The sequence below is a fragment of the Capsicum annuum genome, chromosome 7 (assembly GCF_002878395.1).
Source record: "Capsicum annuum cultivar UCD-10X-F1 chromosome 7, UCD10Xv1.1, whole genome shotgun sequence".
Taxonomy (NCBI): domain Eukaryota; kingdom Viridiplantae; phylum Streptophyta; class Magnoliopsida; order Solanales; family Solanaceae; genus Capsicum; species Capsicum annuum.
The window spans coordinates 27,035,397-27,107,485 of NC_061117.1; positions in this window are offsets into that span (position 1 = coordinate 27,035,397).

The window sequence follows — 72,089 nt, forward strand, 5'->3', positions numbered from 1 at the left end:
CAGTACTCTATTCATCCAGAGGCCTCTAAGATGTATTATGATTTGTGGGAGATCTATTGGAGGAGTGGGATGAAGAGATATATTTTAGAGTTAGTGTCTAGGTGCTCAATATGTCAGTAAGTTAAGATTGAGCATCAGAAGCGTAGTGAGACCATGCAGGAGTTCAGCATTTCTCCTTGGAAATGGGAAGAAGTGAACATGGACTTTGTGATAGGTTTGCATTGTACTCATCGTCAGCATGATTCAGTTTGGATCATTGTAGATAGGATGACCAAATCAGCTCATTTCTAACCAGGCCATACCTGTTATTCAGCTAAGGATTGCACCAAACTCTATATCAGGGAGTTGGTTAAATTGCATGGTGTTTTACTATCCATTATCGCTGATAGAGGTACCCAGTTCACCTCTCATTTATGGAAAGAATTCCAAAAGGGTCTTGGTACCCGAGTTAATTTCAGTACTACTACTCACCCTCAGATAGATGGTCAAGCAGAAAGGACGATTCAGACTTTAGAAGATATGCTGCGAGCATGTGTGATAGACTTTAAAGGTAGTTGGGATGACCAATTGCCTTTGATTGAATTCGCATATAACAACAACTATTATTCCAATATTTAGATGGCTCTATTTGAAGTGCTTTATCGGAGGAGGTGTAGATCTCCCATCAGTTGGTTTGAAGTGGGTGAGGCCGTAGTGGTAGGCCTGACTTGGTATTTGATACCTTAGAGAAAGTTCAGTTGATTAGGGAAAGGCTTTAGACAACTCAGAGCAGACCAAAATAATACATAGATGCACATAGAAAGGATCTCGAGTTCGAGAATGGTGATTTTATGTATTTTAAAATCTCTCTTATGAAGGGAGTGAAGAGTTTTAACAAGAAGGGAAAAATCAGTCCATCTAGTGTTCCATGTCTCCTTGCGAAAGAAATACATAAGTGATCCAGCAGTCATAGTCCCTATAGAGGGCACATATATTTAGAACAACCTCTCTTATGAACAGATCCCAGTCGAAAGCCTTGATTATCTGATTCATAGACTGGGGAACAAAGAAGTCCCTTTAGTAAAAGTTCTTTGGCAGAATGAATCGGTTGAGGGAGAAACTTGGGAAGTAGAGACAGACATATGGACCCAGTATCCTTACCTTTTTGCCATAAATTTAGACTCAGATCAAGGTAGCAGTTTTTCTTTGAATTTACTCAGTGTCATGTTTAGATATAGCTACCAACTTGGTATCAATTAACATTGTATACTCAGTCATGCATTCATGAATTATGTTCAGCTATACACTCATGTATCAGATATGCATGTTCAATATGATAATTAAGTATATTAGTAATTTTAGTCATTAAATCATGCTTTAGTTGTGCATGGCCAGTGTCTAAATCCAATCTACCAGTATTCTTATTTTAATCAGTCTCACTCGAGGATGAATATTTACAAGGGGGATATATTGTAAGAACCCATAAAATACTAAGCACAAATCAGTCTTTAAGCTTGATAAGGGATCCCAAACTTAGAAAATTCAAGCTAAGTATTCAGACTTAGTATTATTTTGGCCTTTTTAAGTTGGCAACTCTATTTTGTAGCCTCTATGGTCTTAAATTGTCAATATTTAGGTTGAATCATGATCAAGAATATTAGTAGGTGTTCCCAAATGAGTTTTATATTTTTTGGACCTTGTTTGAACCACGTTTGGGAACCCAAAATAGTGGATCGATGCAATCTCAGTGCGGCGCATCAGCCATCACGTCGATTCATATTTTCCTTAACTTCCATTGGCAATTTCCCATGAAATGATATGGACTTGATGTGGCGTGTTGGCTATCACATCGATGTCGATGACGTGATGAGTCGTCCTGCGCATCGAAAGCTTGATTTTTTTGTAATTAAAAAGATGTATCCTCAGGGGTATTAGGGTCTTTTTCCGACCTCCTATTCAACCTTTAAATACGAGATTCAACCTACATTGAGCAAAATATACTCACTTTCTCTCAAATTTCTCAAGAACAAGAACTGTAGGTCATTTAATTTCAAAACCATGGCTTAAGGTATCACCATTTTTCTTCAAGAATTTAGCAACCAAGGTATGTCGAGTGTTCATCCAAGGGTTCCTTCCTCCATTGGAGTCAAGAAACTCTTTTAAACTTCCAGTAGCTTGATTTCATGCTTTCCATGATTTGGATTCAAGTGTATTCATGATTATGATGTTGATTGGAATTCTATTCCACGGTTTAGTGCAAGATTTATGTAAAAACAACTATTATGTATGTAGTATCATGTTTATTCATGTTAAAACCTTGACATTGTGATACTCATGTGTTGATTAGTACTATGTGCATATACAATGACTTCCAAGTGTTTGATGACTTGTTCATGAGAATTAAATAACGAAATTATATCATGTTAGCATGTATTTAAGTTCATGTCATGAACGTGTTTGCTAGAATGTCCCAAAGAATGAATGATGATCAAGTAGTTATTTATTATGTTTCAAGATTGTGCCATGTCTTATAATTTATGTTGTCGAGGCCTGGGGGTATTTAATACCCAATAATTTAGCTGATTACCTAGAGCTATGGTCAGTCTCAGGATAGTATCAGTCATGTTACAATCAGTAGTACTCTCAATTAGTTACAGAACTCAGGAAAAACTCAGTAGAATCAGTATCTGTCCTGTCAAGTTAAGTATTCAGTTCAGACCTTTTTAAATTCAGTTAGTTAACAGAATTTAGTGGTATTCCATCAGTCAACAGAACTTAGTAAACTTAGTTCAGCTCAGTTAGGCTGTATAATCTATAACAGTTCAGTCAAGCCTAGTATGAACGAGGAATCAGTTTAGTGTCTATTCAATTGAGAGTAGGATTCAACACCGCGCAAACCCAGGGATGGGGGCATTCTTGCCAGCCGAGGGTTTTACCCTTAGTAGAAATCCTTGTATTAGAGAACAACATAGCCAGTGTAGATTGAGATATCCTCTTGCCATATTACGTTTGATACATCTTGTATGAGTTTTCCTACCAGCGAGGGTTGAGGAAAGAGATTCTTGTCAGAGAGGGTTAACTCACAGTTGTCTTTATACATGGCATGGTACTGACACCCTTCCAACTGGGATTATAGGTTGGACCCAAATCTATTTAGAAAGGGGCATGTCAGATAGATGATTACCTCACACAGTATAAGTTTTAGTTCCAGTCACAGAATAGAATTCAGTTTAGTTCTACAGATTCAGGACTATAAGATATAGTCACTTAGTTTAGTATGAAACTTAGTATGGTTCCACAGGATCAAGAATGTCTGATACTATTACTTAGTTATCATCTACATAGTATCAGTAAACTCAGATATCAGTAAATTAGTAATTCAAAACTCAGTATCAAGTGTTATCATAACCTCAAATTACAATATACGTATTCATGCATGTACTCTAATTCAGTTTTATTTATGTCATTCAGTAAGTAATGTTCATGCATATGAACCCATGAATTTTAGCCTACCTCACTTTGTATACCAGTACATTCAAAGTATTGATGCATACCTTTCATTTGTGCAATAATATTTTATATCATAGGTTCAGACGTGCGAGTTTCCGATCATACTTAGAAATTCAAATATTAAGCTGATAGAGTTAGTGGTGAATCCTCTTAGTTTCTAGGACATGATGATTATTTTAGTAGTTCAGCTTATTTTTGTAGTTCGGAGTTAGTTGGGGACTTGTCGCATTAAATCCATATTTCAGACAATTTAGAGGCTTTTTCAGACTAGAGTATTTCCAGAAAAATATATTAGATTTGTTATACTATATTCAGTTTTATTATAGTATTGAACCTTATGGCATGTTTTTCGCCTAATTTCTACATAATTATAGTATTATTACTCAGTTATTACAGCATGTACTAGTCATGGGTTAGCTTGTGGTCCTTCGAGATTATGAGCATCGTGTAGCGTCCGGGGAACAGAATTAGGGCATTACAAACTTAGTATCAGAGCCTAAGGTTCAACAGAGTCCTAGGAAGTCTTAAATCTGTATCTAGTAGAATCTTGTGAATGGCTGTATAGCGCGCCACACTAATGGACAGGAGGCTGCGAGGTGTTTTAAGAAAAGTTTCCCTTCTTTCAGTATTTATGTCGTGCAAATAAGCATGAGCTCTAGTTAAACCCCCTATTTAATCCAAATTACTCTTCTGTTTATAGAATACGCCTCTAAAGAGGACTAAGGGAAGAGGAACGCGAGACCAGCCAGAACCCGAGCCCATCCAGCCAGATCCTCTGGACGAACACGTCTCCCACATTGAATTTAGAGCATCTTTCACCACCTAGCTCATTCTATGGTATCCTAGAATGAACACCCAGTAGCTATTTTAGCCAACCCAGTGGCCAATTCTACTCCAGCTAGGATTCAGAATTTCGCCCGAATGAACCCTTCATATTTTACTGGATCTAAGTCAGATAATGACCCTTAGGAAATTCTTGATCAGGTACAAAAAGTTACAGAAATTATGGGAGTGATATCTATTGAGAGCACTGAGTTGGTCGTATATCAGTTACAGGATGTTGAACACTCATAGTTTAAATAGTGGAAAGAAGAAAGGGCCACAGATATAGGGCCCATAGAATGGAAGGAGTTTGTTATTGCTTTACTGGATAGGTTCTTTCTGATATAGTTGAGGGAACCAAAGGTTTTGGAGTTTATAAATCTGAAGCAGGGCAGCATGATGGTACAAGAGTATCCTCTTAAGTTTACTCAATTAGCCAGATATGCTCCTCATGTGGTAGCAGATAGCAGATCTAAGATAAGTTTATGTCTTGTGTATCTAATAGTGTGGTTCAGGAGTATAGGACCATAATGTTGATTAAAGAGATAGAAATATCCTAGTTCATCTTCGATGCTCAGCAAATAAAGAAATCTAAGAATAGAGAGAAAAAGAGAGAGAATAAGATAGCGAGGACAGGTAGTTTTAACTTCGCTCATCCTAAATCAGAGGGTGGGAATAGTTCTCAGTTCCACCCAAAATCCTTATTTCCAGCTCCATCTTCAGCCAGTGCTCCTATGTTGAAATTCAGAGACGGCAAAAGAGATAGGGCTTTAGGCCTAAAATCCTAGGGTAGCATTAGTAGTGCCCAAACTAATCCCCTTTATCAGAAGTGTTGTAGAAACTATCAGGGTTTCTATAGAGATGGCAGTGATGTGTGTTTCAGGTTTGGCAAGCAAGGCCATAGGGTTAGAAAATTTCCTCAAGTGGGTTTTTAGAGTTAGCATACCCATCCCCCAGCTCAGTCCGATCGCCCAAATCAGTAGGGTGCCACATCCAGTGTCATTAGTGGGTAGCGCCCAAATAGAATCTATGCACTTTATTCCCTACAGGATTAAGAGAGTTCTACTAATGTGGTCGCTGGTACATTATATTTTTATTATTTACATGTTTATGCTTTGCTAAACCCAGGAGCTTCTTTGTCCATTATTACTCATTATATAACTGTTGACTTTGGAGTCAGTTCCGAAATCCTAGCAGAGCCTTTTTCTATCTCTACCCCAATGGGTAAATCTATCTTATCTCGATGGGTATATAGGAACTATCCGCTTATGGTATCTCAGAAATTAACTTCAGCTGACTTAGTAGAATTAGATTTGACTGATTTTGATGTCATTCTCGGTATGGATTGGCTTCATTCCTGCTATGCCTCATCCAGCTTCAGAAACAAAATTTTTGAGTATTAATTTTTGAATGAACCTGTCCTTGAGTGGAGAGCTAGTACTTCATCACTTAAGGGTTAGCTTATTTCTTATCTAAGGGCAAGATAAATAATATCTAAGGGATGTGTATACCATCTCATTCGAGTCTAGGACTCTAGTTCAGAAACCCCTACTCTTGAATCAGTATCAGTAACATATGAATTCCCAAATGTATTTCTCGAAGATCTTTCAAAAGTTCCTTCCTAAAGGGAAATGGACTACGGAATAGACCTTCTTCCAAATAATCAGCCCATATCTATTCTGCCATACAGAATAGCTCCAGCAAAACTCAAAGAATGAAAAGAATAGTTAAAGGATCTCTTAAATATGGGATTCATCAGACCCAGTGTGTCCCCATGGGGTGCCATATTTTTATTCATGCATAAGAAAAATGGTTCTCTTAGAATATGTATTGATCACTGTCAGCTAAATAAAGTCACGGTCAAGAACAAGTATCCACTTCCCAGAATCGATGACTTGTTTGACCAACTTCAGGGTGCCAGTTACTTTTATAAGATAGATCTTAGATTAGGCTATCATCAGCTCAGAGTCAAAGAATGTGACATCTCGAAGACAGCCTTCAAAACTTGATATGTTTACTTTGAATTCTTAGTTATGTCCTTTAGTCTTACCAATACCCTAACAACTCTCATGGACTTGATGAACCATTTATTCAAGCAGTACTTGGACATATTCATCATAGTCTTCATAGATGACATTCTTGTCTACTCCTGTAGTGAGTATGATCATGTAGACCATCTCAGAATAGAATTACAGATTCTCAGAAATACTCAGCTATTTTCCAAGTTCAGTAAGGACAAATTTTGGCTAAGGTCAGTATCCTTCCCTGGCTATATCATTATCGGTGATGGAATTAGAGTTTATCCCCAAAATACTAAAAAAGTGAGAAACTAGTCTAGACCTTCTCTCTATTAGATATCAGAAGTATCTTGGGCTTGGCTGACTATTACTGATGGTTTGTTGAGGGATTTTCATCTATTGCATCCCCTATGTCCAGATTGACTCAGAAGAAAGTCAAATTCCAATGGTCAGATTCTTATGAAAAGAGTTTTTATATGTTGAAGACTCGACTCACTACAACTCCAATTTTGACCCTACCATATGGTTCAGATGGTTTTGTGGTATATTATGATGCCTTTAGATTTGGTTTAGGGTATGTTTTGATGTAGAGAGGTAAGGTCATATCCTACGTCTCTAGAAAATTTATGCCCCATGAAAAAAACTATCCTACTCTTGATCTTGAGTTATCACCAGTAGTTTTTGCCTTAAAAATTTAGAGGCACTATTTCTATAGGGTGCACATTGATGTGTTCACTGACCATAAGAGCTTGCAGTATATGTTCTCTCAGAAAGACCTAAACCTTCGTCAGAGAAGGAGGTTAGAGTTGTTAAAGGTTTATGACATAAGTGTCCGGTATCATCTAGGTAAAGCCAGTGTAGTAGCTGATGCTCTTAGTAGGATGTCTATGGGGACTGTTGCTCATGTGGATGATGGTAAGAAGAAGTAAGCTCAAGAAGCTCATCATATTGCCCGACTTGGAGTTCACTTAGTTAATTCGTTAGAAGGTAGTGTATGGGTGCAGAGTAATTTATAATCATCTCTAAGTAGGATAGGGATCCCAGTCTAGTCAAGTTAAAGGAATCAGCCAGAGATCAGAAGATAGAGGTTTTCTCCCAAGGGGGAGATAGTGTATTGCGCTTCTAGGGTCGACTATGTATGCTAGGTATAGATGACTTGAGGCAGATTATTCTTGCAAAGGTGCATAATGCCCGCTACTCTATTTATCTTGGGGTCACTAAGATGTACCGTGATTTACAGGAGTTCAATTGGTAGAGTGGGATGAAGATAGATATTACAGAGTTTATGTCTAGGTGATCAACATGTCAGCAGGTTAAGATTGAGCATCAGAAGCCTAGTGGGTCCATGAAGGAGTTTAGAATTCCCACCTGGAAATTGAAAGAAGTGAACATGGTCTTTGTGACAGGTTTCCCTCGTACTCATCGTCAGCATAATTGAGTTTGGTTCATTGTAGATAGGATGACCAAATTAGGTTATTTCCTACTAGTCAATACCTCTTAATCAGCTGAGGATTATGCTAAATCTTTATATTAGGGAGTAGGTCAAATTGCATGGTGTTCCACTATCCATTATCTCATATAGAGGTGCCTAGTTAACCTCTCATTTTTGGAAGGCATTTTGTAAGGATCTTTGTACCCGAGTTCATCTCAGTACAACCTTTCATCCTCAGACAGATGGTCAAGCAGAAAGGACCATTCAGACTTTAGAAGATATGCTGTGAGCCTGTGCAATAGACTTTAAAGGTAGTTGGGATGACCATTTGCCTTTGATTGAATTTGTATATAACAAAATCTGTTGGTCCAATATTCATATGGCTCCATTTATAGTGCTTTATGGGAGAAGGTATAGATCTCCCATCGGTTGGTTTGAAGTGGGTAAGGCCATAGTGGTAGGGTTTGACTTGGTATTTGATACCTTAGAGAAAGTTCAGTTAATCAAGGAAATGCTTAAGACAGCTCATAGTCGACAGAAATCATATGCAGATGTATGCAGAAAGGTTCTCAAGTTTGAGATTGGTGATTTTGTGTATTTAAAAATCTCTTCTATGAGAGAAGTGAATAAGTTTGGCAAGAAGGGAAACTCAATCATCGATATATCGGTCCTTACCGAATTGTCAGCCGTTTAGGAAAGATAGCTTATGAGCTTGAGTTGCCTTCAGACTTAGCTTCAGTGTATCCAGTGTTACATGTCTCCTTGCTAAAGAAATACATAGGTGATCCAATAGTTGTAGTCCCTATAGAGGGCATAGATATTTAGAACTGCCTATCTTATGAAGAGATCCCTGTCAAAATCCTTAATTATTAGATTCACAGACTTGGGAACAAAGAAGTCCCTCTAGCCAAAGTTCTTTTATGGATCAGTCTATTGAGGAAGATACTTGGGAAGTTGAGGCAGACATGAGGACCAAGTATCCTCACCTTTTCTCTGTAAATTCAGACTTAGCTCAAGGTAACAGTTTTTATTTAAATTTACTCAGTCTCATATTCAGATATGCTACCAACTTGGTATCAATTAACCTTTCATACTTAGTAATGCATTCACGGATAAGTTTAGTCATGTACTCATGCATCAAACATACATGTTAAGTATATAAACTTAGCTTATTAGTAATCCCAATCATGCATTCATAAATCAAGTTCATCTGTACACTCATGTATTAGATATGCATGTTCAGTATGATAATTCAGTATATCAGTAATTTTAGTCATAAAATCATGCTTCAGTTGTGCATATCCAGTGTCTAAAGCTAGTCTATCAGAATTCCTTGTTTAATCAGTCTCATTCGAGGATGAATATTCCCAAGGGGGAGATATTGTAAGACCTTGCAAAATCCTAAGCTCAACTTAGTCTTTTAAGCTTGCTATAGGGTCCCAGACTTAGAAAATTCTAGCTAAGTGCTCTCGCATGAGTTTCATATTTTTCAGACATCGTTTGAACCACGTTTGGGAACCCAAAATAGTGGATTGATGTGATCTTGGCGTGGCGCATCATCCATCATGTCGATCAATATTATCCTTGACTCCCATTAGAAATTTCCAGTGAACCGATGCGGGCTCAACGCGGTGTATTGGTTATCACGTTGATGGCAATGACTCGGTGCATCGTCCTATGCGTCAACAATTCAATTTTTGATAATTAAAAAGCCACATCCTCAGGGGTAATAGTGTCTTTTTCCCACCCCTATTCATCCCTAAAACATAAGATTCAGCCTACATTGAGTAAAATATACTCACTTTCTCTCAAATTGCTCAAGAACAAAAAACCTGGGTGATTTAATTTCAAAGCCAAGGCTCAAGGTTTCACCATTTGTCTTCATGAATTTAGCAACCAAGGTATGTCAAGTGTTCATCCAACGGTTCCTTTCACTCTTTGAGTCCAAGAAAATCTTTTAAACTTCAGGTAGCTTGATTTCATGCTTTCCATGATTTGGATTCAAGTGTATTGATAATTATAATGTTGATTGGATTTCTATTCCATGATTAAGTGTAAGATTTATGTAAAAACAACTATTATGTATGTAGTATCATGTGAATTCATGTTAAAGCCTTGACATTGTGATGCTCATGTGTTGATTAGTACTATGTGCATATACAATGCCTTCCAAGTGTTTGATGACTTGTTCATGAGAATTAAATAATGAAATTATATCATGTTAGCATGTATTCATGTTCATGTCAAGCAAGTGTTTGCTAAACTGTCCCAATGAATAAATGATGATTAAGTAGTTATTTATCATGTTTCAAGATTGTGCCATGTCTTATAATTTATACTATCGAGTCTTGGGGGTATTTAATACCCAATCATTTAGCTGATTACCTAGAGCCATGGTCAGTCTCAGGATAGCATCAGTCATATCACGATTAGTTGTACTCTAATTTAGTTATAGAACTCAGCAAAAACTCAGTAGACTCAGTATCAGTCCAGTCCAGTTCAGTATTCAGTTCATACCTTAGTAAATTCAGTGAGTTAATAGAATTCAGTAGTATTCAATCAGTCAACGGAATTCACTGAACCCAATTTAGTTCAGTTGGACAGTATAATAATTAACAGTTCAGTCATGCCTAGTATAAACTAGGAATCAGTTCAGTGTCTATTATGTTTTGAGTGGGATTCAGCACCGAAAAAACCCAGGAATAGGCGCATTCCTGCCAGTAGAGGTTTTGACCCTTAGCAGCAATCCCTGCATTACAGAACTGCATAGCCAACATAGGTTGAGATATCCTTTACCATATTAGGGTTGATACATATCGTACGATTTTTTCCATTTAGAATAAAACTCAGTTCAGTTCTACAGATTCAGGACTGACAGATACAGTTACTCATATCAATATGGAACTCTCTATATTTCCAAAGGATCAAGACTATCAGATACAATCACTCAATTATTAGCTACATAGTATCAGTAAACTCAGATAACAGTAAATCAGTAATTCAAAACTCAGTATCCAGTATTACACGACCTCAGATTATAGTATTCGTATTTAGGCATGTACTCGTATTCAGGTATATTCATGTCGTTCATTCTATATTGTTCAAGCATATGAACCCATGCATTTTAGCCTACCTCACTTTGCATACCAGTATATTCAAAGTACTAATGCGTACCTTTCTTTTGCGCTATGATGTTTTATATCATTGGTTCAGACGCGCGGGATCCCGATCATACTTAGCTATTTAGATATTCAGCTGATAGAGTTAGTGGTGAGTTCTCTTAGTTCTGAGGACATGATGATTATTTCAGTAGTTCGGAGTTAATTGGGGACTTGTCCCACCAACTCCATATTTCAGACAGTTTAGAGGCATTTTTTCAGACAGATATATCAAATTTGGTATTTATTATACCTATTTAATTTTAATATAGTATTGAACCTTATTTCATGGTTTTTTCCTAATTTCCACATAATTATAGTATTATTACACAGTTATTACAGCAGGTACCAGTCATGGGTTAACTTGTGATCCTTTAGGATTATGAGGGTCGTGAAGCAACCAGGGTCAGACTCAGGGCATTATGGTATATTATGGTTATTTGATAGTTTTAGGAGTTATTTTGATGTATACTAAGGTCTCAAATAACTTCTAGGTCATAGACGAATCAAAATATTCCTTACCGATTGAATTTTTTATAGGAATGTTGCTTTAGTCAACTTCAAATGAGCATATCTTTTACTCTACTGAGAATTTTCCAGCTGAAGACTTACCAAGCTATAGGAAATTTAATTAGCTTTCCCACGATACCAATTTCTCCCAAATCCAAAACTCGAGTGAGAGGTTATGGCACTTTTTATGTAAAATAGCAGCCCAACGTAATAATGCCATGTCGCGGTGATGGTCATTTTCACATTTGTCATTTTCTAGTGTGCCACCGCGATTGGTACCACGTCACACCAAGGGGCCATTTTATAATTGTCCATTTTCCATTAGGGCTCCATAATGGCGCTACATCATGGCAAGGTTCCAGTTAGCAGTTGTCAACTTTCCAATGGCGTGACCCAATTGCACCACGTCGTGTTGGGTGTCAAAATTAGGATTTTCCATTTTTCACGATTTAAATTCTAGGGACTGTTTGTTCTTTTTACATAGCCCCAAATCCATCCAAACACATGATTTAAGTCCCAATAGAGCATTATTTACTCATTATTTCACAAATTACTTAGATTAAAGTAGCCCTCTTTCAAGAACAAAAACCCTAGCCTTCAAAGTTCAAGATCCAAACTCAAGAATTCACTATAAATTCCCACAAATTCATCAACCCAGGTATGTTAAGTGTTAATCTATGGGTTCATTTCACCCATGAAGCCTAAGTATCCAATTTTAAATTTAAAGTTATGATCTTTACAAGTTATTATGATTTTAAATAATTATTTTAACCATGAAATCCCATGAATTGTAATTCTACACCATATTTCCATGAAATTGTTGTTGTTATTCAACCCCACATGTTTTAATGATTTTATTCTCTGATTTAATTAATAATTAGTGATGTTGATGTTTAAATCATGCTATTTCTACAAGCTTTAAACCATTCCCATGCTTAGCTTGAACTATGAACATCAAGTGTTTGATAAAATGCCTACAAGAGTGAATTTTGTATAATGCCTCCATATTATGCTCCCAAAGTTTTAACACTATTTAGATATTATTATTCTTGAGGCTTGGGGGTTATGAATACCTGAAAATCTAGCTGTTTACTTAGCCTCAGTATCTTTAGAATAGTTTCAGTATATGCTATGAGCATTATCAGTTTAGTCAATTATCGTAATCAGTTAAACTTAGAACAGCTCAATATTTCGAGTCAGTTCTGTTGGGAGTAAGATTTAGCACCAAGTGAACCCAGGGATGGGGGCTCACCTACCAGTTGAGGGTGTGACCTTTAGTAGCAGTTCTCGCATTCCATAACTATGTAGCCAGCATAGGTTAAGATGTTAACCTGCCAGTTGAGGGTTGATCTCATATAGGTACCTTCCAGTTAAGTTTAATCCTTAGTCTTTCTGGAAAACACTTTAGTCGATCAATACAACCAATGTTAGTACCTGTGGCACGGTACTGACACCCTTCCAACTGGGGTCACATATTGGACCCTAAATTGCTCATTGAGGTATGCCGGTTAGATAATATCTCCCACTGTCTCAGTCTAGTGATTAGTTCAATAAATCAGTTTTAGTTTACTTCACCATAGCGTACAAATATCAAACATTCAGTTATCAGATTTCAGTATTTTAGTTTATAGATTATCTTTAGAACATGTTTTATGCTTGGTCATGCATCCATCAGTATTTATAGATTTTATGCATTCTATTCAGTATTTCATGCTATTTATTTAATCAATTACTATTCATGTACATAAAACCATGCATATCAGCCTACCTCATTAAGTATATCAGTACATTCAATGTACTGATCGCATACTTTTTTCTAACGTTATGATGTATCTTATCATAGGTTAGGACGTTCAGTTCCTGGATCGCACTTAGACCTTCTATATTATCATCCATAGCAGTGGTGAGTCCTCATATTTTGAGGACAAACTATATTTACTTTCATTTTTTTAGTTCAATAGTTAATGGGAGTTTGTTAGGGCCTGTCCTATCAACTCTTATTCAGTCAGTAGAGGCTTTTCAAACTAGTGTAGATAGTCAGTCAGTTTTGCTATCATTTTATTAGTTTCAGAAAGTTGTTTCTAGATTCATGATCCAGTATTGTTTTTAGTTGTTTAAAACCTTATGGCTTATCAGTTGTTCTTCTGTATATGTTATTATACTATTAGTGCTCACAGAAGGTACCAGCTCTTGAGTTAGCTTGTGGTCCCTCAGGACTATAAGCACTGTGTGGCGCCCAGGGTGTACTCTCATGGCGTTATACTAAACTACCTAATTCTTCATATATTAGGATCAATGATTGCTTGAAGTTGACATAACAATAATCCTTCACTAGAACTTCGCCAAAAAAATAGTTTTCAACCCAACTTTGGGTTAGGGACTCCTTATGATCTTAAATATCATCTAATGTAATTATTATTTAATGTTTCAATATATTCTTGAATATTAGTTCTAATCTTAGATTGGACTTTTGGGTATTACATTTAATCTTGGTCAGTTAATTTGATATTTCACAATCTTTATGCTTAAATGATTTAAGCATATATGAAATGGGTTTCACTTCTGCAATTGACTTTATAATTTTAAATATTTATCATAAACCTTTTAACTAAATGCTTACTATTAATGTTATTATGTTCTATCAGGCATTAATGGTTCTGGGTGCTTATTACGTTTAGGGCTTAGTCTTGGTTCATGACAAGCATGGTATCAGAGCCCAGAGTTCAAGCATCCTAAAATGTCCATAAAGCCATATCTAGTAGAGTCTTGCTTATGGGTGTGTTGTATAACACACATATAAGAATAAAAGGCTATAAGAATTTTGGAAATATTTCATATTCATTGATACTTCAGATCGTGCAATAGAGTTGTCTATAAGAAACTTACCTAGATTCCTGTCTAGCCTATATTTTTCTAACTATGCCTCATTTTTGAGGTAGTAAAAGTGCAAAAACTTAGATTTCTAATGTTGTGATCCCTTTAGATTGCATCATCAAAAAATTATAGATTGTATCATCAAAAGGTTATGAAACTGCACAAGGACTTAAGAGAAGTCCATTAGTGTATCAAAGTCTATTGATTTTATGCATATGCTCTTATCCTCATGAATCATGTGGTTTAGTCAAGGTGAGATGTGTACTGAAACCTTTTCAAGAACCTTATTACCAATGACTTGAATTAGAGAGAAAGTTATTTAGCTAAATATTATGGTAAGGTTGCCACCCAAAAGATAGTTTAAACTAGGGTGTTGTAAGAATCTATAAGCAATAAAATCATTCCAATGATAAAAATATTTAGTCATAAATTTAGAAGCCAGAGAGTGGGAATATGTATTGATTAGGGAATGTGACTGGAACCATATACCCAGTAAGTGAGTGATTGGGGCGGTATGCCCTTGTGGTGGTGGCTATAATGTAGCAATGATTTGCAGATTTTTGTGAAAGTAAATAGAGAGGAAATGAGTGGTTAGTTATGATGAGCTAGGGGAGAATCTCATAGTGACTTGTTATTTTTGTAATAAAGATCAGGTATATGTTGTAAATAAAATGATAGAGTAGTTAATAATTATTTTATCTAAGATTCACCTCATGATTTTTATTTAGAAGGGGAACCCTTTGATGATTATGAAGTTATGAAGGGAGTTTAAAGGTATACATGGATAAGTAGATGTGATGTATGAATGGAGAATGTGTTAATGGACTGTAAGTTTAAGATCGTTCAATTTTAGTAGACCCAGTGTTTCTTGATTTTCTTATATAGTAATTGTGAGATTGTATAGTACATAAAACGATGTGTAATGAATACTATTATGTTGTGGTAATTTTGTGATAAAAGAAAAAGATGTGCTTGTTAGCCATAATTAGGTGGAAGAAAAAATTAAGATTGATTATTTTGCCACAAAAAAATTGGTGGGCCAGTGTTTTTCAAGTTTTTTCTAACACCTATGAGCTAGTATAGTATGGAAGATATTTCTTTGGAAATCCATGTTTGAAAAGTACTAGTAGGAGAGAATGACAATAAATATTTCCTTGTTAATAGAAAGGGCCATCGAGAGGCAAAAGTAGTATTCTTCACCCAATATTTAGATTTTTCCAATATCCACAAATCTGTCTCTCCCTTATAAAATATTGAACAATCAATGGTTGTACATTTACCCTCGAGTTCTATCAAATTATAAGACAGTACTTTGGCTTCCCATTAAAATATAATTTTGAAATCCAGTAACTCGTTATTACTTTTTGAGATCATATTGTAATCATCAAGATTTTGTAGTTCTTCTTATCTGGGTTGAAGCCCATTAAATATCTATAAAGGTTACTTTGCCAATAAAATTTGGGAAAGGAAAATATCTCACATTTCCTATAGTAGGGTTATAATAATAGGCGACTATTGCACCATATAACTCCATAAATATAACAAACTTTTAACACAAGTAGCTCTATCATAGAAATGTAAGGATAATACCACATATGTATTTGAGATAACATTTATTTGTATATAGTTGTTGATAGTTGGGAATTTAATCAAAGTAGTCATGAGTCGTGTAATTATTTTAAGATTAGGAGTCCTTAACCATGATACCTTTGGGGTCTTACTCTTCAAGAAACTCATGTATATTTATTTATGAATCCTCTTAATTAATTTAAGAGTTGAACAAAATTTTCTTTGCTATATCAAGAGCCATTATAGGTTAAACTAACCTAATTTTCCTTTTTCACGAAAATATAATGTTCGACCACATGGGTGAAACCAACAGCTCCTCAATAATGCCTGGACTATCTCCAAACTTCACACATCAACTATTGGTGAAACTCATATCTTTGAAATTTTTATTATGGTAGGCACAATTTATGCCCATGCTATATGTTTGTGTTATGAATTGTTATATTGATTGTAGTACAAAAATGTCTAATATATTTTTAGATGATGCCAATACCAAACCTAACTTAGAGTATATGGTTTGGTTATGTAAATACCAACTTGTTTTAAGCTAGATTGTTGCCTTTGTTTCAAAAAGTATCCTGCTTCTGTTGGTTGGAGTCACTACTTTTCATATAGCTTAGGACAAATTTGTTGCTTCATATGCATTAAGGTCAAGGCCATATATTTGTGAGCTCAAGGATCAATTGCATACTTTGAGTTGTGGTATAGTGCCAGTATAAAGTCGTATGTAGAAAAGGCAAAGGGAATAGCAGATAAGTTGGTTGCATTGCAGCACCTGATTAGCAATGATGATATGGTAGAATTTTCTCTTGCTGGACTAGGACCTTTCTATTTTCATTTTACTATGCCACTTGAATACCAACAATAGGAAATAACTTTTGATACATTTTATGTATTGTTGTTGAATGAAGAACACCAATTAAAAAAGGATGAAGCCCTTGTAGTCATAGCACCTACAACACTGAATAAACTTGGATGGAACTTTTAATGGTTTAGTTGATTCTGAAATGTCAAAATTGGTATGGTAGCATAGTTTATTTTTGTGCACGGGGCTCCAAATAAATCTCGAGAATCCAATAAAAGTCTAGGCCAATCTTGTCTTTCGCATTTGCGTAGCATTGGTTGCATATGTGAAAGGCAAGATTATTGGCCTTTACATTCATGATCCAGCTGCTGCCTCATTTTCTAAGGGTAAGCTGGCCTAGCCAGCTCAGATTTTCCTTGGCATTCATAGTGGTTCATACACATTTATAAAAGTTTAGGCCGATCTGAGCCTGCATTCGTGACAAGGGTCCAACATTTACAAAGGTCCCCGAGAAGCCCTATGTATTATTATATACATTTTACCTCTATTTTCTCAACTTTAACAAACCATTTTTGGACCATTGAGCAAGGAAATTTATGGGAGATCATCCATAAGGCTAACATAAGTTAATTGAACACCTCATGATCAATTTGCCCCGTTAAAATCCATCCTTTTCCTTGTTAATTCCTAGCTATTAGTTCTTGAAATTCCTTACCTTGTGGCCTAACTTGAGCCCTAAATTACACTCTATTTGTGCTCAAATTTTAAGCACATATTCCTTGAGGGACCTCATGTTGAATGCAATTTTTGGACTCTAGGAGTGCGATGAACCTATTTTTGACCCAATTTTAGGTATGAAGGCTTTTAATGAAATATGGATATTATTTTACTCATTTTAACATCTTGATAATATTTTTGGTAGTGCAAACTCATTTCGAGATCATGGAGCAGGGATGGGGGAATGTGTAATGTTTAAGACTATGGTTCAACATCGAGGTAGACTTTAATTTACTTATATCTAGGAGATTATAAATAGTATACTATGCATTCTAGGAAGGAATTATAGGTATGTTAATACCTAGATATACCATGACTTGATCTAATTATGGGATTTAGAATAGAAATGTTACCCGAATCTTAGCCTACAAAAAACTAATTAACCATAGATTTTGATAAGGGTTCCTTCGATAAATGACTTACCATATTACCTAGTATTTTTGGTGATATTTCCCAATTAGTCCACTTCAGGAAGCTTTACTCCCTTCTTACCCTAGTTTCCCAGTTTATGGCATTAATATCTTATTAAATTATATATTGATGGGCTCGAGGACATGATTAAGGAACCAGTTGGATGCCAAGTAAGTCCTCTACACTTTGATTGAGATATGACTTGGCTTATAGACATTAGATACTCATGGTGATAATGTTTAGACACTACTGATAGTATGAATAGATTTAGGTGCATTTACATTGAGTATCGACATGATTCAAACTGAAGCCTTGGATTTACTATTGTTTTAAAAAGTGAGATTTATTCCCACTTCTCCACTTTAATAATGATTTTTTAAATGGAAGTTGTGCGACCTTTATTAATCACTTATATGCTTTTAAATTAAAAATATCACTATTAAATCTATCACCGAAGTTGTTCTGGTCTATTTTAGATCCATTCTTTTTTACCACTACTTACTCAATTTGGTTGAGGGAGATTTAGACCTATTATTCCCTACTATACTATTTTTAGTCCTTGGTTTGAGAGATTTTGACCTATTCTACAATATTATACTATTTTCATCCCAAATTTAATCTCAGATAATTGATTTATAGATATTCACTCATTTAATTCTTATTTGAGTTAGACATATATATAAATATCAAGTACTGAATGTAATACATTTTTAATTATGGATTATGGATTTTATGGTTTTAGATCGTGTAGTGTGTATGGATATTTTGAATCCCCTTATGGGTCCCTTTTTTCAATGAGCGACAGTATCGTGGAAGGATGGTCGTTGTAGGTCCTACCTTTGGGAGCTATTGAGTTGGAAGAGGTGTATACACTTTGTATGTTATGGAATATGTGTTGGATATGGTATTTGGTTCACCTTGCATCATCTGGTTTGTTCCATTGTTTTTATTTATTCATATGCATTATCTACCAGAAGTATAATTGTTTGGCACTTGTATCTATCAGTCCTATGGGGGATACATAGGTTTAGGTTATGGTTATATTTTGCTGAGTGTTTCTATTCAAGTTACAGTATATTTGGGATAGCCAATTAGAGTATCATTGTTTGGATATTATTTTAGAGTTATTTCATATGGGTTGAGGTAGGCTAGTTATGGACTGGTACCTAAGATTGTTGATATGTTTTTGATCCCTGAACTTATTATTGTAGTAAGATTTATCTTTGTGAAGTCACCTTCTGATTTCCCTTAATTGGTTGGAGGCCTTGATTATGCTAGAGTTAGTTCCCTTTCAGACACCATAATCCTTTGTAATACCCCATATATTTTCCTAATTCAATTTAGTTCATAGTGCATGCATAAGTGGCTTAGAACTAGAAAATTTAACAAAGTGTTTGGGACAGTCTTATTTTTGGCCACTTAACTTTGGGGATTTTTAAAGTGGCCTTCCTAACATCGAGACATAAGTTTTTGAGTAAATTCATGTTTAGAGGTGTAAGGAGCATATATGAGTAAGTTTTAAATTTTTCGGATGATGATTGGGTCATTTTTGGATTTTTCTTCTAGTAGCTCAATGCGATTGTGGTGCTACGCGATGATCCTTCAATTGGCATTCCGGTTACGAATTTAATCCCTGAGGGCAAATTATGTCTTTTTCCACTAACCCAATTCATAAAAACACGGGCTTAAACTTTAGTTAGGGAATTATTTTGCCCTAATACTCGAAATTATTCTCAAATACAAACCTTCTCCTTCCCCAAGTTCATCAAATTTAATCCCCTTCCATCCAAGAAAACCAAGAATTTGTGTTTCCCAATTCAAGAATATTCAAGAAAGCTTTCAAGACTGTGTTTCTCATTGTTTAAGGGTCTATGGTATGTGAGATGTTCATCTATGAGCCCTTTCACCCTTGGAGTCCAATTATCTATATTTATGTTTTAAATTATGAAATTACATGTTTATGATGAATTATCTCCATAAAGTTTTATGAATTTTGGTTATACATTATTTTTGCAATTTTTTTGAGGAAATTAGCCTTACACATTGGAATGATGAAATTTTCATGTTAAATCCTTGATTCATGTTTTTAGTATTGAAGCTATGTTATTATTAAATATTTTAAATCATTCCTCTGCTTTAATTCATGACCCTTATGTTTTTGATGAAATGCCTAAGTATTGAATTTGGAACAATAATTACCTTCTATGGTTTCAAAGCCTTCATCTGTTCCTATTATGATTCCATTGAGTCCTGGAGGGTTATGAATACTCGTTACTTAGTTGTTTACTTAAGTTTCAGTATTTTTCAGAATAGTTTCAGATAAACCATGAGCCTTGTCATTGAGTTAGTATAATGTTCAGTTGTTTACACCAACAGAATGTTTCCCCAGCTAACCCAGTGGTAAATACAGTTCCGGCTAGGATTCAGGATTTCACTTGAATAAATACCTTTTTGTTTTTGGGATCCAAGTCTGAGAAGGATCTGTAGGAGGTTTTTGATATGGTTCAGAAGGTGACTGATATCATGGGTGTCATTTTAAGTGAGAGTGCAGAGTTTCTTGCTTACCAGTTGCAGGATGAAGCTCATACATGGTATAAGCAGTGGAAGAAGGATAAGGCTATTAAGTTAGGGCCTGTTGAGTGGGAGGAGTTTTCGATGACCTTCTTAGACAGGTTCTCTAAATTAGAGTTGAGAAAAGTTAAGGTGCTAGAGTTCATAAATTGGAAATAGAGTAGTATAAGAGTGACGAATAATTCACTTTAGTTTACTTACTTGGCTAGGTATGCTCCTAATGTGGTGTCTGATAATAGGTCTAGAATGAGTAAGTTTTTCTTTGGTGTAGCTGATAGTGTGGTCAAGGACTGTAGGACTGCTATGTTGATTAATCAGACAGACATGTCTAGGCTTATAGTTCATGCTCAGCAGATTGAGGAAGAGAAGGTAAAGGAGATAAAAAGAGAGAACGAAAGGGCTAAGATAGGTAGCTTTAATTTTTCATAGCCGAGGTTAGAGGGTGGTAACCATCCTCAATTCCATCAAAAATATTTATCCCCAGCTCCATCTTCAATTAGTGCGCCTGTGCCAAAGTTTAAAAATGATAATCGGGATAGAGCGCCAGACTCAAAGTCCAAGGGCAGTGTAAACAGTGGTTGTACTAATCCCCTTTGCTATAAATATGGTAGAAATAATCTAGGTGTGTGTTAGGCTGGTGGTGATGTGTTTTTTGGGTGTATGAAGCCAAGAAACCATCTAGGTGTGTGTTAGGCTGGTAGTGATGTGTGTTTGGGTATATCAAGCCAAGCCACAGAATCAGAGAATGTCCTAAAGCTGGTCCTCTAAGTTAGCACAGTCATCCTTCAGCTACACCAGGCCATTCGACTCACGAAGGTTCTATATCCAGTGCCACGAGTGGATAGCGCCAGAATAGTATATATGCACTATAGTCCCGACAGGATCAAGAAAGTTATCCTAATATTGTTACGAGTATGTTGTAGGTATTTCATCTTTATGTTTAGGCTTTGTTAGATCCTGGAGCTTCACTTTCTTTTGTAACCCCTATATAGCTGTTAATTTTGGTGTTAGTTCTGAAACTTTAGTAGAGCCTTTGTCAGTGTCTACCCCAGTGGGTAAAAATATCATAGCCAGACGGGTATACAAAAATTTCACAAATATAGTATCCCAGAAAATCACTTCAGTAGACCTTGTGGGGTTAGAGATTATTGAATTTGATATCATTCTCAGCATAGATTGGCTCCACTCATATTATGCTTTAGTTGATTATAGAAACAAAGTCATTTATTTCTTGTTTTTAAATGAACTAGTTCTTGAATGGATAGGTAGTACTTTATCACTTAGGGGTTAGATTATTTATTAAGGCAAGAAAAATTATATCCAAGGGGTGTGTATAACATCTTGTTCGAGTCAAAGACTCTAATTTTGAGACTCCTAGTCTTGAGTCCATTTCAGTACTGAGGGAATTTCTAGATGTGTTCCCTGAAGATCTCTTCAGAGTTTCTCTCGAAAAGGAAATTAACTTCGAAATAAATCTCCTAAAAGATACCCATCCTATCTTTATTCTTCCTTACAAAATGGCATCAACTAGGCTAAAAATGTTAAGAGAACAGTCAAAAGTTCTCATAGATAAGGGATTCATCAAACCTAGTATTTTCCCGTGGGGGGCTCCAGTCCTTTTCATGCGTAAGAAAGATGGTTCTCTTAGAATGTGCATTGATTATTGTCAATTGAATAAAGTCATAATAAAGAATAAGTATCCACTCCCCAGAATTGATGACTTTTTCAACCAACTTCAGGGTGCTAGTTACTTTTCTAAGATAGACCTAAAAATAGCTTTCAGAACTAGATATGGTCACTTTGAATTCTGATTTATGTCTTTTGGACTAAAAAAATGCCCTATAAACTTTCATGGACTTGATGAAAAGAGTGTTCAAGCACTACTTGGACATGTTCATCATAGTCTTCATCAATGATATTTTTGTCTACTTCTGTTGTGAAAATAATCATACAAACTATCTTAGAATTGTATTAAAAACTATTAGAGCCCATCCGTTATTCACCAAATTCAGTAAGAATGAGTTTTGGCTAAGATTAGTATCTTTTCTTGGCCATATTATTTCTGGTGATGGCATTAGAGTCGACCCTCAAAAGACTGAAGTGGTGTGAAACTACCCTAGACCGATCTCTCTATTAGATATCAGGAGTTTCTTGGGTTTGGCCAGCTATTATGGGCAGTTTGTTGAAGTGTTTTCTTCTATTGCATCCCTCATGTCTCGATCAACTCAGATGAAAGCCAAGTTTCAGTAGTTAAATTTATGTGAAAAGATTTTTCTAGGAGTTGAAGACTCGACTCACCTCAACCATAGTCTTGACTTTGCCAGATGGTTCAGATAGGTTTATTGTTTACTATGATGCTTCCAGAGTCAGTTTGGGTTGTGTGTTGATGCAGAGAGGTAAAGTCATAGCCTATGCCTCTAGATAGCATAAACCCTATGAAAAGAATTATCCTACCTATGATCTTGAGTTAGTAGCTGTTGTTTTTTCCTTAAAAATTTTGAGGGATTATATTAATGGGGTGTATGTTGATGTGTTCACAGATCACCAAAGCTTACATTATGTGCTTTCATAGAAAGATTTAAATCTCTTCTAGAGAAGGTGGTTAGAGTTGTTGAAAAATTATGATATGAGTGTGTTGTATCATCTGAGCAAGGCCAACATAGTGGCAGATACCCTTAGTAGATTGTCTACAGGTAGTGTTGCTCATGTTGAGGATGATAAGAAAAATCTAGATCGGGAGGTTTATTAGCTTGCTAGATCAGGTGTTCTGTTGGTGGATTCAGCTGAGGGTAGTGTATGGGTTCAGAATAGTTTGGAATCTTCTTTGGTTTTTGAAGTGAAAGAAAAACAAGATATGGATTCCAGTTTGGCTAAGTTGAAGAAGTCATTCAAAGATCAGAAAGTAGAGGTTTTCTCCCAAAGGGGAAATGGTGTGTTGTGATATCAGCGTAGACTATATATGCCTTGTGTAAATGATTTGAGACAACAAATCCTTGTAGAAATACATAGTGTGCGTTACTCTATTCACCTAGGACCCACTAAGATCTATCATGATTTGCGGGAAATCTATTGGTGGAGCGATATAAAGAGGAATATTGCAAATTTTATGGCTAAGTGTCCTAATTATTAGCAGGTTAAAGTATAGCACCAGAGGCCTAGTGGCATAATGCAAGAGTTAGCATTCCCACTTGGTAGTGGGAAGAGGTGAACATGGATTTTGTGATAGGGTTGCCATATTCGTATCGTCAACATGACATAATATGGGTTATTGTAGATAGAATGACCAAATTAGCCCATTTCTTGCCAGTTCACACTTCCTATGCAATCGAGGATTAGACCAAGCTCTATATTAGAGAGTTGGTGGGGTCTCATGGAGTCTTGATGTCTATTATTTCACATAGAGGTACTCAGTTTACCTCTCACTTTTGGAAAGCTTTTCAGAAGTGTCTTGGTACCCAAGTTTATCTCAGTACAAATTTTCATTCTCAGACAGATGGTCAGGCAGAAAAGACCATTCAGAACCTAGAGGACATTTTACGATCTATTTTATTAACTTCAAGGGTAGTTGAGATGATCAGTTGCCATTGATTGAGTTTGCCAACAATAATAGTTATCTCTTAAGTATTTATATGGCTCCATTTAAGGCTATTTAAAGGAGGAGATGTAGCTCTCCTATTGGTTGGTTTAAGGCAGATAAGACTGCTTTAATAGGGCCTAATTCAGTGTTTGATAAAATGGAGAAAGTTTAGTTAATCAGGAAGAGGCTTAAGATAGCCCAAAACTGGCAGAAATCCTATACAAATATGCGTAGGAGATATCTTAAATTTGTAGTTAGGGATTTGTTGTATTTGAAAATCTCTCCCATGAAGGGAGTGAATAGATTTGGCATGAAGGGAAATCTTAGTCCCCGATATGTTGGCCCTTAAAAAATCTTAAGCCGTTATGGAAAGGTAGCGTATGAGCTTAAGTTGCCTGCATATTTGGCACCAGTACATCTAGTGTTCCATGTGTCTTTTTTAAAGAAGTTTATTGGTGATTTAATAGTAGTAATTATGTTAGAGGCTATAGATGTTCAGTATAGACTTTCTTACGATGACATTCTATTTTAGATTCTTGAATATCAGATTCATAGACTGATGAACAAAGGAGTTTCCTTAGTCAAAGTTCTTTGGCGAAATCAGTTCATTGAGGGAGCCACTTGGGAAGCAGAAGAAGATATGCATACCAAGTTCCCTCATATTTTCTCTGCAAACTCAGACTCGGCTTAAGGTAATAGTTTTCTATAGATTATCTCTTTTCCATTCTCAATTCTACCCATATAATCATCTTCATGTCATTGCATGCATTCACGAATCAATTCAGTCATGCATTATGTTTAAGACTCAATCATGTAATCTTATTTTCAGTTATGTATGTTCAATATGTAATCTTAGTTCCTCAGTATTCTTAGTTTTACCAGTCTCATTAAAAGACGAATGTTCCCAAAGGGGAGATATTGTAATACCTCGTACTTTTTCCTAGTTTAGTTCAGCTCATAGTGAATGCATAAGAGGCTTAGAACCTAAAAATTTAAGCAAGTGTAAGGGACTTAGTCTTATTTTTGGCCTCTTAACTTCAAGAATTTTTAAAGTGGCTTTCCCAACCTCGAGAGGTATGTTTTTGAGTTAATTCATGTTCAGAGTTATAAGGAGCATGTCTTGGGTAAGTTTTGGATTTTTTAGATGATGATTGGGTCATGTTTGGATTTCAATTGCAACATCTCAATGTGATTGTGATGCGTCGTGATGGTATAGAGATGAGGCCTATTCTATTTCGTGGTGATCCTTCAAAAAACGTTCTAGTTATGATTTAATCCCTAAGGGGCAATCATGTCTTTTCCCCACCAACCTAATTCGTAAAAACACGGGATTAAACTTCAGTTAGGAAATTATTTAACCTAATTCTCCAAATTACTCTAAAATACAAATCCTCTCCTTCCACAAGTTCATCAAATTCAATCCCCTTCCTTCCAAGAAAACCAAGAATTTCCATTTCCCAATCCAAGAACATCCAAGAAAGCTTTTAAGATTGTGTTTTCCATTCAAGTTTAAGGGTCTAAAGTATGTGAGATGTTCATCCATGGGCCCTTTCCATCCTTTGAGTGCAAGAATCCATCTTTAACCTTTGAGTCTAAGAGTCTATCTTTATGTTTTAAATTATGAAATTGCATGTTTATGATGAATTATCTCCATGAAGTTTAATGAATTTTGTTTATACATTATGTTTGCAATTATTTTTTGAGGGAATTAGCCCTTACATGTTGAAATGATGATATTTTCATGTTAAATCCTTCATTCATAGTTTTTAGTATTCAAGCAATGTTATTTATTACATGTTTTAAATAATTCCCATACATTAATTCAAGAACCTCATGTGTTTGATGAAATGCCCAAGTGTTGAATTTGGAACAATGATTGCCTTCTATGGGTTTAAAGTTTCATGTGTTCCAATTGTGATTCCATTGAGTCTTGGAGGGTTATGAACACCCATTACTTAGCTATTTATATAGTTTTCAGTATTTTTATAATGGTTTCAGATAAACCATGAGCCGTTTTATTCAATTAGAATTATATTCAGTTGTTGGTCTAGTTAAGCTTAGTTTAGTCCAGTAGTCAATGTCATTCAGTTGGGAGTAGTAGTCAGCACCGAGCAAACCCGAGGATGGGGGCATTTTTTCCATGATAGGGTTTGACCCTTAGTAGTAACCGCTGAGTTATAGAACTACATAGCAAGCGTAGGTTGAGATATATCTCATGAGTACTCCTGCCAGATTAGGGTGACTTTTTAGTCCTTCGGGATACTATTTTAGTGGATCCACATAGCCATTGTTAGTACTTGTAGTACAGTGTTGATACCCTTCCAACTAAGGTTATAGGTTGGACCCTGATTAGCCTATGACCCTAGTTGGAAGGGTATGAGTTGGTTAGATGTTACCTCCCACAGTTTTAGTTCAGTATTGAGTATAAAATCTAGTTCAGATTTGGTTGAACATTGTATACAATTATCAGTAATTCAGTTATCATATTACAGTATTTTAGTTAACAAAATATTTCAGGATCATGTTATATGCTTGGTCATGCATTCTTAGATTTTATAACTTTCACGTATTTTTATTCAGTAATCTCATGATATTTAGCCAATATTTACTTCATGCACATAACCATGCATTTAAGTCTAACCTCATATCTTATACCAGTACATTCAAAGTACCGATCGCATACTCATTTCTTACTCTATGATGTTTAATATCATAGGTTTGGATGCTCAGTTTCCTGACCATGCTTGGATAGTTCAACTTATTAGCTGTGGTGAGTCCTTATGGAGAATTCAGTTAATTTTCGCATATGTCTTTTATTATCATTTTTACTCAGTGAACACAGGAGGTACCAACTAATAGGTTATCTTGTGGTCACGTGTGATCATAAGAACCATTGTCGCGACTAAGGGGTAGGTTAGGGTTGTGACATCCTTACGTGATTTAGGATATTAGGCCAAACAATTTAGGTTAGTGCTTTTTGGTTTAACTATTCTTATGATATATGAACGGTTCCTTTCGTGATCATTATTTATTTATATATTCTTTGATTCACTGTTATTTATTTATGGTATATCTTTTCCTTCATACTTCTCGTATATATTGTATAATTTTCCTTTCCTATTCTATTGTATATTGATTGGCTACTTATGGAAACACACTTTGTCACTGATTATTGGTAGAATCTGGTACTTTACCCTTAATTTTCATTAGCATTATTATGTTTCTTTAACTGAGTAGTTTCCTGTATTTTACATTTCTGCTTTACATATTTTTTATATTGGCCTTATTTTTGGAGCTCTATTGGCCAATGCCTATTGATTAACGTGTGTTTGGTACTCATACTATATTTCTATAGCCTACAGATTATAGTATGATTTCATGGTGTTCATGTGTGCATCATGTGGAGTAGTCATAGATCAGAGATTAGGGGTGAACTCCTAACATCCTGAGTGTTTCCGCTATCTCTCTCTTATTGTTAGACTGATCATTATTTTGTTTTTTTATAGATAACTCTGTATATATTTATGCATTATTCTTATTTTGTACTCTTGTTTTTTAAAAGCTTTTGTACTGACTTCACCAGTTTTGTGGAGAAATATATACTTTCTTCTCATTTTCTTTCATTGTACTTGTTTTACTTTTGCCTTTTTTACTATTCTGGTACTAGCTGCTCCAGACTATGGGTTGGCTTATCTACTAAAGGTTTGTTGTAGGTGTCATCATTACTTGAGAAATTAGGTCATAGCATGAAGGAACACCAACAACTTCAAAAGAATAAAGGCAAATCCAAATGTAAATGGTTTAGGACTATTTTGCCTAGTTACATAAACTTTTGAATTCTATAGTCATTTTGTTATAAAAAAACAATTCAAGCATTAATGATTAATACAAATAGAATTGGTCAATTATATCATTTTGCGTGGCAGTTAATATATTTTACTTGTAAAATTTTTCTTCAATTTTTTTCTTTTATATTTTAGAAAATGCATTAGTCCTATTGGTTTAGAAAACCCTTTGTCCCACTAGAAAGGAAAAATAAAGTCCTTGTAGGGGATAACTTTTTACTTATAGTTTCGGGACAACTTGGGATATATACATATATGGGATATAGTTGGCGATTTTAAAACATTATGTACACTTCGTCTTTACTTTCATATTGAAACACTCTCTCATCTTTTTCTTGGAGGATTAGGACTAGCCGAACCTCATTAAATCCTTGTCTTATTTTTCTTCTTTATTTTCCTTGATCGTGATTGTTTGCTAATTAACTCGTAATATTTCCACTACACTATTTTTGTTATATAACACTAAAATATCAAGTAAGCTTTTAAATTTATTATATTCAATTCTTATATAAGTCGCACCAAAATGTATATTATTGAAGTTTAACAAGAGTAAATAAGTGGTTCATAATTGTAATGACCCTCCAGGCCATTTTTTGTGTTGTTGTGATTTTTTTGAGTTTATAGAATTTTGGTAGCTACCCTAAGTCATATATGACTTGCTGTGTCTGAAAATTTGGTCATCGGGAAATTTGTTTGGTTTTTAAAGCCATTTTCATATTTCAAAATTTTTTGAGTTGAGAAATAGGTCTCAGTCTAAAATTTTAAGTAAACAGACTTGGATGCTAATTTTGATAGTTCCATTAACTATGAAATATCGATTTTAGTATATAGATACACTTAGTGTGGGTCTCAAGGATTCTGGGCTCGTTTTGAACTATGGATAGGATACTGGAAAAAATAGAGCCTTGAGTGTGGGACCCATATTCTATTGAAAAGACCTCAAATGAAAATTTCAATGGTTCCACTAAGCCTAGAATTGAAAAATTTATTAGGTAGCACAGTTTTATAGTGTTTGCAAGATTTCAAATGAATCTCATGGGTCCCTTCAGAGAAAATTCCACTTAGCAAAGTTGTTGCTGCTTATGCACATAGTGCAAGCCAAAATTGGCCTTTGCATTTGCGTGGTCTTGTGAGACCTATAAAATTTTAATAATTTTATTTTTAGCCCTCCCGCATGCATAATGTCAATTTTTAACTTGATTTATGATTAGGGATGTTAAAAGGGTGTTTTGGGAAAATTTTGAAATTTTTGAAAGGGGTTCGAGGCTAATTTGGAACTCCAAGGCAGTGTGCCTCTGTAATAGTGGCTTGTGATGCCATTGGAGCTCTGCCATAGAAATGTTGCACAGAGTCTAGCCTTCACGATATTGGTGTGACACTCTCCTATGTTTAAAATGCCCATTAACTTAGGGTGAGGGACTTTTGGTTTTTTTACCCCTTGCACGACTTTTAAACTCAAAATCAACCCTTTTTCATCAGTCTTCAAAGATCAAAGTCCACTCATTTCTTCTCTAACTCAAAATTCAATAAAACTCAAGCATAGGATTCAATATTTAAGCATCAAACTTTGATTTTCCTTTAAATTATTATATATTTCAGGCATGTTGCTTATCACTAACATGTATTTTTATATTATGGCATAAATTGATTGGATATTCAGGTAATTTAAATTGTGGGTTTGAAATTAGGTTGAGGGCTTTTGGTTGTTTTTACTTGAATTACTTGGCTAACATTTTAAATTGATTAATCATGCTTTAAATTGATATTTTTGGGTCTAAATTGGTGCATTAGTTAAATGGTTGGAATGGGGTCATGGTTTTCCCCCATTTGATGGAATTTTTACTTGCTAATGGCATTAACCTAAACCCACTTTGTAAACTTTGTTGAATATGGATAATTTCATGATTTATATTATCTTTTGAACCCATTTCATTGCATTTAAGGACTAATGGAATATAGTGGATTTTGGATGAAATTGGTGACCATGGATTTGATTTTAATTGGAACATAGGAGTCAATTTGGTTATATGTATTGGTTTGGCATAATTATATTATCTTGCAAGCATATTGGTATGATGATACTAAGTGGTGAAGGCCTTAATAAATGATTCACGAGTTAATAATTGGTTTACGTATATTTTTTTTAATTTAGGCTTACATGGAATTATGTAGCTCACCGTGAAGGTGTATGTCCTAAGAGGGATCAACACTGGAAACCACAGTTGCCGACATTGGGGGTCCATTCGATGGTTTTTCATTGATTTATTGAGCTATCACGCACTGGGTCCCTTACAATTTATGGAGGTAGACCTATATAGCCCATGGCTTCCTTTAGGACAGAAAGAGCTACATTGTTCATGATAATGGTTTAAACTATCATGTTATTGGATGCTTGTCCCTATCTTGGAATCTTATAAATGTATATATAAATGTTGTGCATATGGTTTTGACTTGTTTTTAGTAATGGAATTATTTTATTCCTTTCCCTTGAGTTACATTCTAGTTCTCTCACCGTTGACCATCCCTGGACGTTGTATTTTTATGATATAGGGTCTAAGGACTTTGTTGTTACCCCTATGCAGCATTAGGTGATTTGGTACTCTTTTGGATCTGCTGTGAAGTGGTGAGCCTCTATCATTTGAAAGGATCAGTCATTTCATTATTTGTTGTATTGTCTAAGTATTTCATTTTGGATTCTTTGGTCATAGGCGGGCGCATATCCTGACTTAGTTAACATTCTAGTATTAGAGTCTTTTTTGGAGAAGTATGGGTTGGATTGTTGGTTTTGACTCTTAGCATTTGCATTTGAATTATTTATCTTTTATTACAAACAGTGGTTGGATTCTGCGTTATTATTATTATGTTCTCTTAAGATAAGGATAAGGGGTGGTCTCCGGTCCACGGTGGGCTTAAGATTTCCCATCATGGTGAGTATCAGGTTTGGGTCATGACAAGCTTTGTATCATAGCACGGTTCAGGATTGTTGGGTATCCACAAAGTCATATCAAGTAGATTCCTTTTTATGGGTATGTAGCGTGCCATATTTATAAGGGTGGGGCTACAAGGCATTTAGGAATGTTTAATTTTCTTGTGATCTATTTTGGGCTATAAAGTCTAGTGGTTAAGAAAATTTTCTAACTACTGGTTTACTCACATTTTAGATCATGCATCTTCAAAGATCTGACGGTTGTAAAAACTCTATTAGAAACTCTATCCTACCTGAGAAAATATAGAAGGATCATTCTAGGGTTCGTACTCCTAACTGTACCACTCTTTTGGGGTTCCATCGGTCCCTACTAGACCTCCTCGGTCTTTCTGTGCTGGTGGCACTTATGCTCAGTCACCACAGGGACATATCTCTACTGCAAAGTTTAATCAGTCTATTAATATGCTTGATCAATTGATGGCATCATAGCCCCATTAGACTGATCATGTTGGTCCTGCTGTTAGTTCATCTAAGACATTTAGGTTTGCTAGTTCATGAGGTTGAATCCCCCAACCTTTACAGGCTCTAAGATTGAGGAGAATCTTATCTGAGGTGATTTTATGAACTTTAGTGTTGTTATCCTAGCTTATTAGACCTTGTTGGGAGGAATTCTCATGTGCTTAATTAGTAAATAATGATATACATAATCATTTAAGTGTTTAAATATGTGACTACAATGTTTTGAAGTTTTGATACTAATTGATCACTTAGAGTTCAACCGAAAAAACAAGTGTTACTACTTGAGCTAGGTGTTTGTCTAATCTATATAGATGGATCCTAATATGTTTAATGAGTTCCTAATGGTTTTATTGTGTGTTTATGTGTAGAAATACTTGTGTATAATGTCCAAAGGTCAAATAAATCAAGCCAAGAGTCAAAATAATAAATTAAAGATCAATGGAGGCAAGCCTCGTCTTAGTTCGAGTTTCTAGTTCATCGTTGTTGTATGTTTGATGTTTTAAGATCTAATACGCAGTGTGTGATTTTTTGGGATGCTTTGTGAGATGAGTATTATGATATATGGATGTTGAATAAGCTTGAAATCAATTCAAGACAACACCATAAGGCAAGGGATTGAAGGAAAAATGCATCAGATGAAGTAGGATTCAAGATGCAAATTCCAGTTAGGGTCTGGAAATGGCCAAGTGATATGCCACTTGCTCCCATAGACTAAGCCATCCGACTCTCCACTCTCTTAAATGGAGAAATCAATGCAACGCACCCTTTACTCCATACGCAGCTAAACCTTGTCTACTATATATAGGACACTTAGACTTCTTGTCAAACACTTTTGGACATCTTTGGACTTGGAGAGGGGATGGTCAACACTTTTTTTAGAAATTATAGCTCTTTAATTTAGCCTTTTAATGGATTATATCATGTATTCATTAATTTGGATTATGGTTAGGTCTATTAGTGGCTAAATGCCCCCTTTTGGGGTTAAGGCCAAGAACATGTTTACCTTCGCTTTGAATTGAGTTTGTTTGGATTGTTTATCATATTTTGTTCTTTTTCATCCTTGTTTTAACTATTTTAAGGAGTTGCTAACCTTAGAATGCATATATTGACAACCTTGTAATCTCAGGTGGGGGAATAGGAAGATAGAATATGCGGATAGATAGAGAAAGGTTCTTATTGCTTTATAAAATAAGGAATTTGAATTAGCGACTAGGATAGGGTATACTTAGAAGCCTTTCTTGGTTCACATGCAGGATGATATCGTCATGCATTTAATTTGATTATTACATCCCCTCTCAACGATGTAGTTTTAATGTTCAAGTTAGGTAGATGATTAGAGGTAGGGAGACCATGATCATGAGATAAAAACTACGAATCAACAACCAAGATACGAAATCTAGCGAATAAAGTTCAATAGCATAGTATGATTGTTCACAGTGCTTTAACCCCAAGTTTTCATCCATTGACTGTCCAAAGTATTTACTTTTCCACATTACTTTAGTTTACTTTTAATTATAACTTTCAAAACACTTTTGGGTTACGTTTGCACCAATTTCATCTCAATAGAAAAAACTAGAATTGGATAGTTGTTTAAGACAAGTCTTCGAGTGATCGATATTTAGCTTTATTTAAGTCTAGTGTATTACTTGGTGAGTCTACGTACACTTGCGTGTGCACTTATGAGCAACGTGTTTTTGGCACCATTGTCGGGGATTTGTAAATATGCAACAATCTTATTTTTAGTTTAGCTATATTGATTGTACATAGTTTAGTATTTTTGATTGTACATATTTTAGTATTTTTCTTTTTAGTTTCTTTTACTTTCTCTCACACTACTTGATATGCCAACCTGGTATAGATGGTTTTTAGTGATGACGATTCTTGTTGTTTTTGTGGAGGACCCTATGAGAGGCTCTTTGTCTAGATTTTTATGGAAGTATATGGACGTGAACTTTAAAATATGAGGCGGATATTGTCTTATCTGTGGAGCAGACCACAAGTTGGTGTATGGTTTGTGGTAACAGTGGTTATTCTGTAGCTATATGTGTTGTCAATCTCGATTCAAAAATATTTGTGGGCTATGCTCAAAGGCCATATTATGTGAACACCTACAATCAAACATGGCAGAATCATCCACCCATTAAATCATGGAACAACTAGAAGTAATAATTTCAGCAGTATCAGGTTCAAGGAAATTAGGCCATAACTCAAACTAGCAATTTGAAAGAGATGCTGAAACAAATTTTAGCATCTTACGTAAAATTAGTGGCAGATATAAAGAACCAGTAGGTTGCTATAAAGTGGTTGGAGAATTAGCTGGGGCAAATACAGCAGGCAGAAAATACCAGGATTCAAGGTGGTTTGACAAGTGACACTGACCTTCTAACAAAGTAGTGTCAATCACTTTGAGAAATGATAAAAAGATGAATGAAGAACCTCCAAAGACAACTAAGAAGGTAGATGTAGAGTTGACTCTCTAACCAGATACATACAAATTTGCTGATAATTTGAGGAAGTCTGAGTACTCAAAAACTAAAATTGTTAAATAGATTAAGGAGATACCACCACTACCATTTCCACGGAGGCTGAGTAAATAAATGGAGGATACTAGGAAATATGTGGAATAGACAGAAGAATCACAACCATTCACTTGTCATCTTTCTCTTAAGACAAAAATTAAGAAAGAAAATAAGAGTGAGGGTGGTGTGGATTGTGTAAATTTTGATGTGGGATTGGTTGGGTTTCATTCAAAACATTTTTCTACATTATGTTTAGATAAGATTTTGTCTTTGAAATAATTTAAAATAGTGGGAGGGCGTGAAGATAAGGAATAGGAATCCTATATTCTTGATTTTACACTAGATAAGCAACATAAAAACACACCTTACTTCAAGGTTGAGTGGTTTCCCATGCACCATCCATTACTGAGTCTCTTAATCTTTGTACCACTACCATATAAGCAAAGAAAAAACATGGATGTGAAGTTGGGGGTGAAATTCAAATCCTTAAGGTGGAGGATAAAATTGATTGAGTCATGCTGCGATACTAAATTAGGCGCTACTTGGGAGGAAACCCAAGTTAAGGTATGTTTTATTTTTAGTTTACTAGTTTTTGTTTTTGTGAGTCATAGTTTTATGGGAAGTGTGAGTGCCGAAAAACTTGAGTTAAGGAGCATAGCGAAGACTAAGTGTGGATTCCCGGAATCCTCTTGATGCATAAAAGATGCTAATAGCTAGGCCTAGAGGCCTTAGAGAGTATTTCTATCTTTACTTTTAATTATACTTTGAGGATAAAATAGATTTTTAACTGTGTGAGGGAGAGGGGGGAATTCCCAGTTTTAGAGTAATTTTAAAAATTTTGTGTTAAGAATAAGTTGGTGTTCTTATTGGTGATATATTTGATTTCATGATGCAAGTGTTTTTATGGTAAAATGCATGTTGATTATGTGAATTGCTACTTTTGAGACTCCCAAGCTCATGTTTATGACTCTTGTACTTGTTGTCTTAGTTGGAATTCATGCTATTGTTTGGTCGAGAGTCTATGATGATCCCACTTGAGTTGAGCATGTTCTATGTGTGATGTGAGGTTGCAGTATATTTCTTGTTGCATGTGATGTCTAGAACTTACCTGGTGTTTGTGCAAAACAAAATAAAGAGTATGGGTTTTGGAGATGATATAGGCATTTCTTTAATAGCCTTTTTTATACCTTCTTTTACCTACCCTTACGCATAATCCAAGTTAACCCCATTTAGCCTTTAGCTTTTCTTTGGAAGCCACATATGTAGCCTAATCTCTTCTTGATTGACCTTAATTTGATCTAAAAATCCTATGAACTTTTGTGTAAAACTAATTGAGTAAGTAGTCTGAAATTCAAGTAGGAGAAAAGTGAAATTGAAGCCCCAAAGTGATAGTTATTATTGTGTACAATTATTATGGGTTGTGGTTGGGAGTTGAGTAACGAAAAGAATTAAATTTGTACAAATTGAAAAAGTTGTGAATAGAGAATACTCCTTCCATAGTGTATGTGAATGAGCTTAATGAGATGGTGAAAAATGAAAGGTGTGGGTATATAGAAAGTGGTGTAAAGTGGTTGTTAGAGAATGGTATTAATTGTACAATGTGAAGTATTAAAGTGCTTAGGAAAGATAGTCACTATTACTAGACAAAATAGTTCCTACCCGTCCCTTAGCCAACATTACAATCATTAAAGACCTATTTTATCTTAAGATTAATATTTTGATAATAGATAAGTACTACACTAAGGTCAAGTTTATGGTTCATCAGTTATAATTTGTGAATTCTTTGTAATAGTGAGCACAATTTGATTCTGGTACCCATTTTGGTATGGAGTGCATAATTGTGAGTGATTATGGGTAACTTTCTTGTTATGTGGGCATATGTTTGATAAATGTTAGGTGAATTATATGATGTATTTTATTGAATAGTGTGCATGAGTTCACTAACTAGGTGAGTCAATTCTTGAGGCTAGGATGTTTTGAAGGAGTATTCTTGAATTGTCAATTGTGTATGTAACATCCATAGTGTAGAATCTTGCATTCTATGTAGTAATTGTAGTACTATCTTGAGTGTCTTGCATGTGGTAGAAGTGTAGAGTTACCTCATATTATGATTCTTAGAGTAAAGAGTTGTTCGAGGACGAACAAGGCTTTAGGTGTGGGGTGGTGATCTGAGGTGGTTTCATGCACTTTAGTGTTGTTATCCTAGATTATTTATCCTTTTTATGAGGAATTCTCGTGGGTTTAATGAGTAAATAATTATATAAGTGTTTAAATATGTGATTATAATGTTTAAGGGTCTTTTCAAACAAGTTTATATGCAAATTGATCACTTAGAGTTCAACCGAGAAAACTAGTGTTACTAGCTTGAGCTTGGCGTTTGTCTAGTCTATCTTGACTGATTCTAATGTGTGTAATGATTTCCAAATTTTTTGATAGTGTATTGTTTTGTGGAACAACTTGTTTATAATTTCCAACGTTCAAATGAATCAAAACAATAAGTTAAAGTTTAACGTGGGCAAGTCTAGTCTTAGCTCGAGTTTCTAGTTTATCATTATGGTATGTTTATTGTTTTGAGCTCTAATACGTGATGTGTGATGATGTATGATACTTTTTGGGTTGATTATTATGATATATTGATGTTGAATAAGATGGAAATCAAGCCATGACAACACCATAAGGCAAAGGATTGATGGAAAAATGCATAAGGCGAAGTAGGATTCAAGATGCAAATTCCAACGAGGGTATGGGAATGGCCAGGAGACGCACCACTTTCTCCCATGGACTAAGCCACACGACAAACCACTCTTTCCCTAGGAATAATCCATGCGGTGCGCCACTCTCTCCCTTGGATAAAACAAGGCGACGTACCCTTTACTCCACACATGGCCAAACCTTGTCTACTATATGTAGAACACTTAGACTTTTTGTCAAAAACTTTTGTATGTTTTTAGACTTGGAGAGGGCTGATCAACACTTCTTTTAGAGTTTATTTTCTCTTTACTCTAGCCTTTTAATGTATTATATCATGTATTCTTTATTTTGGATTATGGTTATGTTATTAGTGGCTAGACACCCCCTTTCTAAGTTAGGTACACGATTAGAGGTTGGGAGACCATTATCATGTAATAAACCATATGAATTAACAACCAAGATAAGTAATCTAATGAATAAAGTTCAATAGCGTAGTATGATTGTTCATAGTGCTTTAACCCCAAGTTTTCATCCATTGATTATCCAAAGTATTTACTTTTCCATATTACTGTAGTTTACTTTTTATTATAACTTTAAAAATTCTTTTGGGTTATGTTTATGCCAATTTTATCTCAATATCAAACTAGAATTGGATAGTTATTTAAGACGTCTCTGAGGGATCGATATTCAAATTTATTTAAGGCTATTGTATTACTTGGTGAGACCACGAACAATTGCGTGTGCACTTGGGCACAACAGGATCCTCAGGGGTTTGTTGATGAAATGGAAAAGATTTTCTAGGTTATGTATGCTACTAATTCAGAGGGTGTTAGTTTACTACCTATCAATAAAAAGATATAGATTAACAGTGGTATGAGGACTGGAAATCAATGAGGGGTGATGATGTCGAACTAGCATTATAGGCTAACTTTTCAGGTGCCTTTCTTAAACACCACTTTCTTCAGGAGTTGAGGGAAGCTAAGGCCAAAGATTTTGTGAACTTGAAGTAGGGTAAAATGAGTATTAAGGAGTATGTCCTGAAGTTCCATCAATTGGTTCATTATGCTCTTAAACTAGTGTCTAGTATGAGGAAGGTTGCTTCTTTATCCTATGATTTAGTATTAGAGTGTAAGGTTGTTATTCTGAATAACAATATGGACATACCTAGGATGGTGGTTTATATGCATTAGGTGGAAGATGAGAAAAAAAAGTAGGTAGACATGGGAAAGTGTCCGAACAAGAAGTATACGTATTCAGAGCAAGGTAAAAATCAGCAAAACACTAGAAAATATTGAAAAAAGTGAACGAAGACTTTAGGTGATCATCATTTTCAGGATGACAGTGGTCCTAAGGGATAGGGTACCCAGTCTCAGGCTAGTGGAGCTTAGTTCGCCCATCTTACCCTCCTTATCATTTTAGTGGGCAGCTTCACTGTGGTTATTTTGAGAAGAGGAGGAAATGGTACTATAATTATGGTCATCTTGGTCATATACAGTGAGATTATCCTTCAAATAGAGTTGCCACCGGAGCTAATAAGGTCCCGATTGTCAATTTTTTGGCTCTAACACCTAAGGGTTCCATTTCACGTACCAACACTGGCTGGAATAGTCTCTATTTTCTTGTTATTAAACATGAATCCGAAGATTCTCTAGATGATATTAATGGTATGTTATAGTTCTTTTCCCTTGATATTTATTATTTGCTTAATCCAAGTTCTACCCATCTTATATGATCTCGTATGAGGCTGTACACTTTGGTTTTGGTCTAAAAAAATATTTTTGACCCCTTTTCTATGCCACTCTAGTAGGTGATTCTTTTATTGCTAGAAAAATCTAAAGGGGTTGTGTGGTGTCTACTTTTCATAAGGAGACATTGGTGGATTTTATAAAAATTGATATGGTGGATTTTAATGTTATCTTAAGGATGGATTAGCCTCATTCATGCTATGCTTCTCTAGATTGTAAGACCAGAAAGGTCAGCTTTCAATGTCCTAATGAATCTGTAATTATATGGGAGGGGAGTTCCTTAATACCCTAAGAGAGGTTTATTTCCTATCTTATAGCCTGGAAGTTGTTTTTCAAAGGGTGTTTGTATCATTTAGTTTGAGTTAAAGATTCTAAATATGAAAGTCCTTTTTTTAAATTTTTCCCTATTGTTAATAAATTTCATAAAATTTTCCCCAATGATCTTCCTGGAATTCTTCCCAATAGGGAAATAGATTTTGGGATAGATCTTGTATAGAAAACTCATTATTTTCATTTATACTTATAGGATGGCTTTAGCTGAACTAAAGGAACTTATGGAGCGATTAAAAGATCTTCTCAATAGAAGGTCTATTTGTCCTAGTGTTTCTCCTTGAGGTGCTCCTGAACTTTTTGTGCAAAAGAAAAATGGATTTTTTTGAATGTGTATAGATTATCATTAGTTGAATAAGGTTACAGTGAAGAATCAATATCTTTTCCTATAATTGATGACATTTTCGATCAGTGGCAAGGTGATAGGTGTTTCTCTAAGATTGATCTCCATTTAGGCTATCATCAGCTGAAAATTAGAGCGGTTGATATTCCCAAGCCTTCTTTCTAAACCCGTTATAGTCATTATGAGTTCCTAGTTATGTTATTTGGATTGACTAATGCTCCAGCTGCTTTCACGGATCTAAAGAATCAATTTTCAGGTAGTTTTTGGATTTATTTGTTATAGTCTTCATTGATGACATCTTGGTGTACTCTAAGAATGAGGAGGATTATGTCAATCAACTCTGAACTATTTTGCATACTTTTAAGGACTAGGAGTTGTATGTGAAGTTTTCTAAGTATGAATTTTGGCTAAGTGCTATGAGTTTTCTTGGGCATGTTTTTTCTCGTGAAGGGATCAAGGTGGATCTATAAAAAGTTGAGGCAATTAAGAGGTGGCGTTGAACCACGGCTCTAACCGGCTCTTAGGATTAGCTAGGTATTATAGGATGTTTCTATAGAGTTTATTATCTATTGTTTCTCACTAATGAAGTTAACTTAAGAAAAAGTTAATTTTCTGTGATTTGATGCTTGTGAAGGTAGTTTTGATATGTTGAAGGACAAGTTGACTTTAGAACCTATTTTGACCCTATCAAAGGGTATAATGTTTTTATTGTGTGTTGTGATATATCCTATTTGGGACTGGGTTATGTTTTGATGAAACATAGTAAGGTTGTAGCCTATGCTTTCAGGTAGCTTAAGGTTCATAAAAGGAATTACCCGACTCACGATCTAGAGTTGGCGGTTGTGGTCTTTGCATGGAAAATCTGGTGCCATTATTTGTACGGGGTGAATGTGGATATTTATCTAGGCCATAAGAGCTTTCAGTATGTGTTTATGAAGAAGGAACTGAATCTCAACAGAGGCAGTAGCTCTAACTACTTATGAATTATGACATGAGTCTACATGACCATACATGTAAAGCTAATATTTTTGCTAATGATCTTAGCAGGTATTCTATGGAGAGCTTATCTCACATTGATAAGGAGAAAAGAGGATCCGTAAAGGATATTCACAAGTTGGCTAACAGTTCATCTTTTGGACTCTGAGAATGGAGGAGTGATTGTTCTGAAAGTGGTTAAATCATCTCTTGGTGTTGAGGTGAAGGAAACGTAGGTTTTCGACCCTATAGTTATATAGATTGATAATGTTATGGGTCAGTAAAAGGTTATGGCTTTAGAGATTGGGGGTGATGGCATCTTGATATATCAAGAAAGGTTATGTGTGCCTGATGTAGATGGGCTGTGGGGAAGGATTTTGGTTGAGGCTCATGAGTCTAGGTATACAGTTGATTTGGGTTCAACTAAAATGTTCATGGCATAAAGAAAATCTACTGTGGAATAATCTGAAGAGGTATATGTCATTGCTAAGTCTATGGTTTATCAGCAAGTCAAGGTGGAACATTTTAGGCCTTGTGGTGTGTCCCAAGATATAGAGGTGTCTATGTGGTAGTGGGAGATAATAAATATTGATTTCATTACAGGTCTTCTGTGGTCTTGGAATTAGTATGATTCCGTTTGGGTCATTATGGATTGTCTGACCAAGTCTGTTCACTTCTTGCTAGTGAGGACTAACTACTCAAGAGAGGATTATGCTAAGTTTTTGATCCAGGAGATAGTAAATTTGGATAGTACGCAGTTGTTTGTCATTTCTGATTGAGGTACCTAGTTTTCTTCTCACTTCTGGCATACCTAGTTTTCTTCTCACTTCTGACATTCATTTAAGAAAGGTTTGGGTACTTAGGTTAACCTTAGCACTGCTTTCCACCCTCAAATGGATGGAAAAGTAAAATGGTTTACCAAGCCATGGAGAATATGAAGATGATTAGAGATAAATTTAAGACTTCTCAAAGTCTCCAAAAGTATTACGCGGATGCGAGGTGAAGAGAGTTGGAGTTTGAAGTAAGCGATTGGGTTTTCTTGAAGGTGTCTTCTACGAAAGGAGCCGTAAGATTTCGGAAGAAGGGGAAGCTCAACCCTCGTTATGTTTGTCCGTAACAGATTATGAGAAGGATTGGGAATGTCATTTATGAGCTGGAATTTCCTGCGAGTTTAGCTTCGATTTATCCTGTTTTCCATGTTTCCATGCTGAAAAAGTGTGAGGGTGACCCTTTTTTGATAGTGCTTATTGGTTACATCGATGTTTCAAATTTTTTATCTTATGAGGAAATTTCGATTAAGGTATTGGATAGGCAAGTTCATAGATTGAAGGCCAAGGATGTATCTTCGGTGACGGTTCTTTGGAGAAATCAGAAGGTAGAAGAAGGTACATGGGAAGCTGAGAAAGTTGTAAGAGCCAAGTACCCGTTCTTGTTCCCCATGTTGGATGAAAGTGCTTGAGGTATTAGTCTCATTGACCTCTTATCATATTTCGAATTTTTCATTTTATTCTAATGTACTCATGCTATCATCATGCAAAAAATGTCCTAACTTCTCATTCGGGAATGAATGATCCAAAGGGGGAACATTGTGAGACCCCGTAAAATTTCAACAATCTTAATTTTGTCCTTCCTATGTGTGTAATATAATTTTTTGACTTAACTTATTATTAGGGATGTTAAAAGGGTGTTTGGGGAATTTTCAAAATTTTCAGGAAGGGTTTGGGACTACTTTGGAACTTTGAGGTAGTGTGCCTCCGCGATAATGGCATGCCATGCCACTGGAGCTATATGATAAAAGAGTGGCACGGAGGCTAGTCTCCATGATATTGGTATGACATCGCGCTATATTAAAAATACCCAATTTTTGTTTTATTTGACTTAGGGTGAGTGGCTTATGGTCTTTTTACCTCTTGCACGACTTTTAAACACAAAATCAAACCTTTTCCTTCAGTTTTCAAAGATCAAAGTTCACTTTTTTATTCTCTAGCTCAAAACCCAACAAAACATAAGGGTTTCATAAAGGATTCAGCATTCAAGCTCCAAACTTTGATTTCCCTTCAAATGTTCTATATTTTAGTCATGTTGCTCATCCCTAACTTGTATTTTTACATTATGGCATAAATTTATTGGATATTCATGTGATTTAAATTGTGGATTTGAAATTGGGTTAAGGGCTTTTGGTTATTTTTACTTGAATTACTTGTCCCATGTTTTAAATTGATTATTCGTGCTTTAAATTGATGTCTTTAGGACTGAATTAGTGCATTGGTTAAATCGTGGAAATGGGGGACATAGGTTTCCCCAAATTGATGAAATTTTGAGTCGATCATGGCATTAACCTCAACTCACTTTGTAAACTTAGTTTTGAATATGTACAATTGTATGATTTAACTTATCTTTTGAACCCATTTCATTGCATGCAAGGACCAAGGGAAAATAATGGATTTTGGATGGCTTTGGTGGCCATGGATTAGATTTAATTGGAACTTGGGAGTCAATTTGGCTAAATGGATTGGTTTGGCATAATTATATTAGGTTGCATGCATATTGGTATGATGATACCAATTGGTAAATGCCATAATGAATGACTCGTAGGTTAGTGGTTGGTTTATGTGCAATTGTTTCTATTTGAGCTTAAAGAGAATTATGCAGCTCACCATAAAGGTGTTGGTCCCGGGGGATCAACACTAGAAACCACATTTGTTGGCATTAGGGGTCCTTATGTCTTTAGCCTTTCTGTGGTTTTACCATGGTATATGTAGCTAACACGCACTAAGGCCCTTCCGGTAGGGGTGGAGGGGGATGGACACATTTATCCCATTTGTGACTTTAGGACAAAGCGAGCTACATAGTTGTAACGCTCCGAGAGTACACCCTTGGTGCTACACAATGATTACAGTCCTGGGGGACCATAAGCTAACCCATGAGTTGGTACCTGCTATGAGCACTGAGTAAAACTGATAACAAAAGATCATATCTGGAATTTAATTGAGGAATGCCATAAGGTTTTAATTAATAAATATGTTAAAATCTATAAACAGAATGGATAATACTGATAAAACATCTAACAATGACAACTGATATCAAAGAACTAACTAACTGTCTGAAATGTTTGAAAGCCTTTAAGTTGATAGAATGAGAGTTGATGGGATAGGCCCTAACTAACTATTGAATTGAAAGCATGAAAGAACATATAATCTGTCCTCAAAATATGAGGACTCACCACTGCTATGGATGATAATCTTGAAGGTCTATGCGCGATCCGAGAACTGAGCATCCAAACCTATGATATAATACATCATTGCGTAAGAAAAAAGTATGTGATCAGTGCTTTGAATATATTTGTATGCTAGATGAGGTAGGCCGATATGCATGGTTTCATGTGAATGAATAATAATTGACTAAATATATATATATATATATATATATATATATATAGCATGACATACTGAATAGAATACAAGGAAACTATAAGTGCTGAAGATGCATGACAAAGAATAAAAATATATTCTAAATATAATCAGAAATCTGAAATACTGAATACTAATAACTGAATAACAGATATCTACATGCTATTTTCAAGAAAATCTGGAGTTGAATCACTGAACTAATGACTGGACTGAGATCGTGGGAGCTATCATCTAACCGACATACCCAAATAAGCAAATTTAGGGTCCAACCTATTACCCTCATTGGAAGGGTGTCATTACCATGTGGCGGGTAATGACACTTGCTGTGTGGATCAAATAAAGTGTTGTCCTGAAGGACTAAGGGTCACCATTATCTGGTAGGGCCCTAATGAGATCAACCCTCATGTGGCAGGTTAACATCTCAAGATACGCTGACTACGTAGTTCTGGAATACAGGGACTGCTACTAAAGGTTGCACCCTCAACTGGCAGGTGATCCCCCATCCCTGGTTTTGCTCGGTGCTAAATTTTACTCCCAACTGAACTGACTCAAACTACTAAACCATTCCAAGATTATCTGATTATGATAACTGACTGAACTAATATTGCTCATAACATATTCTGAAACTATTTTGAATATATTGAGACTAAGTAAATAGCTTGATTTTGGGTATTCATAACAACTAGGACCCGATAGCAGTAAAAGTGAAATAGTACCAAACTTTGGGGACGTAATATGAAAGCATTTATTCAAAATTCACTCTTGTAGGAATTTCATCAAACTCTTAGTATTCATAGTTTAAGCTAATCATGGGAATAATATAAAACTTGAAGTAATAACATGATTTCGACATCAATAACATTTAATCATGATTTAAATTAGTGAATAACAACATTAAAATATATGGGGTTTGATAAACAACAATAATTTCATGTAAGCATGGTATAAAGTCAAGATTCATGGAGGTTCTTAAAATTATAATTTAAAATCATGGTATCTTGTAAAGATCACAAATTTAAATTTAAATTTGGATATTGGGACTCCATGGGTGAAAGGGACCCATGAATGAACACTTAACATACCTGGGTTGATGAATTTGTGAGAATTGATGGTGAATTCTTGAGATTTGATCTTAAATTTTGAAGGCTGAGGGCTACTTTTATGTAATTTGTGAAATAATGAACAAATAATACTCTATTGGGACTTAAATCTCATGTCTGGATGAATTTGGAGCTTTGGGAAAAGACCAAACAGTCCCTAGAATTTAAATCACCAACACTGGAAATCTCAATTTTGAAACCCAGCAGATGCGATGCAATCGCGTTGAGCCACTGGAAAGCTGACAATCCCCATTTTGTCCAATGGTGTGATGCAGTGCCATCACATTGGCCTCTAGAAATAGACAATTATGAACTGGGACCTTGGCGCGATGCGGTGCCATCGCGGTGCCCCTCTGGAAAATGGACAATTGCGAAATGGCCCCTTGGTGCGATGTGGTGCCAATCACGGTGATACATTTGAAAATAATGAGCGTGAAATTTTCCATCACCGCGATGCGGCCTTATCACATTGGGTTACTATTTTGTCCTAAGAGTGCCATAACCTCTCACCCGAGTATCAGATTTGGGCGAAATTGGTATCGTTGGAATGCTAATTCAATTTCCTACAACTTGGTGGGTCTTGAACTGGAAAATTACAAGTATTATTATCAAAATCAACACAGGTAAGGATTCTTGGTGGGTCTTATGCTCACTTGAAGTTGACTAAAGCAACATTCTTATCAAAATTTCAATTGGTAAGGATTATTTTGATTCATCTAATAGATGGGAGTTATTTGGAGCCTTAATGTACCTTAAACTAACTCATAAAACTAGAAAGGAGTTGTATGCTAAAATTGGTTTTGATTTTAGGGATATTACAATATCTCCCCCCGAGAAAATTTGACCTCGAATGAGACTGGCTAAAATGAAAGCACTAAGGAACTGAATTACATGTTGAATATACGTGACGAAAATGTAAGTACATGACTAGGTCTGAAACATGATTCATAATTGAACTGGTTCTGTGAATGCATGACTGACATGAGAATGATATGCATCTGAAACGGAGCATGGAGAAGAGAAATTCTATGAAGATTGTTGCCTTTAGCTAAGTCTATGTTTGCAGAGAAAAGATGAGGGTACTTGGTCCACATATCTGCTTTTTCTTCCCAAGTGGCTCCCTCAACGAACTGATTCTGCTAATGAACTTTGACTATGGGAACTTCTTTGTTCCTTAGTCTACGAATTTTCCAATCAAGGATTTCTACTGGAATTTCCTCGTAGGAAAAGCTATTTTGAACATCTATGCTTTCTAAGTGAACAACTATAGCTAGGTCACCAATACACTTCTTCAACAAAGAGACATGGAATACTGGGTGCATTGATTCTAATATGCAGGCAACCCAAGCTCATAAGCACCATTTATGAAATGACTTAAAATTCTGTAAGGGCGAACATATCGGGGACTGAGCTTCCCTCCTTCTTACATAACCTCTTCACTCCATTCATGGGAGAGATTTTTAGATATACAAAATTGCAACCTCAAACTTAAGATTTTTCCTTTTCACATATGCATATGACTTCTATCAGCTCTGGGCTATCTTAAGCCTCTCCTTGATGAATTGAACTTTCTCTAAGACATTAAAGTCCCTATTATCGCGGTTTCTCCTGATTCAATCCAACCAATGGGAGATCTATATCTCCTTCCATATAGAGCCTCAAATAGAGCCATCTGAATACTAGAATGATAGTTGTTATTGTATGCAAATTCATCTTCAACATGAGCAGCACTACCCATACACAATCCACTTAAGGCATCTTCCACTACATTGGCCTTGCCTGGATGGTACAAAATACCCGTATCATAATTTTTCAGCAACTCTAACCATCTCATCTGACTCATATTTAAATTCTTCTATGAAAATAAATATTGTAAACTTTTTTGATCTGTGAACACATCAACATACACCCCTTACAAATAGTGCCTCCAAATCTTCAAGGCAAAAACAATAGTTGCTAACTCAACATCATGGGTTGGGTAATTATTTTCATGGGGCTTAAGTTTTCTAGAGGCATAGGCCCCAACCTTATCCCTTTGCATCAAAACATATCCTAACCTAACTATGAATACATCACAGTACACAATATCTGAACCATCTGGTAATCTAAAAACTGGGGTTGTAGTGAGTCGCGTCTTCAACTCCAGAAAACTTTTCTCATAAGAATCTGACCACTAAAACTTAACTTTTTTCTGAGTCAATCTAGACATAAGGGATGCAATATATGAAAATCCCTTAATAAACCATCGGTAATACCCAGCAAAATCGAAGAAACTCCTGATATCTGACGGAGAGATATGTCTGGGCTAATTTCTCACTGCCTCATTCTTTTGAGGATCGACTCTAATTCCATCACCAAAAATAATATGTCCAAGGAAAGCTATTGATCTTAGCCAAAATTCACAATTACTGAATTTAACAAACAAATAATAGGCTCTAAGAGTTTGCAATATTATTCTTAGGTGGTTTGTATAATCATTTTCGTTATAGGAGTAGACAAGGATGTCATAAATGAAGACAATAATAAACATGTCCAAGTACTGCTTGAGCACTCATTTCATCAAGTCCATGAAAGCTGCTGGGGCATTTGTAAGACCAAAGAATATCACTAGAAACTCGAAGTGACCATACCGAGTTCTGAAAGTTGTTTTTGGGATGTCACATTCTCTAACTCTAAGCTGATGATAGCCAGATCTGAGGTCCATCTTAGAAAAATAACTGGCACCCTAAAGTTTGTTGAATTAATACATCAATTCTGGGAAGTGGGTATTTTTTTATAGTGACTTTATTCAACTGACAGTAGTCAATAAACATTCTAAGAGAACCATCTTTCTTACGCATGAATACGACTAGTGTGCCCCATGGCGAAATGTTGGGCCTAATGAATCCCTTATCTAGGAGATCTTTGAACTATTATTTCAAATCTTTGAGTTCGAATGGAGCCATTCTATATGGAGGAATAGAAATAGGCTGAGAACCTCCCATTTGGGAGGAACTCCAGGAAGATATTCAGGGAACACATCTGGAAATTCCCTTACCATTGAAACCGACTCAAGAGTTGGAGCCTCAGTTAGAGTGTTTGACTCGAACAAGATGGTAAATACACACTTTGGATATCATCTTCCTCACTCTAAGGTACAAAACAAGATGATCCCTAAGAGATATAGTACTACCCCTCCCTTCAAGGAATGGTTCATTTGGAAACTGAAAATGAACTACTCTATTTCTATAATCAACTGAAGAATAACATGAGTGGAGCTAATCCATGTTGAGAATGATGTCAAAATCTGTTATCTCTAACTCCACAAGATCAAATGAAATGACTTTATAAGATATTATGATCAGGCAGTTCTTGTATACCTTCCTGGCTACAATAGAGACACGTACTGGGGTAGACACTGAAAAAGGCTTTACTAGGATTTCAAAACTGACACCGAAGTTGACGGCTATATAAGGGGTTACAAAAGAAAGAAAAACTCCAGGGTCTAATAAAGAATAAACATCTAAATGAAAGACTTGTAACATACCAGTAACCGAATCAGGAGAATTTTCGTGATCTTGTCAGGACTAAAGGGCGTACAATCTGTTTTGATATTGACCACTAGTAGTACTGGAAGTGGCACTCTGCTGAGTTGGGTGGACGAATAGAACTGGTGGAGACAGGACTGACCTTGCTGACCATTCTTTGGACAATCCCTAATTTGGTGGCCTGGCTTGATACACCAAAAACATACATCACTACCTATTCTACAAACACCCTGATGGTTTCTGACATATTTCTAACAAAGAGGATTCGTACGACCACTATTAACACTGTCTTGGGACTTTAAGCCTGGCGCTCTATCCCTAATATCATTTTTGAATTTGGGACCTAGGGTAATAGATGAAGAAAGAGCTTTAAATAAATATTTTTGGTGGAACTAAAGATGATTGTCTCCTTCTGACTTTGGCTGAGCAAAATTAAAGCTACTGATTCTAGCCCTCTTGTTCTCCCTCTTTCTCTTCTTAGTCTTCTGCTGCTTAATCTTTTGAGCATGAACCATAAGGGTAGATAATTCCATCTCCTTAATCAACATTGTGGTCCTACAATCTTTGACCACACTTTCAGATACCCCAGAGACAAACGTGCTCATCTTAAACCTACTATTTGCTAACACATGAAGAGCATACCTAGCTCACAGAGTAAACTTGAGGGAATACTATTTCACACTCATGTTGCCCTACCTAATGTTGATGAACTCTAATACCTTAAGATCTCTTAACTCCAATGAAAAGAACCTATCTAAGAAGGAAGTAGCAAACTCTTCCCATTCTATAGGCCCTGTATCTGCACCTCTATCTACTGTCCACTACATAAACCAGTTATGGGCTACATCTTGCAAGTAATAGGAAGATAACTTAGCACTCTCACTAGCCGTTACCCCCATAATATTTGTTACCTTCTAGACCATATTTAAGAATTCCTATAGATTCTCTTCAGAGTTGGATCGAGAAAACAGAAGAGGATTTATTCGGGTAAAGTCCTGAATCCTAGCTATGGCAGTATTGGCCAGTGGGCAGTGGCTGGATGAGCATTCTAAGTCACTACAGAGTGAGATAAAGTAGTGAATGCAGCTCTGAAATCTACACAAGAAATATACTCATTCAGGGGATCTTCCTAAATAGGCGAAGGTGCTAGCTGATTTACATTTCTTCTTCCATTTGTCTTTTTGGGAGGCATATTCTGTAAATGCTAGGGAGAATAGATTATATAGAGAGTTTAACATGAGAACATGATCATTTGCATTACATTAACACTGAAAGAAGGGAAACTTTTCCTAAAATTCCTCGTAGCCTCTTGTCCATAAGTGTGTCGCACTTCACACCCATTGCCCTGAGAGTACACCATGGGTGCCATATGGGACTTACGATCCTAAGGGACCACAAACTAACCAATGAGCTGGTACCTACTATGAGCACTGAGTAAAACTGATAATAAAATATCATATGCAGAATTTAACTAAGAAATGCCATATGGTCTTATGTAATAAATCTGTTAAAATCTATAAAAAAAAATTGATGATACTGATAAAACATCTGACAATGACAACTAAAAACTGAGAACTGACTAACTGTCGAAAATGTCTGAAAGCTTCCAAACTGACTAAATGAGAGTTGATAAGATAGGCCCCTACTAACTACTGAACTTAAATCATGAAACTAAATATAATCTGTTCTCAAAATATGAGGACTCACCACTTATACAGATAATAATCTGGATGGTTTATGTGTGATCCAGGAATTGAGCGTTTGAACCTATGATATGATACATCATAACACAAGAAAAGGGTATACGATCAGTACTTTTAATGTAGTGGTATGCTAAATGAGGTAGGCTGATATGCATGGTTTCATGTGCATGAATAATAACTGACTAAATATATATATATGTATATATATATATCTATATATATATATATATATAAGATTTCATATTAATGCTTGGTTGTTTATCTTCAGCACTTACAATTTTCATGTATTCTATTCAGTATGTCATGCTACATATATATATATATATATATGCTATAGTCAAGCAAATATGAAACGGAATAACTAAACTGATGACTGGACTGGGACTGTGGGAGCTATCATCTAACCGACATTCTCCAATGAGCAAATTTGGGATCCAACCTGTGACCCCATTTGGAAGGCTATCTATACCATGCCACAGGTACTAAAATTGGTTGTATCGATCCATTAAAGTGTTATCCCAAAGAACTAAGGGTCACCCTCGTATGGAAGGGACTTAATGAGATCAACCCTAAACTGGTAAGTTAACATATCAACCTACGCTGGCTATATATTTTTGGAATGCAAGGACTTTTACTAAAGGTCACATCCATAATTGGAAGGTAAGCCCCCATCCCTGGTTTCGCTTAGTGCTTAATCTTACTCCCAACTGAACTGACTCAGAATAATAAACCATTCTGAGATTATCTGATTCTAATAACTGACTAATCTAATAATGCTCAAAACATATTCTAAAACTATTCTAAAGATATTGAGACTAAGTAATCAACTATGGTTTTGGGTATTCATAACCCCCAGTACCCAATAGTAGTAATAGTAAAATAGTACCAAACTTTGGGGATATAATATGAAAGAATTTATTTAAAATTCACACTTGTAGGCATTTCATCAAACACTTGGTATTCATAGTTTAAGCTAATCATGGAAATAGTGTAAAACTTGGATTTATAGCAAGATTTCAACTTTAATAACACTTAATCATAATTTAAATCATTGAATAACAATATTAAAATATGTGGGGTTTGATAAAAAGAAAAATAATTTCATGTAAGCATGGTATAAAGTTAAGATTCATGGTTAAAATCACAATTTAAAATCATGGTAACTCGTAAAGATCACAAATTTAAATTTAAATTTATATACTGGGACTCCATGGGTGAAAGGGACCCATGAATGAACACTTAACATTCCTAGGTTGATGAATTCGGGAGACTTGATGGTGAATTCTTAAGATTTGATCTTGAATTTAGAAGGCTAGGGTTTTTTTTCTTGAACGAGAGCTACTTTAATTTGCGTAATTTGTGAAATAATGAGCAAATAATTCTCTATTCGGACTTAAATCCCGTGTTTGGATGGATTTGGGGCTATGGAAAAAGATCAAACAGTCCTAGAATTTAAATCACAAAAACTTAAAATTTTGATTTTGACACCCGACACGATGCGGTGCAATTGCACTGGGCCACTACAAAGCTGAAAATCCCTATTTTTCCCAACAGAACTATGTGGTGCCTTCGTGTTGCGCCTCTGGAAATGGACAACTGCAAACTGAGACGTTAGCGCGATATGGCGCCATCAAGGTGACCCTCTAGAAAATTAATAATTGCAAAATGGCCCCTAGGAGCTACACAGTGCCAATCATGGTGACACACTGGAAATTGAGGATCGTGAAATTGTATTTCACCGCGACGCGACCTTATCACGTTGGGTTACTGTTGTGCACTAAAATTTCCATAATTCCCACCCGAGTATCAAATTTGGGCCAAATTGGTATCGCTGAAAAGCTAATTCAATTTCCTACAGCCTCGTGGGTCTTGAGCTGGAAAATTCTAAGTATAATAAAATATATGCTTGCTTGAAGTTGACTAAAGCAACATTTTTATCAAAATTTCAATCGGTAAGGATTAGTTTGATTTGTCTAATAACTGGGAGTTATTTGGAGCCTTAATATACCTCAAATTAACTCATAAAACTAGGAAAGAGTTATAAGATACTATGCATGTCCTTTAAATAAGACACTAACATTGATTTGGATTTTTAGGGTATTACAACATCTCCTCCTTGGGAATATTCGTCCTCAAATGAGACTGGCTAAAATGAAATTACTAAGGAACTGAGATTACATGCTGAATATACGTGAAGAAAACTTGAGTACATGACTGAGTCTGAAAGAAGACGCTAACATTGGTTTGGATTTTTGGGATATTACAACAGTTCAGGATAATAAATTAAACTATCATGTTATTGGATCTTTGTCCCTATCCCGGCATCCTATATATGTACATATAAGTTTTGTGCATGTGATTATGGCTATTTTTTGACAATGGAATTATTTTATCCATTTCCATTAAGTTACATGCCAGGGACTATCCTTGGATGCTGCATCATTTCATGATGTAGGATCCGAGGACTTTTCCTGTTTCCCTTGTACAATGTTAGGTGATTTGGTACTCCTGTGCATCTGCTATGAAGTGGTGAGCCTCTATTATTTGGAAGGCCCAGTCATTTTATTATTTTCAGTATTGTCTTAATTTTTCTTTTTGGATTATTTTGTCATAGTCGGAGGCATGTCCCGACTTAGTTGATATTATGGTATTAAAGGCTTTTATGGGAAAGTGTGAGTTGGATTGTTAGTTTTAACTCTTGGCATTTTCATTTGACTTATTTATCTTTTTATCACTACCTTAGTTGGATTCTAATTTATTATTATTGTGTGCTCTCGAGGTAAGGCTAAGGAGGTGCTATTGCGTTCACGACGGGCTTGAGATTTCCCATTAAGACTAGCCTCAGGTTCGTATCATGACATGCCTTGTCCATGATCATGAGGGCTATGGATTATTGACATCCTTACTCATAGTCTAGCTTAGAGTTTGGAAAAAGGTGGTCGGCCCTGCCAAACCAACTTTTTTCATCACGATCGTGACAGATCAACTACACTTACTAAGGTATGTTTGGGTCAGCTCCTACATTTGTGATGGGAGTTCTGTAATCATGAAGGACCCCTGGCAGTGTACATATACTTCTCTTCAATTTTTCAGCCCTTTTTATTATGTTAAGACATCATTAGTACAATGTGGGAACTCAAAAAGTCTTGGAAGATTGACATATTGAAGCTAGGATCATGTAGGGACATTTGTGTGATCATATATTTGAGTTAATCTTGTATGTTCTTAGTTTAAATTTAGCATGATTCTCTATTTTTTATTCTTATTTCTCTTAGTTTTGTTGGACTTCTCTAACACTGATTAGGGATAGGATTACTCCCAATTCTAGGGCAAAGTGTTCTTTGAGCTTAGAGGTAAGTTATGCCTATTTTAAGTTTATGATTCCACAAGCGGACCCCATGAGGGATCTTTAGTTAGATTTCTAACTCCGAGCATTAATAAGCAATATGGGTCGGCATTCTTTTTTTGACGTGCAAAATATGATTTTGATAGCATGGCAGTAGTTGAAGGCTCCTCACAAGGGAAAAACTTTGGTAAAGAGGATTTTTCTGTATTTCATCGGCATCTAGGTAGGCAAGGCTTATCTTTCTCCAAGAATGTTCTTTATTATGGTCTTAAGAGTGATATTGAGCTAACTGTGGGTGAGTATTTATGTCTCGATTATTATTTGAGCATTTACTGCCTTATTCAGCTTATTAGGGGACCTTAACAGTGGAATTCAACCTCGTTTTCTCTTATATTAGTAAGTATATGATTACCCTTTTAGGAAAATATTCAGATCCTTTAATGCTTTGTTATAATATTAGGATGCCTTAGCCTAGTTTGGGTAGGTGATAGCTTCAGGTTGGGTTTTCATAATTGATAGTGGGCCCCACTACCCTTTTTAAGGTAGAATATTTATAGTAACCCTGTTTAGACATTAATAATCACATAGCTTCTTTCTTAGGCCATTACTTTATTTTTAGGGTAGACATAGACATTATTTTATGCTTATTTAGCTTTATTACACCAGGTAGGGAAGTATTTGACCTTATTTGACCTTACACCGAGCCTTTTAGACATAATAATTGGAATCCACTTTTCGTTAAAGAATTTGACTTTCTAAATTTTAAATATATTGAATAAATGGACTTGAGATAAGTTAAAACCTTGGGACATCACTATTTACTTCATGCTTTTTAGTTTTAGTTTGAGATCGACAATTTCTATATTATTATTATCTATCCATTTCATTTATGTCCGGCATATGCTTTATTGATTATTATTTATGAGATTCATTTCGAGTACAACATTTAGTATCATTCTTATTACTGATCTAGGGTTGAAAAACTGGTAAATACAAATAGAACGGTGGTTATAGATGGAATGAAGCATCAAGAACATATATTTCTCTTGTCAGCTTATTTTACGTTTATTATCTATCCTTATGTTAGTATTACTCTTTGCTTGTACCCATCATGCTTATAGGGGATAAATTGGTTTACTTTTTCTTGTTTATGCATTTTGTTCTTATGGTGGACCAGTTAGATTATAGTTAGGCTTTTATTATTGCTTTCGAGTTGAATGTTTTCTACTTATTGTGGTTTCCTAGTTTGGCCTTCTATTTTTGTTCCCACCATAATCTATTGACTTCGATTTGCATTCCCACACTTAATTTATTAGTTTACTATAATTTAGCTCAGTCGGCCTTTAATGCCAATTGAGTATCCATTATTTTGTCACTCATACTACACTTACACATCTTTTTTCCTTCATTCGGATCCAAGTATTAGCCACCACCATTAACGAGATCCTTGGGTTGTTCTGTTGTTCGAAGATAGGATGAGGGTTTAGAGCCAGGAGTTGATTCTCCTTCTTTTCCTATTTTGACACTCTTATTTGTATACTAGTAAACTAATTCACACTTTGTGCAATTGTAAAAATAAATAAAAAATTACAATATGACATTATGAAAAAATCTTGAAATTAAAAGAAATTATGGAAATAGAAAATATACATTAAATCTACTATATATGTATATAAAAGTTAGTTCTATAAATTTGATCAAGTTTAAATTTAATTTTGAAGCACCATAGTCTTGTAAATGAAAAAATCTTGTTATTTAAACTTGATAAGCATCTCTTAATCAATTATCTTTTTAAAAAAATAAAAATAATGAATTTCTTATCCTTACAAACAATGACGTGTGTAACTATTGATATTTAATATATTTATTTTTTAATTAATTTTAAAAATTCAATTTTTTCAAAAGAAACAAACAAATAATTTTTCATTTTTTTTAAAACAAAGCAAACAAAGAAGATATGTGAACCAAAAAGAATAAAAGTACAAAACAAATAAATCTACACCTTTTTATCATTTTTATTTTCTTTACCTTTATTATTTTTTTATTTTTCCCTCTTTAATAGTAATATTTAGTAGCAGAATGAGACTTTTTTTCTTGTTTTCCTAGTATCTGTAATCTTCTTTAGTATCCATTTCGCTATGAGTATTTTTTTCACTTTTTTTTAAAAAATTATTTCACTTTAGTGAAAAAAAGAAAATCACAGTGATTGGCCATGAAAATTTCTAATACAATTTGAAATTGTATCTTGGAAAAGTAAAAATAAGAAAAATATGTTTTCACTTTTTTCGCTCCTACTTCTCTCACAATATTTCAAAAATAATTTCAATTTATATTCATAGCCAAACACAACTCCAACTCCAACTCCAACTTCAATTCTAACTCTATTTCCAACTCCAAAAAATTATATTTTCATGACCAAACCGAGCCTTAGTTTCTTTTTGTTTATCACTCCTTAAGTACAAGAAAAAAAGAGTATAACTTGCATATTTTTATTTTGAGACTCAATCATACCATATAAGTGTAATATTTATATGAGCAAATGAAACAAAAGCATAGAAAATAAAATTGGTTGCATATTATTTTAGGCATTTACAATTTCAAATTTATTGATTATTAGAAATGAATCAATGCTTTGTTAAAAAAGAACAAAATTTGATAAGGGAGGAAGGATTTTGGCTGTCCACATATGTTATTCATATCACTTCTCACATTTATTTCTCCACTTTTGTCTTTTGTCAAGTTTGATTTTCTTATCTTTACTCTCTTATCCATGTTTAGTATATTTCTCTTTAATAATAAAGATGTAACTTAAATTATACAACCTTATTTCTTCAAATTCCTATGTAGTTCTCTGACACCTCCATCATTTTATTGCTCTAACTTCATCTCATTTACTCCATCTTATTGAATTTTGCTGAACTTTATTTTTTTTCATCATCAATTTTTTACAAAAAAAAATTTATAAATATTAAATAAGAGATTATATTAAGATAGTGAAAGGAGATCTTGACATGCTAAATTAATTAATAGATCTATTATTTAAAAATCAAGAAAGAAAATAAAGGGGCAAAGAAATAGAAAAGGAGAATTAGTTGTTTGCATTTATTTTATACTTGTTTTTCTTGGATATAGTTTAATTATAAAGTAAACTAATAAATCTAAATGATAAAAATAAAATTATCTAATATTAATTTTTTTCATGAGAAATTAAATTTGTAGATGAAACTTTTTTTAGCCGAAAGAAAAATAACTCAATAATAGCACTATTTTGATACACTATTATGATCAACTAAACCTTTCTAAGAAAGATAATGATATCTCCATAATTCAAATGACGCAACTACACACATCTATTAATTAACTTGTAAAAAAAGTAAAAAATTAAAAATAGTGAGGCACAAAAAAATATAATTTAATACACCAAACACAATTAATATTTTTAATTCTTACAACATAAGCCCCCCATCCCACCCCCCACCCTCCAAAAAGAAAACTTTTTAACGCAATTCAATAATATAGTATTTTCAACTATGATCAACAAAATCAAAAGGATAAGAAAAAAATATAGAATAAATAGTAGAAAAAATATAATGATAAGGAAAAATTTAAATAAATAATAGCATAGTAGCAAGAAAATTATTAAGATTTTAAAATTAGGGTGATAGCAAAATGTGTACTTGTGCAAGCCATAAAATTGACGACACCAATCATCAATGAGAACAGTTTATCTGTTCATCACATGGAGTGAGAATTAAATCATTATTATTTAATCCTATATTTTTATATTGCTAGAAGATAAAAAGACATATACAATGTAACTGAAAGTTTGAAAGTGGAGATTAATAGCATTGATGTTAAGAAATTAAATATGACTATCTTTAATATTTTATAAATCTTTTAAAGTGTATTTTTTTTATCTATTAAAGGAGAAAAAATGTTTAAAAAACCATAAAAAAGATAAAAAAAACTTTTCAAGCCTTAGAAAGTGCCACGTCATCAATTTTATATTTCTCCTTTATTAATATATATTGATTCGGAGATGCTGATATAGATTTTGATGGTGTCTAGTACTCTTTTTGTGGTCGTGGCTCTCATACTAACCTTACCAGCTGGGGGAAATTTATTTGTCATTTGTCTTCTTTGCCTCTTGTACGACATGCATTTATATATATATATATATATATATATATATATACTAGTTTAGTATACGTGTTTTTCACGTGCTTCTCTCATCAATCAATAAAACTATATATGAGAGAGCAAGGTTACTAAAAGTAGAACTTTATGTTAGAATAAATATAATGCCTATTCAAATTATGTAGCTTGTACCAAAAAAGAAAAAAAAGGCAATCTTTAGACCTTATTATAAAAATAATGAGATATATCAAATCTCATAGTTTATTTATAGTTGAAACAATTGCAAATAGATAGCGTTTAACAGAAAATTCATTTTTGAATTAAAATGACTATCCATTTCTTGTGGCAGAATGTAACGACCCAAAGAATCGTATCAAAATTTTAAATAAGTCAACTTCAACTTATTAATACAGACACATACACACTCACGCGCGCGCGCACAGACACACACATATATATATGAGTCATTATAAACAAAAAGAATTCTCACTTAGCAATTATATATCAAAAATACATGATAGTTTATTTTTCTAAAGATAAAAAAATATTAAAATTTTAAAAAACTTACCTGAAATTTCAAACAAACTTGTCTTGTCAATCATAGATACTATCAATATTTCATAAAAAAAACTTGTCAATTAACAATTGTCTATCAATAATGCATGATAATATATTATTATAAACTTCAAGAGCATACTACAATTTTTAGAAAACTTACCTCAAATCACAAACACATTTTTTATTTAATAATAAGATATGTCAGGATTTCACAAAAAAACTTCTCAATTAGCAATTGTATATTAAAATACATAATAAGTTATTTATTGTAAACTCGAAGAACATATTAAATTTTAGAAAACTTACCTCAAATCACAAGCAAATTTATCTCTTTCATCATAGATCGATGTTATCAAGATTGTAAACATCAAGAACTTACAAAATTTTTAGAAAACATACCTCAAATAGCAATTAAAGACTCTTCAATCATAATATATCAAGCAATTTTTTCTCTTTAATCATAAATATTACAAATCCATTTATAAGATAACAAAAAGCTCAAACAATGTATCTATGTTTAGTATGTAGTAAAATATTATAAAGTGTACGCTTGCACTTTGTGATCAAAATATATCTTACTTATTGGTTTCATAACTCTTTATATGACTCATGTATATGACTTTTAGGCTTCATAACTCTTTGTATAACTCTTTATATAGTAGCAAAAGATAATTCAAGTGTTGTTATTCATGTAAGAATCAAACTATTTTGTATTATAGGGTTCTATGCAAATTTATACTTTTAGCAAGAATAGGTTTTTAAACATTTATTAAGAAAAAGTTTTAAATATTTGTAGCAAAACCTGTCTACATACTTGTTGATTGATAAGTTGAATATTTCCTTAATTAAATAGACTAGGAGAAAAATTCGGGAAGTAATTTTAGTAAAATATATTTTTGGTTTACGTTATATTTTGGGACTCCTTAGTTATTGATTTTCCTCATATCTTTTTATCATATATTTTTCTTGTACCATATATTTAGGATTTTTTAATTTTTAAAATATATTTTCCTCTAACCATATATTAAATAGCAAAAAGACGATTTTGTCTATTGTGGAGTATATTAATGAAGGGCAAAAAGATTAAGTAACCTTTTTAAGGGTTTACACGCTTTTAATATATTGTAGATGAAGATTTTAGATGTAGATATGTATTCTGGTGATTTATCAGTTGAACCTCTATTTTCTTACCTTTTACTAGTTAGCACGTTACTTGTCGTTCTGGGATATGGTTTGCCTGCATTAAAGCAGGTGTCATCATGACTCAAGAATTTGGATCGTCACAGTAACACATTACGTAAAGAAAAATGCAGTTTACTAAATACATTAAATATTAAAATATTATTACTATATTTAATGAAGAAAAAGACTCAAGAAATTGGGTCATGACAGTATCACATTACGTAAAGAAAAATGTAGTTTACTAAATACATTAAATATTAAAATACTATTACTATATTTAATTAAAAAAAATGTGTTTTCTATTAAGATCAAGAGATTATTTGAGTTAAAACTTCATCGAGCTTCTTAAGATAGGGTTTTAAACTTTTTACTTGTCACTAGAAAATTATTGATTTGAATTCAATGTATGAGTATCAACGTTCAATATATCTACTAACCCATTTTTTATTTTTAATGAAAATAATCAATCTCAGTACATCAAGTTTTGTTTTATACACTCCATATCTATTTTGTATGAAAATTAAAATGTATTAAAATAGTAAAATTTTTATGGGGTCATTCATGGTAAAATCTTAAATTTTTTCTCTTCTTCTACACAAATCTAATGTTTTCTTTCTTTGTTGCTTTAATTAGATTTTGGGAGTTAAAACTGAAGTTTCTTCACACTTATCACGTATAATATAGATTTATAATAAATCATATATTATAAAAATAAATATTTTTATTTTTTTCAGTATCAATCGCGTTTTGATTTATAGGTATGGATTTGAAACATTTATGGTGTCATTCAAGGTGAAATCTTTATTTTTAACTTCTTCTACACATAGGCAATGGCTTGAATTTATGAATTTTTATTTTTATATGATATGATCATTTTACCCTTCTTCATAGTCACTATATGTTGATTCTGGAATTTGTTGATGATTGCACGATTTTTAATGCGATCTGGAATAAATTGTGTGAGTTTGTGATTTTAGAGGCTTGAAATGCCTCAAAGTTGACTTTGATCAACATTTATTGTTCTGAGTGTTGGATGACAAGACTGATTGTGCTAGTAGATCCAGATGGTTGAATTTAGGTTAGTAGAATGATTTGTTTGGGTTTGGAACCTTTATAATCTCATTTCGACCCATCATTTAAAAAATAGTGAAAAGCATTCCGAGGGTCAGTTAAGTGAAGACAATTATTTTTTGAAAATCCAACGTTGGCATTTAGTTTAAATGTTAATAATATCCTAGTACTATAGTTCATTTACGTTCACAAGATTCTGAATGACTCTCAAGGGGTCAATCGACAACTTTGCAACTTTCCAGAGTTGTTGGTGTAGCTAAAAGCTAGTGCAACCGTTTTAGTGATAACCGCTTAATTGGGAAAGCACTGCCTTAGTGTCCAGCTTGACCTGTCTCCTACTTTTAAAGCATGCACTTAACAACTTTAGCATATTCTGCTTTAGCGGCATAGCCATATATCCCAGAACACTTTAGCGGTCACCCATTGCTTAAGAAATTGTCACTTAAGTGGTCATTTGATTGCTTAACCAGCGAAAGCTAGGTTGATATAAAAATTGATTTTCATGTTTCCCTCTATTTATTTTCATTATCTTTCATTGATTATTTCTTTGAATACACCTTTAAAATCATGATTTTAAAATAAAAATTTGAGGTTTCATTAATAAAGCTTAAATAGGGTTTTCCTTTGATTTGAACATCCTTTTAACCCCTTTTTAGTGGGTTTTCACCTATGGACTACTACTAACTTGGGGAATGTGTTTTGAAAGAAAATTTTTAGTTTTACCCTATTTGTTTTCGAACTCATTTTTCATGTTCTTCTTAGACCCATCCTTAATATGTGGGCAATATAGGTATCATCGACTTTCTTTTTATGTGTAAATGCTATATTTGAATGTTGTAGCTGATTTTATGGTCAATAATAAAGGTAAGGCTTTTAATTAAAGAACTTTAGACTTAGTTCTTATCATTTTAAGGTATGTTATGATTTAACTTCCTTTAGATTGAGCTGAGTAGTTAATATTTAAGTAAACCATGGTATAAGTTAGGAAAAAATATAACTATGAGGTTTATGTTTCGAGATAATTTCACCATTGTGTGCCAATGTGGGGGATTATATCCTGTTGTTGTTGACTTTTGGTATCTGATGTTTTGTGTTACATATGGGAGAGCCTTATTTGACATCATTGACCTTATCTGTGTATCTATAAGACTTCATCAAACATATAATGCCCGTGTAGGGGGTAATTTTAAAATACTGGCCTTATTTGAGCATTAGTTACTTTTATTAGGATAGTTATAATCGATTTAAGGGTTAAAATGATATAAATAATGTCTTACATGCTAATTTATACTTATGGTGCCAAATATTGAGTATTTATACTTATATGTTGTTTGGATTTGATATTCTAATTTGAAACCCTCTTCGTGAACACAAGCTGGAGAAATATGATGATGTTTAGATCAAGATATATGATACAATATATGAGTTTCAAACTCCCTATGGGTCATATCTGGTAGCTGCGAGCTTGGTGGGTTTATACAGAAAGTCATTCAATAACATTCATCATTCATCCCATCCATATTGCACTGCATTATGTTGTATACACATATTGCTTAATTTTCCCTAGTTTACTTGACTTTCTTAGTTTCTATGTACTTTTATATATCTATCTATATATATATATTTTTTTGTATATATATATATATATTAGAACTATTAGTGGAGATAATGTGAGCTACCAAGTCGGATTTTTCTCCTTGCAAGTAATGTGCTCATACTATTAGTTTTAGCTATCTTATTTTTGCTTTGCTCAGTTGGTCTATTTGGCCTACTGAGTACAATTAGACCATATGCACCCCCACTGTTGCCTTTCGGTGTAGATCACACTACGAGAACTACATGAGGCAATAAATTTTGTTCGAAGAGATCTAGATCTGTAGGTACTAATTCACAATAGTGGTCAGGGAGAGATTGTTCATTTTCAATTTTTTATATTGTATTAGATGCCCTTACATTATGACATAAGGTATTGGGGGATTTATGGTATTTATTTTAAATTTCTACTATTTTTATATTTGTATGGGTCTGATGTTGCTCTAAAAGTCCTACCTTGGGTTACAACGTGGTGGTTTTTGAATTTTAATGTTGTTGTTTTGATATTCCTTTATTAATTTTTGTGATTAGCTTACTTATAAAGGTTGAGTCGCGATAAGAATCATCATGACTCATTTTTGGGTCGTGACAAATTTGTATTAGAGCAGTCAGGTTCATCATTTTCATAAGAGTAAGAGCTAGATGAATAGTAGAGTCTCACAAATTGTTACGTAGACGTCTGTATCTATCTTTGAGGGGCTATAATATATCTTTAGGAAAACTTTCCTATTTTATTCCTAGTCATATAGGTTGTTCGTACCTAATGTTATAAGGTGTGTTTCTTGGTTTTCTTCACATATAGTGAGGAATAGGTCTCGAGAGGTAAGGAATGTTGAGCAAAAATCAGAGTATAGTGGTCAAAGTAGAGGGAGAGATAGGGGTCATGGATAACTAAGAGGTAGTGGTTTGGCACGGGGAGCTTCCGCGATCATAGGATGTGCTAGAGAGAACTCTCCTAAGCCTATGGTTGAGTATACTAGAGATGGTTATCAGACAGGGGATGTAGAGCTAACTCAAGATCCACCTAGTTCAGTTGATACTTCAATGCTTCTGATTCTTGGTTCATCTCTTGAGTCATTTAGAGGGTGTTCCATTTAGTGTACGTGGTATTCCTCATACTTTGAGTGATATTCCACCTCTATTATTGATGTTTGCTTTTGATGTTCCTGCTTTTGGGGTGCATCCATCATCTGTGGTACCCACACGTGTGCATTCATTATCTATCAGACATATTATTTCCAATAGTTTCTTTAGGTAAAATTATGTTTTTTGATGATTAAAAAAGATTTGAGATGTTTATTTGCGTGGACCGCCCAAGTTTAGTGGAACTATTGGTGAGGATGCATATGAGTTTTTTGACTGATTGCCAGTATAAGTTACAAAATCATAGATCCCTTGAGTCTTATCGAGTTTCTTGTAATTCCTATTAGTTGATGGCGAAGTATAAAAACATGAAAAACAGGATGAACAGCTGATAGATCAGGGGAAAAAGCCAACTCATAAGCCACATCACCAATAGTCCAAAGAATCTCAAATCAGCCAATATACCTAGGGCTTAGCTTTCCCCTCTTACCAAATCTCATCACACTCTTCATGGGTGAAACTTGAAGGAAAAAATAATAACCAACACCAAATATCAAGGCACGAAGCCTACGATCAGCATAACACTTTTGCCTACTCTAGCTGCTCTAAGTCTGTCCTGAATGACCCAGACTTTATCCAAAGACTCACGAAGCAAGTTCGTACCTCAAAGTCTCATCTTTGGGAAGTCATACCAACCCATTGGGGAGAGACAACGGTATAATACAATGACTCAAAAGAATCCATATCAATACTGTAATAGTAGCTATTATTATATGCAACTCTGCTAAAGCCAAATGTTGCTTCCACTGACCATTAAAATCCATCACGCAAATGCGAAGCATATTCTCTAAAACCTAGATAGTCCACTCTGACTAGCCGTCAGTCTAGGGGTGAAATTTTGTACTGAGATCCACCCGAGTACCCAACTTATCATGAGAAGTATTCCAAAAGTGAGATGTAATCACAGGACCTCAATCTGAAATAATGGACACTGGGACACCACGAAGATGCACAATCTTATGAATATAGATACAAGCCAACCTGTTAAAACTAAATGAGACCTAAACTAGAATACAACGAGCTGACTTGGTCAATCAATCCACGATAACCCAAACACTGTCAAAACCATGATATGTACGAGGCAACCAGTCACAAAGTCCATGGTGATTTGTTCCCACTTCCACTCGAGAATGGGCAACTTCTGAAGCTACCTACCAGGTCTCATATGCGTGGCCTTCTCCTGCTGACAACATAGGAATAAGCAAAAAATTTACTATATCTCTCCTTATACCATCCTACCAGTAGTATTATCTCAAATCATGATACACCTTAGTCACACCTAGATACATAAAATATCTGGAACAATAGGCCTCCTCTAAGATCAACCTAATCCAATCAATCACTAACTCACAACACATAAACTCGGCCCCCAATCCTCAAATCTCTATTAGAATCAATTGAGGCTTTCTTAGTCTCCCCACTAAACACCATATCTTGAATCAACCACAATGCAACATCATTAAATTGATAAGCTCAAATCTGCTCCATCAAAGAAGATCGAGCCTCCATAAAAGCCAAAATATGCCCAAGTATTAAAATATCAAGCCTAACCATCTGGTGAGATACAGACTGAACCTCTAAGGATAAAGGCCTCTACCCATGCCAGTCGACTTTCATCTCAAGGCATCTACAATTATATTATCATTGATCGGATGGTAGAGAATAGTCAAGTCTTAATCCTTAAGCAACTCAAGCCAATGAAGCTGTATCATATTCAGATCTCACTGGGTAAAGAAGTACTGAAGGCTATGGTGTTATGTAAATATCTTACAATAGACTCCATACAAGTAGTACCGCCATAACTTCAAGTCAAATACAACTATGTGCAACCCCAAATAATGGGTAGTATTATTCCTCTCATGAGGCTTCAACTAACAAAACACATAAGCAATCACCATGCCCTCCTGCATCAACACAAAACCTAACCCAATATCTAAAGCATCACAAAATATGGCAAAACCCATGCCCTCCTTGGGCAAAGTCAAGATAGGAGTTGAAATCAACAAATCCTTGAGGTTTCGAAAGCTCGCCTCACAAGAATCAGAATATTAGAGGGAAATAATTCTCTGAGTCAACTTATTCAAAAGAGCTACAATAGAAGAGAAACCCTCAACAAAATACCGATAATAACCTACAAAGACAACAAAACTCCAAATCTCAGTGGGCGAAGTAGGTCTATCCCAATCATGAATTTCTGAAAGCTTGGTTGGATCAACCATGATACCTTTCTTAGTCACCATATTACCCAATAAAGAAATAGACTCCAACTAAAAATCACACTTGTATACCTTAGCATACAACTTCTCATTCCTTCAATCTCTGAAGCACAATCTGTAAAATCTCTTTATGCTTAGCCTCACTCTTAGAATATACCAAGATATTATCTATAAATACAATAAAAAAAGAGTCGAGATACGATCAAAAAAATTGTTTCATCAACTCCATGAATGCAGTAGGGGACTTGGTCCACCTAAATGACATGACCAAGAACTCACAATGACCATATCAATTTCAAAATGCTATATTCGAAACATCAAAATATCTAATCCTCAATTGGTAATAGTCGAATCTCAAATCAATCTTTAAAAACATTACATCACCCTTAAGCTAATATATTAAATCATCAATGCGAGGAAGAAGATACTTATTCTTAACTCCATAGTCAGACAATTAGAGCCTTTCGGACTAGACTTGTTCAGGCAGATATTTATTTTTTTGGTATTATTATCAGTATTAAGTAGTTGTTTTAAGTATTTTAAGAACCTAATGACATTTTCAGTTATACTTCTGCATATAATTTTTAGTATTATTATTTAATCTTGGTGCCCAAATTGCTTAATTTCAAGGTTTTATTTCCTTGATTTGAAGTAAGGTTTATACAAAGGTTACATATTATTGAAGCATGTAATTATTATGAAATTGAATGCTTTAAGTTATCAAGAAGTGCTTATGTTTATGTATAAACTTATGAGATTTCTATTATGAATGAGATTTGACTATCTTGACTAGTTATTGTTAAAGTATTTTAAGAATTATATTGAGCATGAAGTTTTTGTAAGAATTAACATGATTTTAAAGCATGAATTTTAATCCCTAAGTTTAAGTATTGAGATTTCAAGAAGATCACGCTCTTAAGTTTTATTTGTTAACTACATTCCAAGAATGAGTTTTGAGTTTTCAAGAAGACAATGGTCTTGAGTATCTTTGATGGTTTTATATCAAGATTTACAGAAAAATGGATCTTATGATCCAAGCTAAAAGATGGAATCCACATTTATTCATTTGATTACAATTTAAAGTAAAGAGAAGCATAACTGCTTTTCCTTATAAACCCTTATGCTAATCTAAGGTGGATTTTCTAAAGAGAGAGCATATAAGTAAATGAGAGTAGCATTTATCACCGAGCTAGGCACAATTCCAATGTCTCATACCCCAGAACTACGTGCCACCGTAGGTTTTAATGCCCATAAGTTGGTTCAGTGTATTGATCACTCTAGCTAGGTTTTATTTGATGGCAAGGGTAGAATAACTCTTCCAACGTGGGTAATAGATGTTGGACTCCATGATATCTCACATTATGTATGTCGATTAGAAGAAACTCCCAAATAGAAAAAGTAAAAATATAGCTTTTAGAAACTAAGTGTGTGACTCACAAAGTTTATTCAGTTAGCTTTACTATTCATATTTTATGATCTTTCATCTTTCAATTTTATTCAAGCTGAAGGTGAGTTATTTACACTGGGCATACTTTATTTAAATGTTTATAAGACTATTGAGTTACTGTTTTACTTAAGCACTAACCCCTATATATTTAGTACATTCCAGAGGCATATATGTCTATGTACAACATTGACTTACAATGTTGGTCCTGGTACTCAGTTCCCATAGTGTGATTGATTTCAAGCATCTCCACCTACATTCTAGTTTTTGGTGAGTCCTCATAGTTTGAGTACCCATTCTATCAAATTTTTTATTGTTGAAGTACTTTAGTTATTTCATTTTAGTTTAAGTTGGGTCAGCTGGGGCTTATCCCAGTGGCTCTCTAGTTAGAAGTAGAGGTTTGTCTGACTGATTTCTATTTTTAGATTTTAACAGAGTTTGTTTTCAAGTTTAAGACTTTTAGTAAGATAGTAATTAAATTTCAATTAAGACATATATTCATTGTTTTGAGATTTTTCATGACAGCTTATTATTTTTATAAGTTCCAAGGTTGTTAGTAGGCTTAAAAGGGTTAGCTTGGGATTACTTGTAACCTTGAGCATTGTGTGACGTCCAGGGTATATTCTGGGGCATGACAAACTTGGTACCAGAGCCTAAGGATTAAAGAGTCCTAGGGAGTCAGATAAGCCGCGTTATATAGAGTCTTGATCATAGGTGTAAAATGCGCCACATTTATGAGCAAGAGGCTATGGAACGAGTTCGGTAATCACTTTTTCTTCATGAACTATTGTGCTTACAGTTGTCTCTATCTGCTTTAACTCATGCTTTCACGTGAAAGAATTTGCCTTCTTGCCGAGCCAATGTACATAGAAATAGTGACCAACCACCAGTGCAAGCCAAGCCTTTCAATAAGAATATGTCTCATGCTGAATTTAGGGCTGCCTTTTAGGAGTTGAGCCAAGATTTGACTACGAATGATTAGGGCAACCATCAGGCTGCAGTCCAACTTCAGCAGAATGGTGATCTAGCTGCAGCCAGAATTTATGACTTTATAAGAATGAATCCACCTGAGTTCTTTGGGTCCAAATTTAGTTAGGACCCATAACTTAGAGGTGATAAAGATAACCCAAGTTATGCATATTATCGAGGAGGAGAGTGTGGAAATAGCATCCTATAGTATGAAGAATATTTTTTATGATTGAGTTGTTATGTGAAAGGATGGTGGAGGTGAGAATGAAACTCCTATGAGTTGGCAGGTATTTCAGGATGGGTTTATGGATAGGTTCTTTCTTCGTGAGATAAGAAAAGCTAAGATTGATGGATTTATGAACCTAAGGCATGGCTCAATGATAGTGAAGTAGTACTGCCTTAAGTTTACTAGTTGTTTAAGTATGCTTCCGAGTTGATAGCTGACCTAGATCTAGTATGAGTAAGCTTATTACTGGAGTGTCTAGTTTGGTAGTCAAGGAATGTAGGAATGATATGCTTATTGGGGAATGGATATTTCTAGGCTGATAACTCATGTTCAACATATCAAGGTAAAGAAATGGAAGAAGAGATAAAGGGCAAATAAGAAAGCTAGAACTATACAGTTTTAGTATAGTCAACCAAGGTCGGGGGGGCATATGTAGTTTTCGGGTCACTCATCTATGCCAGTGTTATCTTCATCTAGTGACCTACACCCAAATCCAAGTAGAAGAAATAGGGTAGGACTTCTGTTTCTATGTCTCAGAGTAGTATGGGTAGAAGGCCCAATTATCCGCTTTGTTCTAGCTCTTAGAGTAGTATGGGTGGAAGGCCCAGTGATCCACTATGTACGAAGTGGCATAGAAACTATCTTGGAGAGTGTTTAATGGGAAAGCGGGGTTGTTATAGATATGGAAAGTTGGGTCACGGAATAAAAAAGTGTCTATATGCTAAGCAAGAAAGTAGGGATGTTCATCCCTAAACTCAGACTACTATCACACCAGCTTATCCAGGTTGCCTAGTCCCTCCTTAAGATGCATCATCAAGTAACGGTGGCGGCCAGGACAAGAATCAGTTCTATGCTTTACACTCCCGACAGGAGTTGGAGAGTTCACCAGATGTCGTTACTGGTATGCTTTATGTCTTCCATTTTAATGGTTATGTGTTGTTAGACTAAGGGTCACATCTCTCTTATGTGACTTCTTTGATTGCGGGAAATTTTGGGATACATCCCAATAAGCTCACCAAGCCCTTTCTATTTTCCACCCTAGTGGGTCAGTTAGTTATTGCTAGAAGAGTCTATAATAAGTGTCCTATCACTGTCCTACATAAGATCATACTACCAGACCTAAGATCTAGAAATGGTAGATTTTGATATTATTCTACACATGGATTGGCTTCATTCATACTATGCATCAATAGATTGTCGCATCCGTGTGGTAAAGTTTAAGTTTCTTGATGAGGTAGGTTTTAAGTAGGATGGTAGTTCCAAATCTTCTAAGAGTCATTTTATATCCTATCTTAAGGCCAGAAAGTTAATATCCAAAGGGTTAATTTATCATTTAGTCTGAGTCAAAGACACTAAGTCTGAAGCTCCAACAGTTCAGTCAGTCTAGGTTGTCAATGAGTTTTCTAAAGTTTTTCCCAAAGATTTGCTAGGCGTACCTCCCGATAGAGAAATAGAATCAGTATTAATATTCTTCCTGATACTTAGCCCATCTGCATCCCTCCATATCATATGGCTTCAGTCGAGCTTAAAGAGTTAAAAGAGTAGCTTAAAGACCTCTTAGATAAAGGTTTCATAAATCCCAATGTTTCTCCATGGGGCACTCAAGTCTTGTTCGTGCTAAGAAAGATGGCTCTCTCCGAATATGCATCAACTACCGCTAGTTGAATAAATTCACAATCAAGAATAAATATCCTCTTCATAGGATTGATGACTTATTTTACCAGCTTCAGGGTGCATGCTATTTCTCAAAGATAGACCTCAGATTCGGCTATCATCAACTTAAAGTAAGGGAGTGTGATATTCCAAAGATAGCTTTCAGAACCCGGTATGGACACTTTGAATTCCTAGTCATGTCCTTCGGGCTAACGAATGCCTCAGTAGCTTTCATGTACTTTATGAATAAAGTATTCAAATAGTACTTGGGCATGTTTATCATAGTCTCCATCGATGATATTTTTATCTATTCTCGTAGTGAGAATAACCATTCTGACCATCTTAGAATTGTGTTGCAAACTCTTAGAGATCATTCGTTGTTTTACAAATTTAGTAAGTGTGAATTTTGGCTAAGGTCAGTAGCTTTTCTTGGCCATATTATTTCTGGTGATGATATTAGAGTTGATCCTCAAAAGACAAAAGCAGTGAGAAACTGGCCTAGACCCATTCTCCATCAGATATCAGGAGTTTCATAGGTATATCTGGCTATACTGATGATTTATTGAAGGGTTTTCATCTATTGTGGCCCCAATGTCTAGATTAACTCAAAAGAAAGTTAAGTTTCAGTGGTCAAATTCCTGTGAGAAGAGTTATTAGAAGTTAAAGACTCGACTCAATTCAACCCTAGTTTTGGTGCTACGTAATGGTACAAATGGATTTGTTTTTTATTGTGATGCTTCTAGAGTTGGTTTGGGTTGTGTTTTGTATGGGGTGCATATTGATATGTTCACGGAACATAAAAGTTTACAGTATTAATTTTCACAGAGAGAGTTAAATCTCTATCAAAGAAGGTGGTAGAATTGTTAAAGAAATATGAAATGAGTGTTTTGTTTACTCGAGCAAGGCCAATATAGTGGCAGACGCCCTTAGTAGACTATCTATGGGTAGCGTTGCTCATGTTTAGAATGATAAAAAAGAATTTAGTTCAGGAGGTTCATTAGTTGGCTAGATTAAGTGTTTGGTTGGTTGATTCAGCCGAAGAAAGTTTATGCGTTTGGAATAGTTTGGAATCTTCTTTGGTTGCCAATGTGAAGGAGAAATAAGATAAGGTTTCCTTTTTTGTTAGGTTAAAAGAGTCAGTTAGAGATAAAAGGGTAGAAGTTTTCTCCCAAGGAGGGGATGGTGTGTTGCGATACTAGGGTAAACTGTGTGTGCCTTGTGCTGATGGTTTGAGGCAGCGAATTTTGTTAGAAGGGCATGGTACGCGTTACTCTATTCACCCAGGAGCAACTAAGATGTACCATGATTTGTAGAAAATTTATTGGTGGAATGGTATGAAGAGGGATATTGCTGAGTTTGTAGACAAATGTGCTAATTGTCATCAGGTTAAGGTTGAGCACTAAAAGCCTGGTGGCATCTTACTGGAGTTTAGTATCCCCAATTGGAAGTGGGAAAAGGTAAACATGGATTTTGTGATTGCATTGCCTCGTTCGTGGAAAGAATGACCAAGTCGGCTCATTTCCTACCAGTTCATACTTTCTATTCAACTAAGGATTATGCTAAGTTGTATATTAGGGATTTATTTATATTGTATGGAGTTTCTTTATCTATTTTTTAAGATAGGGATACTCAATTTACCTTTCACTTTTTGAAAGCCTTTCAGAAGGGTCTTGGTGACCAAGTTCATCTCAATTCATTATTTCATCCTTAGACATATGGTCAAGCAGAAAATACCATTCAGACCCTAGAAAATATGTAGATGGTGTGTGTTCTTGACTTTAAAGGAAGTTGGGATGACCACTTGCCTTTGATTGAGTTTGCCTACTACAATAATTTTCATTCTAGTATCCAGATGGCTCCATTTGAGGCTCTTTATGGGAGAAGGTATAGATCACCTATTTGTTGGTTTGAAGTTTGTAAGGCCACTTTAGTAGGACCAGATATGGGTTTTAAATAAATTGAAAAGGTTGAGTTGATTAGAGAGAGGTTTAAGACAACTCAGAATTGTCAAAAATCATTTGCTGATGTGGGAAGAGGGGATCTTGAGTTTGAGGTTGGTGACTTAGTTTATTTGAATGTTTCACCTTTGAAATAGGTCAAGAGATTTGGCAAGAAGGGGAAACTTAGTCCCTGATGTTGTGGCCCTTATAGAATGTTGAGTCGTGTTGGGAAAGTATCTTATGAGCTTGAGTTGCTTGCAAAATTGTCATCCATTCACCCAGAGTTTCAATTGTCATCCGTTCACCCAGAGTTTCATGTCTCCATATTATAGAAGTGCATTGGTGATCCAGCTATTGTAGTTCCGTTGGAAAGCATCGAAATTCAAGATAGCCTTTCTTAGGAAGAAATCCCAGTTGAGATCCTTGATCACCAGGTTCTTAGACTAAGGAACAAAGAAGTTTCCTTGGTCAAAGTTCTTTGGAGGAATCAGTCCTTTGAGGGTACCACTTTGAAAGTGGAACCGGATATTCAAACGAAGTACCCTTATCTTTTCTCTGCAAGTTAAGACTTCGTGTAAGGTAACAAGTCTTCCTTAGATTATCTCTTTTTTTACACTTTCAGTTCCAGCTATATTTAATCATCTTCATGACATCTCATGCATGAACTAATCAGTTCAGTCAAGTAGTTATGTGTAAGTTATGCATGCTCAGTATAAAATATATGTTTTTCCCAGTGTACTCAATTAGCCAATATCATTTTTGGAGAATGTTCTGAAGGGGGAGATATTGTAATACCCTGTATTATACTAAGTTTAGTTTAGCTCCCAATGCTTGCATAAGGGGCTTAAAGCCTAAAAATCTAGATAAGTGTTGAAAACTTAGGCTTATTTTGACTGCTTAATTTTGAGGTTTTTCAAGTTGACCTTTTGGGCTCCGAGATGATATTTTTTGAGTTGATTCATGTT